Genomic DNA, 72,089 nt, shown 5'->3' on the forward strand with positions numbered 1-72,089 from the left:
CATGTGACAACACTGAAGAAATGACACTTTGCTACAATGTAAAGTAGTGAGTGTACAGCTTGTATAACAGTGTAAATTTGATGTCCCCTCAAAATAACTCAACACACAGCCATTAATGTCTAAACCACTGGCAGCAAAAGTGAGTACACCCCTAAGATTTCCCGCGACTTTTACCGCGATTTTGACTGGGCTTGAATGTCCTTGGCCTCAAAATCGTGCCAAAGTAGTGCAGGGACTACTTTAAAGCCAGTGCGACTTCAAGTCGCGCTGATATGAATGGGGCTCATTGAAAATAATGTAAAACGACTTGTCATGCGATTTTGCGGTCCAAAATCGCGGGACAAGTTGCACTAGTGTGAAAGGGGCCTAAGTGAGACCTAATTTTGTATACTGTGTCCAGTTCTGGAGACCTCACTTACACAAAGATATTGATAAGATAGAATGAGTCCAGAGACTGGTGAAAGGTTTGGGGAATAAAACATATCGAGAGCAACTTCACGAACTTAATATGTACAGTCTGAAGGGGAAAGAGGAGACATGATTGAAACCTTTAACCACTTAAGCCCCGGAGGATTTGGCTGCTAAAAGACCAGGGGGTTTTTTGCGATTTTTTACTGCGTGACTTTGACGGACAATTGCGCGGTCGTGCGACGCTGTACCTAAACGAATTTCACGTCCTTTTTTTCCCACAAACAGAGCTTTCTTTTGGTGGTATTTGATCACCTGTGCGATTTTTTGATCATGCGCTATAAACAAAAAAAGAGCGTAATTTTTGCAAAAATAACAATATTTTTCACTTTTTTTATATAAAATTCCCCCCCAAAAAAAAGTAAAAATCAAAATTTTTTAACATTTTCGGTCAAATTGTTTTACGCTACATATGTTTGGTAAAAAAAAATCGCAAAAAGCGTATTTTGATTGGTTTGCGCAAAAGTTATCGCGTTTACTAACAAAGGGAAAGATTTTTGTCATTTTTGGTGTTTTTTTTTTTTAAGGAGTAATGGCGGCGATCTGCGATTTTTTTTGCGGTACTGCGACATTGCGGCGGACAGATCGGACCCTTGGCTGACATTTTTGACACTTTTGGGGGTACCAGTGACATTACTGCAGTAATCAGTGCTAATATGCACTGTTACTGCAAAAATGACACTGGCAGGGAAGGGGTTAACTTTATTGGACAGGGAGGGGTTAAGTGTGTCCTAGGGGCGTGTTTCTAACTGTGCAGGGACATGGCTATTGGTGTAAAAGCAAAGATCCACGGTTCTACATAGTAGAACTGTCAGATCTTCATTTTTACACCAGGGAGAATGACGGGCGGCTTGTTTACATAAGCCGCTCCGCCTTTCTCCCTTCACAGGAGCGATCGTAGTGTGACCGGCGGACATCGAGTCCGCCGGACACACGCACTGACTTGTCTATGAACGAGCCGCGGTGGGCGCGCGCCTCGGCGGGCGCGCGCCCGCCCGCAATAGGCTCGCAAGTCAGTGACAGGCGAGTGACGTATCGATACGTCACTCTGCCTGGCCGGGGCTGACCGCCGCAGTATATAGTCGTGCGGCGGTCGGCAACCGGTTAAATACATCAAAGGGGTAAATAAGGTTCAGGAAGGCAGTTTTTTCAATATGAAACCAAAATCAAGTACGTGGGGACATGACCTTACACTAACTGGAGGAAAATTCAAAACGAGTCAAAAGCCCCGTACACACGTACTGAATGTCGGGCGAACGATCGGCCGTCTTTTGTCCAGTGCTGTCCTGTCGGCTGAAAACTGCAAAAGACTGCACATGAATTTTGTCGGCCAACAACAGCCGACTGCAGAAGTGATGTCATGTGATGGTTAACTTTCCGTGTCTTTTTTCTTTTCTGAGCATGCCCAGTCTTGCTAATCGGCTGTTTGTCGGCCAAATTCTGTACTGACTGGCGAACAATCGGCCGTTCTGGTGTTGGCCAACAAAAATTTTAATGCCTGCACACCCGATTCTGTTCGGCCGGTTGTCGGAAGCATCATACTAACAAGCCGACAATCGGCTGATCGCTCGGCGGCCGAATATTTACGGCCGACAATCGCTACGTGTGTACGGGGCTTTAGAAAGAATTATTTTACTGAAAGGGTAGTTGATGCTTGAAATGAATTTCCAGCAGAGGTAGTGAAACAGTCAACTGTAAATGGCTTCAAACATGCTTAGGACAAATATAGATCTATACTCAGACAATAAAGTTAGTGAAAAAAAAAAAAAAAATGGACAGACTCTCGTCTTTTTCTGCGGTCACCTTTCTATGTTTCTAACTCCAAGATAAGCACATATTGTCTAAATACAAGAGTCCTGTGTATTCTTCCTTGAATCTTGCAGTACTTTGTGTATTTCTTCCAGATCTGTGCAGTAATCCAGTGTGAGACTTTCCCTCTGTGCAGGAACTTCCTGTAATAAAGACCGCTCCCTGCTGCTCACTCTCCTTGTGCAGGGTGACTGGTCTTGTCTCCACCCCCCTCCTGTAGTTTTCTGCAGGCAGCCTATAGTGGGTGGGGCCTTCTGGGTCCCTCCCACAGCTCTCTGCACAGGCTATGTACAGCACAGTGATGATGTCGCTATTACTTTGTAATAACTGTATTTACAAAGGCATTTGATGCACAAGTGGATTTACATCCTTTAATGGCTTTTAAGGACTATATATAAAAAGAAAGTTGTTGTGGTCAGAGTTCAGCTTTCGGGTATTCTGGCATTGTAGCAGGAAATGAGTGTCACTGCTAAACCAGGTTAAAACCCAGCTGAACCATCTGGGCCCACAGTCTTACTATCCAATTAGCATGATCTCCCTACTTACATATAGCTAGAAATAAGGACTTTTTTTTGTAATTGACATAGATGTATCCAGTTTTATTGTTTGCGTTCTTATTGGTCAGACTGTTCTAACTTCCTGTGTGGACACAGAGACAGGAAGTGAGGTGGGATCTACCAGTAAGGACATAGACATGAAAACTCCTTACAGAGATTTTAGCTCTTTCCTATGCGATCATGGCTGAGGTTGCATTTTAAAAACCCCCGACAGGTCAGGTTCCCTTTAACTTTCCTCAGCCATGACTAAGGGGCCTCTTAGCCCAAAGTGGATAAGCATATTATGGGATTTTTACATAGATAACATAAATCTAGCCTTTTAATGGAATAACGCTGCCTTTTGTGTACCCACTGTGGGCACAAAGGAAGAGCCATGAATTTAGGATAGGGTGACCAGACGTCCCTGGTTTCTGGGGACAGTCCCTGGACTTAGAACACTGTCCCCGGACCAAGTCTATCCCCGGTTTTGTCCCCGGATTCGATTTGAACAGTGCAGAATTAAAAAGAGAAATTCTGAATTTCACACCCCCTGTGCCGCTGCTCCTACTAGCTCAGGGGGGTGTATTTTTTTCCATTATCCATGCCTCTCTCTGATGATCATGTGCTGGTTGGACCAGAGGGACAAATTCTTCAGTTTCAGGCGCATGCCCATTCCACTCCCGCTCAAATGTTCTTCTGCCTTGGCTCAAGTCCCAGCCAGCCTGCCTGCCTATCTGTCTTCCCTGGCGGACTGATCTTCCCCTGCTCAGCTCCGCTCCTCAACCAGTAGTAGTGGGGGCCCGGACAGCGAGACTTGAGAAGCTGTGAGGTGGGCATCGGCGGTGACAGTCAGAGAGAGACAGCTGAGCTCAACTGACAGTGTCCAGCGGCAGGAAGGGAGGGGATGCGGATCCCATTGTGGGGCTGCCAGTGCCTTCAAGGCCTCAACACAGGTGGGCTTTGGGGGTGTCTGTGAAAAGACTACATTGCACTGTGCCTGTCTCTCTGGCGTCATGGATGGTATCATAACTCACAGGCACGGGCGCTCTATCATGGCTCTGGCTGGCAGTGCACTCTCACAGTGTGTCACATGACATGGCTGCTTATTGGTCATAATTTAACAAAATCAGCACCCAGCAGCCATGTCATGTGACACAATGTGACAAAACCAGCCAGAGCCATGATAGAGCGCCCCCTGCCTGTGTGTTATCATAATGTTGACGATCTTAACCAGTTGCTGACCTCCCCATAGCAGATTTACTGCTACAGGGCGGTCGCACTGGGCAGGATCATGTGTGTTTGTATATGCGTGATCCTGCATTTCCAGGTATCTGAGCCGATCAGCGGGTCCGGCGCACTTGATGTCTGCCAGTACCAGCCGATCGTTCTGTACACAGGGAGAACGGCAGGCGGTCTTTCAATATGGAAGACATTAATCCTATGTTCCTGCAAAGCATGAGACATAGGGCTCCTTCAACCAGGATAGGAAACACATTAACCCCAACCGGATAAAAGGCGGTCATCTAGACCTCCCCCTTCAGTATTTATCGAGAATTGATATCCCTGCAAACATATGCATAACACAAGATATCACCGGGTGGGAATACCGCTGTCCTGAAAGACTCTCAGAAAAGGAGTTACCGGTAAGTCTAACTCAGCTTTTCTCAAGTCGTCTTCCAGAACAGCCCATGAGACGATGAGCCAGAACTTACCAGTCTAGGGAAGGACCACTGCCTGGAGGACCTTTCGGTCAAACGCTTGCTCCTGGAAAGAGAGGAGGGCCAGGTGATAATGTTTAACCAAGGTAGAAAAAATAGACCAGGGGGCTGCCTTACATATTTGTTCCGGTGAGGCTCCAGCCCTTTTAGCCCAGGACGCAGACAAGGGTGGGAAACATTCATAACTCTATATGCTTCAGCAGTTGTCTGCTTTATCCACCAGGCTATGGTGGGCTTAGAGGCTCCATTACCCTTGTGTGTCCCTGAAAAAAAAGTACAAATAAGGAATCCGATTTCCTAGAGGTTTTGGTTACCTCTAGGTAGGCAAGAGGAACCCTTCTCACATCCAAAAAATTAAAATCCCTCTCTCTCATTTTTAGGAAAATTACAAAAATGTTGGTAGCACAATATCCTCAGACCTTTGAAAGGAAGTGGCTACCTTTGGCAAAAACCCCAGGTTGGTTTTTAACACCACTCAAAAATTGTACGTAAAGGCTCCCTAACAGAGAGCCTGCATTTTGCTGACCCTGCGAGCTGACGTAACTGCAACCAGGAATTTTGTTTTTAGCGTGAGCAATTTCACTGAAAAATCCCTCGGGGGCTCGAAGGGAACAATGACTAAAGCTTAAAGAACTAGAGACAGGTCCCAAGTAGGACATGCTCTGACAACCACTGGTTTTGACCTTGCAATTGCCTTGCTATAACATAACATGATTTTCCAAAAGGGAGTACTGGAGGAAAACACTAATGGCCGCAGCCTGAACCTTTAAAGTACTAAGGGAAAGACCCTTGTCGGTACCCTCTTGAAAAATTCCAGAATAGAGGGAACATCGTGAGAAAATCTTTGATTTTCAAACAACCAAGAGTTACATTTCTTCCAACTCCTGGAGTATATAGCTCTTGTGACAGGCTTCCAGCAATTAACAAGGGTTTTGACAACCTTGTCTAAGAACCCCTGGGAGCTTAGTATCTGTTCTTCAGATACCAAGCTGTTAAGTTTAATGATGCCACCTGAGGATGAGATACCGGACCCTGAGACAATAGGTCCTGTCTCATAGGCAGAGTCACTGGAGGTTTCGAGGCTAGGGCCTGCAGGAGTGAAAACCACGGCCTTTTGGTCCAAAAGGGGGCTATCAGGTTCAGAAACTTCCGGAGGACATCTGGGATTAGTCTGAAAGGAGGGAATGCGTAGCAGAGGCTAAATGACCAGGGATTCGCAAAAGCATTGATCCCCAGAGGCTGATCCCTCGGACTCCAAAGACATGCTGGTAGATTAATTGGATCCTGTACAAAAAAAAAAAAAATGCGCCCTACTGTGTATGTATGTGAGTTAGGGACCTTAGATTGTAAGCTCCTTGAGGGCAGGGACTGATTTAAATGTACAATGTATATGTAAAGCGCTGCATAAATTGACAGTGCTATACAAGTACCTGAAATAAATAAAATAAATAAATTCAGGGAAAATAATCTTTCTGTATTGCCGTTTGATCATGTTGCAAAAAGGTCCACCTCTGGGGAACCCCACCTGCTGGCAATCGCCACAAAAATTTCTGATTTGAGGAACCAATTGTCCCGACACATCTGGTAGTGGCTGAGGTAATCTGCCAAGCAATTCTGAGTCCCTTTTAGGTGAGATGCTGAAATGTAGGCTAGATTCACCTCGGCCCAAAATAAAATATTTTGGGCTGTGAATTGCAAAGTCCGACTTTTCGTGCCCCCATTCGTTTAGATACACTACTGTTGCAATGTTGTTGGACCTAATCTGCAGATGGTGACCGTTGACCTCACCATGAAATATTTCTAAGACCCTCTGCACTGCCAGAAGCTCCCTTTGATTTGATGATACTCTTGCTTCCATCGGGGACCATTTTTCTCATTGTGTCGATGGGCTCTCCGTCAATAAGAGCTTGCTTCCGTCGTTATTCTCTAAGATACTGGAATGACCCATTCCAGCCCTCTGGTCAGGGGAAGTGGCGACCACCACCACATGGGGTTCTCTTTACCTTAGAGGGTATTCGTACCTTCAGTTCCAAAGAGCCTGTAGACTCGTCCCAGTTCCTTAGAAGGAACAACTGAAGAGGACGTTGACGGAACCTCGCCAAAGGCATAGCCGGAAAGCAAGAGGTCATAAGGCCTACGGCTCTTGAGACCACTCTGAGCGAGACCCACTGGTTGGTTTGCAAGGCCAATGCCATCTGAGTTGTTTTTGAAACTTTTTCCCCTGGAAGGAAAATCTTTTGATCCGGTGAGGAAATCTCATACCCATGATATGTCACTCTTTGGGAAGGATTCAAAGAAAATTTCTCTTTATTAATTATCTAGCCTAGCGACAGGAGGAACTCCTGAACAATTTGGAGATCCTTTTCTAGTTTTGGACATAACTCTGCCACTACTAGGAGGTCATCCAAGTAGGGGACGATCATAATTAATTTTTGTCTTAAGAGGGCAAATGCTTCGCCAAGGACCTTTGTAAAGATGCGTGGGGCCAATTACAACCTGAAGGGCAGCGCTTGGAACTGAAAATGATGGATCTCCGATCCCAATTTTACTGCTAGTTGTAAAAATCTTTGGCATGCTGGGTAAATAGGAATGTGCAAATAAGCTTCTTAAGTCCAGCGTTGTCATAAAGCACCCCGGGTAAAGCAGATTCCTTATGGAAAATATTGATTCAATGCGAAAGTGTTTGTATTTGATTGAGTGATTTAGAGAATGAAGGTTCAATATCAGGCGATATTTCCCTAAGGGCTTTTTTATCACAAAGATATGGGTAAAAACCCCTGTTCTGCTCTGTCCTCGGAACCGGGACAAGTTCTGATCTACCAAGTCTCCTATCTGGAGATCCAAGGCAGTTGCTTTTACTCGATCTCTGGGCAGGCTGGTGACTAAAAATCTCTCTGGTGGCTGGGAATGGAATTCCAGTCTGTGCCCCTTGGTCACCAGATCCAAAATAAAAGAGCTTAAAGTGATCGCCATCCACTGTGGAAGAAAGTCCCTTAATCTTTCTCCCACTCTGCGACAGGAGTCATTGTAGTTTGGCGGGCTGTTGAGGAGGATTAAACAAGATCCCCCCCCCCCCCCCAACCTCTGCCTTTGTGGCCTGTCCAATGCCTCTTGGGTCTGTCCCCCTGCCCTCGAAAAAATTTTCAGGGAGTCAGTTTCTTTTTTTTCCCCTGGAAACTACTTCTGTCAGCCGTATGCTCGAGAGCTTCTCGTAACCTGGGGCCAAAGAGATGATCGCCTGTTAGGGGGGAAGAGCATACAGACGCAATGTAGAAGAGGGGGTCTCCTGATCATGTCCTAAACCAAAGACTCCTTCTGCCCGAATTGATCAAGGCCGAGGTCCTAGCTGCCATCCTAACGGACTCAGAGGAGGAATCAGCCAGAAAACCTACCACTTGGGAAAGTGGGAAAGATTTAACGATCTGATCCCTTGCTGTCCCAGCAGAGAGGTGAGTCTGTATCTGTGAAAGCAATAACTCAAGGTTTCTGGCTACACAAGTAGACGCTAAGGCCAGTTTAGAACCGATAATGGATGCCTCCCAGGCCCTGTGCAAAACGATATCGCCTCGCTTATCCATGGGCTTCTCTAACCGTAGCCATGTCATTAAAGGCTAGATCAAAATTCCCTGGAAATTTTTGAAAAAGGCACATCCACCTTAGGATACTTGTTTCAAGTCTGCGCCGTGTCCTCATCAAAAGGAAACCTCCTTTTCAGGTTGCTGGAAAAAAATGGTTTCCTCTCAGAAATCTCCCATTCTAATTTAATTGTATCTAGAAGGGAGCTGTGCACAGGAAAAACCCTGGCCTTTTATGCATTCCTTCATACTTAAGATCGTGTTTTGACAATTGCCCCTTCTCCTCTTCAATTTCAAGAGTGACATGGGTAGCTTTTAACAAATCATCAACATCTTCTAGTGATAACTTATACCTGGAGCCCCTGACAGATTACCTATCTTTAGGCTCCCCCCCCCCCCCCAATCCTGATTCTTCCTGGGAGGAATGGGGAGACTTAGTCTCCTCTCTGGATTCTCACTTTCCGCATCCTGCGGCGGAACTCCAGCCAAAACTGAGGTCCTATCTGAGGCCTGACTCTGAGTGGGAGTCTTCATCTTGTCAATCAGGGTTTTGAAAAATCTAAAGGTAGAGGAAAGCTCATATTTGACAAGATACAGCTGTGTCATCTTTCACTAAGTTGTCTTTGTACGTGTGGCAAACCACTTAGCTCCATGAGGAGTTTAGCTTTGCCCCGCAGACTGCACATTTCCTCTTGGGTGGTTGCCCCTGGACCTTGTCCTGAGCCTTGGCCTGCAATCAGAATACAAAAAAAAGACCCAGTTTGAGAATCAGGCCACCCAGTTCTCCAAACACACCCCAGTTCAGGAGAGGAAAGGTGCCCCCTTCACCAAGTGATGGAGGAGGAAAAGCCCCACAGGATGTGCAAGAGGGAAGAGTCCCCAGGCTTACCTAAGAGATGCTGGTGCCAGAGCCTGCATCTGCTGTCTGAGAGTCCATCCTGTTCTTCTTTGTGTTCCACAGCCTCTGCTGGGTGTCACAATCTACACTAACCGCCCAGTAATCTCCTGTTCACACCTTTAAGGAGTCTGGAACCAGCGTCTCCGGCGCCCACTGATAATGTCATTGCAACTGGAAATAACGCTACGCCACTTCCTCTGGGCCAGTTTGGAACGCAGGAGCTCCGCCCCTTCCACCTTACAGGCCCTGCAATCGGCAAAAGCACTCTCCTCCCCCCTGCTCAGCCAGCCATGCTGCCAGCAGGGATGCTGCCATTCCCGGATACGGACCATCCGACACAGCCATCCCTCCTGCTTATCCTGACATCACCAGCGGTCTTGGCCCTCCCCAGGCACTGAGGACAGGAGATAAGCAGCCACCACCAACACTACATGTATGAGGTATCGCACTGGGCAGGAGAAGGCTGCATAGGATTCTCTACCAAGTCTCCATAGGACAGACCATGAGACACAAAGAGCCAGGTTCCAGGAACATGTTAACTCCCTGGAGCGGAACACTAATACTGAAGGGGGAGGCCTAGAGGAACGTCTTTTATCTGGTGGGGTTAATGTGTTTCCTGTCCTAGTAGGAGGAGCCCTAGGTCTCTTGGGCTGTCCTGGAAAACGACTTGAAAAAAAATCTCTGCCATAAAAGCAGCTATGTGCATCAAGTAGGAGCAGAATAGCAAAAGAGCTAAAGATATCACTTACTCCATTACTGTTGTGCTCCAGTACTTGGTCATGTGATTTGAAGCCACCATGTTTTACCATATTACCCGCATCAGTTTTACATTTTGGGCACGACTATCACAATACTTTTCTGAGGTCAGCGTCCCAGTGTAGTCCCCCATGGATCAACAAAGTCTTATGTGGACTTGCACAGTCCTGAGAGTGTTGGACCTGCACCAGATTCAGAGAAGTGCTCAGAGTGACAGCAAGTGGATGACACCGTGCAAACAGCAATACGAAAGGAAGTCACTAGCACTTCAAAATGGGTTGTAAACTTTGTTTTTAGGAACAGATAGGGAAAAACGTACTAAAATGGGTGCATACAGAATCTGGTGCAGCTGATAGGAATTTAGTGCAGCTGTGCATAGTAACCTGCTTTTAATGTCAGCTTAAAACTATGCACAGCTGCACTAGTTTTAGTAAATGTCACATGACATAGGTCAGGTTGCCAATGTTTTTGGGTCTTAAAGGATCCCCTGCCTAAGGGAGACTTGGGTCAATGAGTCACTGAGGAAATAGACCCCGTGGGGCCCTGAAATGTTGGCAATCTGACCTATATGACATTATGGGGTTGATTTACTAAAACCAGAGTGTGCAAAATCTGGTGCGGTTCTGCACAGAAGTCAGCTTCCAGTTTTTTTTTTTCCTTCAAATCGTCATTGAACAAGCTGAAGTTATAAGCTGATCGGCTACCATGCACTACTGCACCAGATTCTGGACTCTCCACTTTTAGAAAATCAACCCCAGTGTATTCTTTTTAACCACTTGCCTACTGGGCACTTATACCCCCTTCCTGCCCATTTTCAAGCTTTCTGCGCTCTCACACTTTGAATGACAATTGCGCGGTCATGCTACACTGCACCCATATGACATTTTTATCAATTTTTTCACACAAATAGAGCTTTCTTTTGGTGGTATTTAATAACCTCTGGGTTTTTTATTTCTTACAAAAACAAAAAAAGAAAAGACAGAAAATTTTGAAAAAAAAAAAAAAAGTTTCTTATTTTCTGTGAGTAAATTTTGAAAATAAATACAATTTTCCCCTTCACTGATGTGCGCTGATGAGGCGGCACTGATGAAGTGGCACTTATGGGCACTGATGAGGTGGCACTTATGAGGAGGTACTAATATGCCACACTGATAGGTGGCACTGCTGGGCACTGAGAGGTGGCACTGATGGATACTGACAGGTGGCACTGATGGGCAGCACCATCAGTGCCCACACTCAGTGCCCATAGTGCTGCTAGTCAGTGCCCATCAGTGCCTAGATGAGCAGGCACTGACTGGCAGCACTATGGGCACTGTGGGCAGTTATGGCATTTATTTTCCTCTTGTATAATCAGGGCACTGGTGATCAGTGCCCTGATTACATTCCTCTGTGTCCCCTTACCGCTGATCGGCTCTCCTCTTCCTCACACTGCAGTCTCTGTGTGAGGAAGAGAGCTGGCAATGAGAGATGATCTCATATGTTTACATTTGAGATCATCTCTCATTGCACGGTCCGATCACGTGGTAAATGGCCGCTGTGATTGGCCATTCACCACGATCTGTGATTGGCTGTGTCCAAGGGACACGGATGACAAAGATTTTCCCCGATGTGCGGGGAGCCTGTCACTTGGAGGCCGTTTAAAGACAGCCTCCCGGAAATTAGAGCCCGCGCTGTAGCCATCTTTCGGCTATAGCGCGGGCGGAAGGTGGTTAAAATTTTGGAAATGCATTATTGAAGTGCTGGTTACTTCCTTCCATACTTAACAGATCTAGAACACATGATCTGCAACCGGAGTGTTAAGGGACCAAACCGCAAGTAGCAACTTTACTACCCCTAGCCTGCCTTCCTCCAGCCTTTAAACCCCTACATGGGCCTTATGCTCTGGCCTGGGTCTCGCTTCCTCAGTTCCCATCTGGACATACTGCTGGACAACTCGCAGCCTCACTGACAGTCTACATTTAATTGAAAGTTTTATTCTTGGTTACATTCTCTTCCCCCCCCCCCCCTTTTTTTTACAGATACAGTATCACTCATGTATATATATTCCTTCCAGACATTGTGACCAAGCCTGCACCTGATGAAGTGAATTTATTTCACGAAATGTGTTGAGCATTAGAAGGCAACCTACAACTACAAGCTCTACCATACATTCCATCATCTGTTTCCGAAAATTATTTACATCAATCATGTTATTTTATTAATTATATTTTTTTATGTACTGAATTATTATTTCAACACTTCGATTATCATGTATTGTTTTATTATACAATTTATCAACTCTTTTCATATGTGTTTTCTACTCCGATATACTGTTGTTACCCGCTACGGATCTGTTAATAAACGCATCATGTTAATTTACTTTCTTTGTGCTTACCAGCACAGGTTCTTGTAGCATCATTATTACTATTATTCACTGGGCGCACCTCATATAAAGTCCCAACCTTTTTGAACACCATGTGTTCCCATTAATGCATATAGGGATGGAGACTCGTGCAATTGAGTCCCGTGATTTCCTTACCCCCCCCCCCTCTTTTTATTACGTGAATTAAAGTTTATTAAATAAATAAAACCAAGGATGGCTAACACGTTACCACTTGTGAGCAGGTGGCAGTGAGGGCATTGTAGGATGGTGAATGCCACTGGCCACTTTGAGGTAATCCAACGCTCAGAGATGTGAAGATGTCCAAAGCACCGGATTTCCTGTGGAAGGAAGGATCCTGGCAGATCGCTGCTGGCGCGTGAACCAGCCATGTTGTGGGACCACCTAGGGTTGCGTGGTGCCTGGAAGTGATGTTTATCGGTGGAACAAGGCCACATCTGATCCAGCCTCATTCCACCGAGTGATGTCACTTCCTGGCACCATGCCCTCTGCGGTCCCACAACACGGCCGGCGGCAAGCCAGGATTCGCCCTTCCTTCCACAGGGAATCCGGTGCTTTGGAAACCTTCACATCTCTGAGAGGCACTAGCTTTGGATTACCTCGAAGTGGCCAGTGGCATTCACCATCTTACAATGCCCTCACTGCCACCCGCACACAAGTGGTAACGTGTTAGCTATCCTTTGTTTTATTTATTTAACAGACAAACTTTCATTTATGGTTTGCTACCTGTGGATTTTCTTTTGACACCTGATTGACACTCCTAAGCGCTGTCCAATTTTAGTGTTTATTCCATTGCATTTACATCCTATGCTTGGGACCGGCAGCACAAGGACTGTTTAGTTTGGACATTCCAGGGTCTCATTGGTCAACTTCCTGCAGGGAGTTTGATTTTCAGCGCTTGGACTTTTTTGTATATAGAAAAGTTTTGCCTTTAGTTACACTTTGAACTAAAGCTTTTAGGTGAATTGAACCTTTAAACATTTTTTGTTCACAAAAGTGGATATGTGATTTTTTTTGCAGTGTTAACACAGTGAGACCAAGTATAAACGAACAGTGAAATTGAATATAGACACAAGCTATGTCTGCTAGGATGAACAGTAAAGTTTTTATTTATTAAATAGGATGGTGTGATTCAATTATGCAATAATTACTTCTCCACATTACTGGAATATTGTAGATAAAAGCATGGAAAAAACAGCATTGTCTTGTCTGAGGTGGAAACAATGAATGATGAAAATCCAGAACACATCACATAGGTTCTGAAGATGTCCTAATAAAAGCAGCAGCAGGTTAAGTGGTTTCTACCACGACACAAAGTGGGGCTCTTCTTCTATTAGTTCAGCCAGTGTCGGGGGGGCATTAAGGTTTACAGCGTTGGACAAATCGTGGGTACAGGCACACGTCTCGGATGTGGTGTCTGTTCAGGATCCAAGTAAGAAACCTCTCCAACCCCAAACCGTAGCCTCCGTGAGGACATGTGCCGTATTTACGCTGTGGAAGAAAGAGCAATGATTTAATATAACAAATGTACATGACCCCAAAGTTACATGTAGAGCTTATTGTAAACCTAAAGCCTTAGGGGAGCAATATGCTATACAAGAAAGATACCGGACCACTTTCACCCCCTTCCTGACCAGGACAATTTTCAGCTTTCAGAGCTGTCGCACATTGAATTGCAATTGTGCAGTCATGCAAATCTGTACTCAAATGAAATTTCTATTATTTTTTTCACACAAAATGTTTTTTTCTTCTTCAGTTATAACATTTTGAAAATAATCGTTCTTCAAAAATTTGGGCCAAAATGTATTCTGCTGCATTCCTTTAATGAAAATAACCCAAATCAGTTGGGTAGCAAAGTTGGAGTCCGCAAACTATGGTATGTGTGTGTGTGTATATATATATATATGAAAATTGATCGCTCATGATGTACTAACAACCTATTTCTTGAAGCCCACAAATGCCAGGACAGTACAAATATCCCCCCAAATTACCACTTTTCTGGAGAGTAGACAGTCCAAGGTATTTAGTAAGAGGCATGGCAAGTTTTTTTAAGGTGTCATTTTTAGTCATAAATTTTGGAAAATAAAAAGTTATTTTTTTTTTTTGATTCTTTAAACATACACAGGGGCAGTAGTGTCATTATAACTGGCGTGGAGGTGATCAGCAGCACTGACTGATGACAGAATGTAAAAATTAAAATAAAAATCATAATTTTTCTAAAAAAATTTTGTTTTTCTTTTCTTTACGGTTTTTTTTTTCTACATACAGTGACACCACAGTATTATTTTCTTATAACTGTGAATTTTATAAGTAATCATTATTTCTGAATGAAAACTATTCATTCAGTATTTACTATTGTGGTTAGCTGTGATTGGCTTCAGTGATCACATGGTACTGGCAGCTGGCCGGTACAGTGATCTGTCAGGGGCTGTGTCCAGTGGACAAGGCAGGTGGCAGATTGCTCCAGAGCGTGGCCCGATCCGGAGTGGACATCATAGGATGTCTTCCTGGGATAATAGGGCTTCTGCTCGGCCGTCATATTACAATAGGCCGGGCGGCAGGGGGTTAAACACAGTGTACATTACTACTTCTACCTCTTATTCTTTTTAGGCCACACCAAATTATCCTAAATTTAGTCTAGGGGCAGTATAGAGCCATTAAAATGTGAACCTATTTAATGTACTCATCACATCAGTGATGTTCTGTAGTGCTGTATTGGCACTTTCCCACTGCAAGTACCAGCTCGGCTCCACTCGGCCCTGCTTGGCTAGGTTTGGTTTTCCACTGCATGGTACGGTGTTGGAACGGTTTGGTACGGTTTGCTTTTCCACTAAAGTAAAGTGGGTGGGATAACAACGATTCTCTGACCAATCAGTGGCTAGTAGTGACAAACAGTCAAGGCTGGATGCAAAGGATTGTGGGATATGGTATCAGTACGGCCCTCTTGGAACCACAACCGAGGTGGTACTGTTTAAGCGAGCCGTACCGTTCGGTTCCATGTAGTGGAAAAGCGCCGCCGTACCGTACCGAACCGTTCCAACACTGTACCATGCGGTACCATGGAGTGGAAAAGAGCAAAAGCGAGCCGAACCGTTCGGTTCCATGCAGTGGAAAAGCGCCATATGACAGCTGTGCCTGTCATCCCTCACTCATCCGCCAGCTAAATTGCCAATGCTGCTACTGTAACCAGTAATCATACAATAACATACAAGGCTAGAAAAGGCTTCAAACAACCTATATAGCCAAAAGTACATGGGCACCCCTCTAAATTACTGAGCTCAAATGTTTCCAGTGAAGGGTGCTGTTAACTCTTACAAAGCCATTTTAGACAATAGATAAAAACAGGTATATACTGCGCTAGATCAAAGAAAAATAGTGTTTTGATATTACCAGCTGCTGGCATAAGAAAGTTGTTGTACCTCAACCCAGTAGAATGAAAACAAGAGTATGCAGCGCTTGGTGGAAAACACAAAAAAATGAGCAATCTATATTAGGTACATCCCCTGATGATGTCATATTTTGATGAAACCGGTAGGGGACCGGTGATCGTCTGCTTTATGCACACCCTTTAGTGTCCTGTTACTTCACTCAGGAGACCGGGCTGCAGCTACCGCACATTTCATCAGGAGATCCCCGCAAGACCATAACTTGATGCCTATATGTCGTGATTCACATGTGAGTGTAAAATCTACTTCTTATTAAAGTAATATCTTGAACATATTACACCATGCGAGGTCTCTTTTTCCTACATGTGACATGACTATATGTCCCCACGAGAGGATATTGTTTGATGGTACTAAGGCAGTTCTTTGCTGGAGGTGATCCTTTACATGTACAAGAATCGAGGAGTGCTGTGGAGTGTGAGGAGCCCTTGTTGCAAGCGCTATATGATCTCTGTCATGGGGATCATATAAGTCTGGTAAGAGGCTATCACTTTGGGTGTTTTGGTGAAGGTCACATCTATTCAACACACTACCTGAGCTTCCTGTTGGACGTTTTTCCTCTCCACGGACTCTTCTTTCACTGTTTTTCTAGTGTACATTGATATATTGTGACACTATGTACCTAATATAGATTGCTCATTTTTTTGTGTTTTCCACCAAGCGCTGCATACTCTTGTTTTCATTTTAGACAATACTGCTCTTCTAACCTCGTGGAAATCCATTTTCTGTTCCAGAACGACTGCACCAGGTTCATAAAGACATGGTTTGGGCGAGACTGGTGTGGAGAAAGTCAAGTGGTCTGCACAGATCCCTGACCTCAACCCTACTGAATACCTTTGAAATAAATTAGAATGTGAGCCAGGTTTTCTCATCCAACATCAGTACCAGAGCTCACAAGTGCTCTTTTAGCTGAATGAGCACAAATTCTCACAGACATTCTCCAGTTTTGTGGAAAGGCTCCCCCACAATAGTGGAGGCTGTTATAGCTGAAAAGAGATGGGGTAGGGGGGCAACTCCATATTAATGCCCATTGTCCTGGAATGGGATATCCAACAAGATTATATAGGTGGGATGGTCAGGTGCCCACAAACTTTTGCCCATTTAGGGCTCATTCACACGTGTTGCACTCCTTATTAATAGGTTATCATTGGTGTTGTAACAGTGCATGGCACCACCTTTTACAATGCACTGTTACAACGCATCGCACAGTTACTTTTTTTTTTTTTTTTAAACTATTAAAATGATCTCACAAAAAGACATTTCATTCAAATCTATGTAAAACAGCACTCCATAACGCAGTGACGTGGGGTGTCGTGCTGTTTAAAAATACAAACATGCGGCATTTTTATTTAAATGCACACTACTACAACTGTATGGTGTGGCCAGTGCACAGGGAAAAATTGTTTTCTATGTGCCCATGCATTGAGTCTGCCTGATCTATGCAGATCAACACAGCTCAATGCAACTGGTGTGAAGAAGCCCTTCTAGTATATCAAAACCTTTATGTGCAGCATGGCCAGATGCACGGCCTATTACCTCTACTTTTCTTTTAACCACTTAAGCCCCGGAAGATTTTACCCCCTTCCTGACCAGGGAGTATTTTGCGATTCGGCACTGCGTGACTTTAACGGACAATTGCGCGGTCGTGCGACGCTGTACCTAAACGAATTTGACGTCCTTTTTTTCCCACAAACAGAGCTTTCTTTTGGTGGTATTTGATCACCTGTGCGATTTTTTGATCATGCGCTATAAACAAAAAAAGAGCGTCAATTTTGCAAAAATAACAATATTTTTCACATTTTTTTATATGAAATTCCCCCCAAAAAAAAAGTAAAAATCAAAATTTTTTAAAATTTTCGGCCAATTTGTTTTATGCTACATATGTTTGGTAAAAAAAAAAAAAAAAAAAAAAAAAAAAAAAAAAAAAAAAAAAAAAAAATCGCAAAAAGCGTATTTTGATTGGTTTGCGCAAAAGTTATCGCGTTTACTAACAAAGGGAAAGATTGTCATTTTTGTTGTTTTTTTTTTTAACGCGTAATGGCGGCGATCTGCGATTTTTTTTGCGCTACTGCGACATTGGGGCGGACAGATCGGACCCTTGACTGACATTTGTGACACTTTTGGGGTTACCAGTGACATTTCTACAGTAATCAGTGCTATACATATGCACTGTTACTGTAAAAATACACTGGTTGTGAAGGGGTTAACTTTATTTGGAAGGGAGGGGCTGTGTGTATCCCTAGGGGCGTGCTTTCTACTGTGATTGGCTGTGGCTTGAGCTGTAAGGACACTGATCAACGGATCTACATACTAGATCCGTTTTATCAGTGTCTTTACAGCGAGGAGAATGACAGGCAGCTTGTTTACACAAGCTGCCTGACATTCTCCCTCTCCCCCGCCGATCGCCGAGTGGCCGGCGGACATCGGGTCCGCTGGTCACACGCGCGCGGGGGGTCCGTGACCACGCGGGAGCGCGCCTCCGGGGGCGCGCGCTCGCTCCCTAGACCCTCACAAGCTAGTGACGTAGCCCTACGTCACTTTGCCTGTGAGGGGCTGACTGCCGACGTAGATCGGCGTTAGGCAGTCGGCAAGTGGTTAACAGACGTATGATGGGTCCTCTTAAGTATCTATAATATGTTAAATAAATTTAAATAGGTTGCTAATTGTTATACCTGGTCAGTATACCAGTAATAGGGTGTAGAGTCAATTCCTTCTCTCTTGTACCCTTCCAGTAGCTCCTCGCTATCCCAGATACGCATGGAGCCTCCGACAATTTCACCAACGTTAGGCATTAGTACATCCACCTTTAAAAAACAAACAAAAAACGTGCATTAAAGGAAACCTGTACTGAGAGAAAAATGCTGGCTGCCATTTCTGTTAACATGCTAGCTGCCTGGCTGCCATGCTGCACCATAAGTATGAAGCAAGTGAAATCCGAACATCTGATCTGCTTGTTTGGTAAAACATCCACATCATGAAAGATTTATCCAAATGGTAGCCTGCTGTAAAGTTGTGAAATATTGGATTGCAGTCCATGTATACGTGGATTTAACCGATAAAGTAACAAATGTGGTAATTCGATGATTGAATGTGTCAGTTTATATAGTCCCCGTTTCAACATTTTGAATATCTGAAGCATGATCCAAAAGTTTGCATCAGGTGACAAAACTTCTAATCTACAACTGATGATGTACATTTTTTTTTTTTTTAAATCAAAACAACTTTGTGTACCGAAAAAAAAACAACACAAATTACAGACATCGAAAAACTGGCTGCAATGACAATATCAAACACAGTGGCATCGAGAATGCAAGAATACAATGCAATCAAGAAGACAAATAATCATAGTATACAAACAAAAAAAAAAAAAAAAAAAGGGAAGAAAAAAAAAAAAATGGAGCATATCAGAGAAAATTAAAACCACACAGCTGCCATAGAAGCTACACACCAGAGCCTAAGAAATGCAAGTAGTAGAAGAGTTCAACCACCTGTCCCAGACTTTATTGCATTTCCCAGGGCAGCCTCTATTAATATAAATTATTTTCTTATATGGGAGAGTATCATTAACTTCTTTAATCCAGGTCGCCAGAGTAGGTACAGCCTGCTGGATCCACACTTGAGCCAGGAGTTTACGGGCTAAAAAGAGCGTTTCTTGCAAAAATTTAACTGTGTGTTTGTCTAAATCCTCATCTGAAAAAAGCCCCAAAAGGCACATTCTGGGGTCGAGAGACACAGGAGCACCCATCCGATAGTGGAGGAACTGGACCACTTGTGCCCAATATCCCTGCACGCTCGGACATTGCCACAAGAGGTGATTAAACGTGCCAATCGACTGCAGACATTTAGGACACTGAGATGTCCGGGTAGAGCAAAATCGGGCCAGGCGTTCAGGGGTAAGGTAAGCACGATGAAGGATACAGGCTTGAGTGAAACGGTCAGACATTTTGGGGGAAACAGATTTGGCACATAGTAAGACATCTCCCCAATCCTCATCCGCAACCTCCCCAAGCAACGGCTCCCACCTAGTTTTTAAGTCATAAGCGAGCTTAGTGGCTGCAGGGGTCACCAGCATATCATACATCATCGTAATTAGTCGATGATGTGCATTTTTAATACATTTTAGCTCCTTCATTATGCCAAGGCAACTTAAGCAATTATGCAAAGTAACCTTTCAGCATTATCCTTGCTCTTGCTGTCCCTGGAAAGCTGGCATTGTAAATAAAGCATTTACTTGATACTCTGAATAGAATCTCAGATGAGACATTAGGAATGTTTTTCTCCCATAGACTCCAAGTCCACCTTAAAGGTAGATCACAATGTTCATACATGCATTGGGGGGACCTTTAATTAATTATTTTGCACAGCTGAGCGATTCTAAACAGGTGCAATGAGACAGATTATAGGAAAAGTTTGGCGGCAAGGTTAAAGCTTGATTCATTAAAGCTGAACTCCAAGTATGAGTTTTATTGCATAGTTACATTGGTCCAGCTTGAACCATTAAAAGCATACATATGCCATACCCGTGGGACCGCTGTGGAAACGGAGAATCACAGCTGTAGTCACCACTACTACAATGATTGCTGCTGTCTTCTTGGTCCTTTGCATAGCAGCTTTCCTGCTGCATAATAACCACAGGGGGATTACTTGCTCGGCATGGGTGCCATTCACAGAATGCTCTGCCATTTTTTTAGTGAATGCATGGTGTTCTCTGAGCTCGTCCAATCAGAAAACACTTGGCATTCAATGAGAAAAGTGCATTTTAACAATGATAATTTGTTTTGGAAAGATCAGAAGCACTCTAGTCCAGATATGTGGGCATGTCTGGATCTGCAAAAACCATTTAAAATGGCATTTTCCTGTTTATGAATGAATGAATGAAAGGCAGCAAAAAGCTGGACTTACAGATTCAGTAAGACGGCGATCTTCGGCACAGCGCTGCATGTAGAAAGATTTGATCTCAGCTGGGAAGCGGCACAGCAGGATTGGCTCATTAATGCTGTCAGTCATAAATCTTTCTGGAGCCTCTGGAATATCCTAATGTAAAAAAAATTTGATATATAAAACTATAGACAAAATAACTTCTACATTTAACTCCACACCCCTCTTTTCACAATTCCCGTGGCTGTAACAAAGTTACCGGTTTATTCAATTTCTTATCAAAATTAGCAAATCCTCTTCTTCCATCTCCTCTGATACAAGCAACTAGCAACAGCAGCCCCTAAAAATGGCCACTTTCATGAAATGCAACAGGCACAGGCTAAGGTGATGCTGGAGCTTTTATAAAGTTTTAACCTCTGTGCCTTTAAAATTAATGCCACCAGAAAAAAAAAAAAAAAAAAAAAAAAAAAAAAAAAGAAAAAAGAAGGTCACCCTGCAAAAAAAGTTCTACTTAGCAGGCAATGATGTTCGCGCTCCTGCAGCCCCACATTGCCTGAATAATTTTTTGGTGCCTGCAGCCTGTGGATGGCTCCATAATGCGCAGCAGAGGATGCATAATGACCTACATATTTATAAATGTGGTTGGTGTCAGTTAAAGCGGAGTTCCGGGCACAAAAACGATTTTTTTTTTGTGCCCCTCCGCTAGGTAGAGCTCACCTGAAAAGGAATTGGATAGTTATTTTTATTTTTTTTGTTTACTCACCTTTTTATTGAAGATCGTAAATACTCACCTATGACTGCTTCCTCCTCCAGCGCCGAGGCTCACCCCGTCACTTCCTGCCTCGCGATGATTCCTGGGAGCTAAACGTCATAGCTCCCAGGAATCAATGCGACGGCACCGGCCCCGCTCGTCATTTCCGGGCGACGCCGCATTCCCCTGCTAAACAGCTTCTGGGCATGCCCAGAAGCTGTTTAGGAATGCGGCACCGCGCCGGAAGTGACGAGAGGGGCCAGTGCAGTGCATTCTGGGACACGAAGACGCGGAAGAAGACAGAGAAGAGGACCGCGCCGGCTTCAACTGCCCACAACAGAGATGGAAACGCTGTGGAAGAAATTTTCTAAGTAAGTATTTCTTCTAAAAGGTAAGTGCGAACCGGGACAGATCAGAGGCTAGCCATTGTGGAATGTGCTAGCCCTGACTGTCCCGGGGGTATGTTCAGCAAAAAATCATTTCTGTGCCCGGAACTCCGCTTTAAGTGCTTCGGTTATCGGTGTATGGGTAGCTGTGGACGACTTGAAGCAAGGCTTATCGAAAGAAGAATTGACTATATCCTGTAGAGCAGGCATCACTAAATGGCGGCCCGCGGGCCAAGTCCGGACCCAATCAGTGTTCCGTCCGGCCCCGCAGCGGTCACGCCATTTAGGATCTGTTTTTTCCCTCTGCCGCCGCCGCCGCTGCAGCTCTGTCTTTACAGAGCTGACATCGGAGGAGCAGCGCAGTGATTCACGGAGGACGGGGGCTGGTACAGTTAACTGATTGGTAGCTAGATCTGCCCTGTATTGTAGCAACCAATCAGTTACCTGGGGCAGGTCCCGCCCTCCGTGCATCCCTTTGAGCACTTCCGATGTAAGCTGCTGTGCCTCAGATGTCAGCCACGCTGCCCTGTTTAAGGTAGGACAGGGAAGAGGCACTAATAATGTAAAGGGGGAAAGATATCAAAGAGGAAGAAAAGTAAAGGAGTGATACGGAATGAAGGGGGATGGGGTTCTACAAAGGGGGTGAGGATTAGAATGTGAAGGGGGGCTGGAGACTGCAGTGTGAAGGGGGGTTTTAAAAAAAAGGAGATGAGCACAGGAATGTCTGAGGGTGCTATAAAGGGGGTGAGGACAGGAATGTTAATGGGGGGCTGGGGACTGCAGTGTGAAGGAGGGGCACAATAAAATGGGGGAGGACAGTTATGTGAAGGGGGTGCTATGAAGGGGATGAGGACATTTATATGAAGGGGGTGCTATGAAGGGGGGGGGGAGGACAGTTATGTGAAGGGGGTGCTATGAAGGAGGTGAGGACAGTTATGTAAAGGGGGTGCTATAAAGGGGGAGGACAGTTATGTGAAGGGGGTGCTATGGAGGGGGTGAGGACAGTTATGTGAAGAGGGGTGCTATGAAGGGGGTGAGGGCAGTTATGTGAAGGGGGTGCTATAAAGGGGGGGACAGTTATGTGAAGGGGGTGCTATGAAGGGGGTGAGGACAGTTATGTGAAGGGGGGTGCTATAAAGGGGGGGAGGAAAGTTATGTGAAGGGGGTGCTATGAAGGGGGGGAGGACAGTTATGCAAAGGGGGGTGCTATAAAGGGGGGGGGGGAGGATGATTATGTGAAGGGGGTGCTATAAAGGGGGGAGGAATGTTATGTGAAGGGGGGTGCTATAAAGAGGATGAGGACAGGAATGTGAAGGGGGGCTGGGGACTGCAATGTGAAGGAGGGGTACTATAAAGGGGGCGAGAACAGGAATGTGAAGGGTGGGTGATATGAAAGGGGCTTAGAATTGCAATTTAAAGTAGGGGGTGATATAAAGGGGGGCCACTGACAAAAATGTGAAGGGCTGAGGACTGTAATGTGAAGGGGGGATGATGTACAGGGGGACTGAGAACACTGATGTAATAAAAAGGATTGTGATGTGAAGGATTGTGGACTAGGTTCACATTGTTGCGTAACGCGTGTAGGCGGCCCATTTATTTCAGTGGGCTGCCTTGTAAGCAGAAACGCAGAAAAATAAGTCCCTGACCTTTTTTTTCTTTTTAATTGCGCCGTACCAAGCTACATGGTACTGTGGCATCATGTGATGTGGCACTCGTAAAGACGCGCCATGTTTGCGCATTGTGCAGAGGTTCTTGAGAGCCAAACATATGATTCGGACCTCGGTTGGAAGAAAATTTTACCTACTGGACCTTCATGAATTTTAATTCATTACCCCTGCTGTAGAGGTTCCTGAAGTATTAACTGCACTTAACACAAATATCTAACAAAGATTTAAAGGATGTATAGCTAAAACATTTGTTCTGGATAGAGTAGGAAAGGGTTAAAATTTGAGCTATGACTAAGCACTAGTGAAGGTGCGAAATGCGTCAGTTTTTTATTTGTTCCTGTACCTCTAAGATGCTGAATGGATTTTATTTATTCCAATAAATGTGAGTTGCATCGGAGTGCAGCTGTCCGGACGTTTTTATTTTCTTATGCTATGCAGGCAGAGCCATCCCCCTCTCTCTGTGCCTAACAAGGTTCACCTGAGGATTATTCACCTTGAGCATACCTATCTCTTCATTGCTAAAATGTATCAGTTTATTTTTTGCCACTGTTCCATTTGGGAAATTTCCCTTCACTTCCTGTCCCAGAGAAAGAGGATAATCTCCTGTTTTTAGGGAGTTGCCCCCACTGGAAGATTTTGTAAAAAAAAAAAAAATGATACGCACATCTTTTTTGCAGGAAAAAAAAAGTGCATTTAATATATATATATATATTTTTTTACTCTGCAGCCTGTAAAGCATTGCAACCGCAAATCAGCAAATCAAAGTGCAATATCAGGATCCTGCAGACACTCAGTCAGCTGTCTACTCATTCCTCCTGTACAGGCAGACAGCTGCTGAAGTCCAGGAAGAACCAATGAACTAGGAGAGTGCTCACCAGTGTCCTTGCAGTTCATTGACAACTACAAGCCATCTGACGTAAAGGAAGATGGTAGTTGTAGTTCATTCATTCACAGGCAAAACCATGTGGGCAGAGCCATGCACAGCCGTGCGACTCCTAAAAAGTGACAGCGGGTGCGAGGAGAAGGGGAGAGAAGGCGCAGGAGCTGAAATAGGATACATGCGCCACCCTAAAAACCAGTGGAACATGTACCATGTTCCAAAGGTGAACTTATCCTTTAATGACATGCCAAGGACCAGAAAATATTTTACCTCCCCAAACTCATAGTAGGTGTCATCATCCTTATTGACATCATGTTCTTTGAGCCAGGTGATGGCCTCAGAGTAATTCATTCTTCTGAAGGGACGCTTTGGTGGCTTGAATTCCTGCAAACAACATGTTAGAGAGTTAGAACTAAGAAAAGTCCAACTCAGTGCATGTGACAAATACTGTGTAGCATTAGAGAGATTTACATTTGAAAGCTGTACAAAAATATTGTATGCACTCACACAAAATCAATATGCATTACTTTAAAAAAAAAAAAAAATGGTAGAAGGGTTTATTTTCTGTAATTCGACCTTAATACACTTGCCGACCGCCCCACGCAGATTTACTGCGGCAAGGCGGCTCGGCTGCGCATAATAACATAGATCTACGCTATTAGACACAGCGGGAGGCAGACCACAGGAAGAGCAGTCTTAGTCACAGCCGGCCTCCTGCAATCTTCGGCTGGACTGACAAAAGAGCAGTCTTGTATGTAAACAATGCAAGACGGCTCTTCTGTCAGAGAGGCAGGGAAAGATTGTGTGATTCAGCTTCTGCCTCGGTTAAATCCATCCCCCACAAAATTAGTAAGCACAGATTTAACCCCTTGATCACCCCAAGTGTTAACCCCTTCCCTGCCAGTGTCATTTATACAGTAACAGTGTATGGTATTTAGTACTGATTACTATATTAATGTCACTGGTCCCCAAAAAGTGTCAAAAATGTCAGTTAGAGGTCTGATCTGTCTGCCGAAATGTCGCAGTCCCGATAAAAATCGTTGATTGCCGCGCCATTACTAATAAAAAAAAATAAAGTCCATAAATCTATCCCGTAGTTTGCAAACGTTATAACTTTTGCGCAAACCAATTATACCCTTTTTGGGATTTTTTTTTTTTTTTTACAAAAATATGTAGCAGAATACAAATTGGCCTAAACTGATAACAAAATTAGATTTTTAAATTTTTTTTTATTGGGAATTTTTTCGAGCAGAAAGTAGAAAATATTGGTGATTTTTCAAAATTGTCGCTTTTTTTTTGTTTATAGAGCAAAAACGAAAAATTTCAGAGGCGATCAAATACCACCAAAAGAAAAAAAAGGACATCAATTGTATTTGGGTACAGCGTCGCACAACCGCGCAATTGTCAGTTAAAGCAATGCAGAGCCGAATCACAAAAAATGGCCTGGTCATTAAGGGGGTAAACCTTCCAGAGCTGAAGTGGTTAATGTCAATGCCAGTGTTTAACCACTTCAGTCCCCACTTCAGCCCCAAGCCCATGACACTTTGTTTACAAGTTAAAATCACTATTTTTTGCTAGAATACTACTTAGAACCCCCAAACATTGTATGTATGTATGTATGTATGTATGTATGTATGTATGTATGTATGTATGTATATATATATATATATATATATATATATATACACATACATATATTTTTTTTTAGCGAAGACTCTGGAAAATAAAATGGCGGTCCTTGCAATATTTTTTGTCACGCGGTTTTTGCGCAGCGGTCTTTCAAACGCCATTTTTTTGAGAAAAATTATGAAAAATCATATTTCACTGCATTTAAAAAAAACTAAACAGTAAAGTTAGCCCATTTTTTTGTATATTGTGAAAGATGATGTCACGCCGAGTAAATAGATACCCAACATGTTACAGTTTAAAATTGCGCACACCCGCGGAATGGCGACACGCGACTTCCCATATACATTTTCTATCGTGCGCGAGCTGGCGGCGACAGGGGCGGCTAAAATATGTTTGGTTTTTTTTTCCTATTTATTTCTTTCAATTTTAACACCGGTTTTAAAAAAATCTGATCACTTTTATTGCAATGTAAACATCCCTTGTGACAGCAATAGGCAGTGACAGGTACTCTTTATGGAGGGATCGGGGGTCTAAAAGACCCTAGACCCCTCCACTACACTTCCATGTATTCAAAACGCTGAAAATTGCATTTTTGAATACATTCACTTTTTGAAACTGCCGCCTTTAGCAGCAGAGTAACCCGGATGTGATGTAATGGACACCGCCTCCGAGTTACATCATCAGAGACCCGATCAAAGCCGCTTTCGCTTTGATCGGGACTCCATCCAGCCGGCGGACGCGCCGGCTGGTTGCTCGGGTCTCCCGGTGGGACGGGAGACCTGGGCAGAGACGCGGAAAGAGGGGGGAATCCCCTCCCGCTCGCGGGGGTAACGATCGAGCTCGGTCCTTACCGCCGGCTCTAAAAAACGGTACCTGGAAGATGCCTCTAGCTAGAGGCATCACCCCGGTACAACCACTTAAAAGGCAGTTTGCATTAAAAAAGGAAAAGCTGTTCCTGTGAAAAACACCTACCGGGTGCAGCTCCATGACCAAAGGGGCCACAGGTGACTTCATCACTCTGTCCACAACATCGCACACCAAATCTTCCAGGCGGTTTAGCAAATCATCATATGTCATGAAAGGACATTCAGCTTCTATGTGTGTGTATCTAAAATCAAACACAGACAGAAATATAATAAGAGGTCCAATCAAACTATACAATTAAATGCCAACAATAACTATTAGCAGTTACAGCGCAGCAATTAGTTTAAAGCGGAGTTCCAGCCATTTCACTCACAATGGTCCAGCGATGCGGCCGCCCGAAGCCTCGATCCTCTCCCTCGGCATCACTGCTGTGGGCCCCCGGCTGTGACAGTTTGCGGCTTCACAGCCGGGTACCCACTGCGCATGCGCGAGTCGCGCTGCGCGCCGTGATTGGCCGGCAATCTTCTGGGACCTGACATGTCCCAGAAGATTGCAGGGAGGGAGGAGCTGAGGAGAACTTCCGCTCAGGGCGCCGCGGAAGTGGGAGCGGGTACCTGTCAAAACTAGGTACCCGCTCCCCCCCCCCAAAAATGCCATGCCAAATGTGGCATGTCAGGGGGTTAGGACCACCTAAAGCGGAAGTTCCACTTTTGGGTGGAACCCCCTTTCATACGGGCGCACCGCCCAACGGAGTCCACTCTGCTCAGCAGGGGGATCGATCCACCGATCCCCGCTGAGCAGGCGGATGACAGCTCCTTCTCCACTCTGTGTGCAGAGATGGAGCTGTCAGATCCCCGCTGTCTTCTATGGGGAGATCGGATGATAACGGACCGCCTATCCGTTATCATCCTATCCCATCCTCCAGACGGATGAAAATAGGGTTTGCATCCATCCGGATTTCACGGACAGGATCGGAATCGGACAGCAGTGGGTGTCAGCATAGATGTCTCCACTGACACTTGCTGCTCCATAGGGATGCATGGAGATCCGATCAGGTCCGCCTGAAAAACTGATAGGCGGATCGGAACACCCGTGTAAAAGGGGCCTTAGTGTTGGATAAAGTAAGGAAGATTTAAAATCCATTTCAAGTATCTATTGCTGTCCCCGTTGGGGAGGAATTCCTCTCACTTCCATTCCCTCTAATCAGGACAGAAAGAAACAACAGATGTACAAACAGGTGGAGATGGTATGCTAGATTAGTAAAAAAAAAAAATATGTCTGACCAACCCCACATTCAGTGCTCTTACTCAGCCAAGTGACGCCTCGTCCTGGACTGTTCAGCACGATAGGATTGTGCAATGCAGAATGTGTCTCCCAGTGCTGGAATACAGGTCTCCAGGTACAGCTGTGAAGACTGGGTCAGGTACGCCTCCTCCCCAAAATAGTCCAGCTTGAAAAGAGTGGAGCCGCCCTCGACTTGCGTTTGGACCAAGGTTGGCGGTGTCACCTGTGAATAAAGTCACATGTTTTGTCGTGTTATAAACAGATGATTTACACTGCACAGCATTACAGGATATGAGAGCACTATATAAAATCAATCATAAAAAAACATTATCTAAATAAGTGACATGCTACAAATGTGATCAGTGAAAAAGTTCCAAAAGTGCAATGGGGTTGACCTAAAAAGGATAAGTTCACCTTTTAACAAAAAAAGAATAAATGCACATTTTTTTTTTTTTAAGGTAAAAAAAAATGTGCATTTACTTTTTTTTGTTGTTTTGGGAGCCTGTAAAGCATTGCACCAGCGATCAGCAGATCACGGGTGCCAGGCAGAACGACTTTTTGTGCGCACCTCGTACGGCCAGGCAGACACTGACAGGAAGAGTGAATAAACTACCATGGCGCTCAACAGCGCCATGGTCGTTCATTGAGAACTACAAGCCGACATTGGGATTTGGAGTTGTCCATTCACAGAGGACTGTGAATGAATGACACAGCCAGGGGGGCGGAGTGCCACACAGCCATGTTAGTTTCAAAGAGGGACAGCAAGCACCCAGGGCCCAAGGAGATGTCTGCCTACTGTCACTGGGGGGGTTGAAGGGTAATGGCTGCAGCAACATGTTACATGTTCCACCCTAAATACAGGCTGAACATGTAACATGTTCCAAAAGGCGAACTTAACCTTAAGTACATTATCATCTATTTCAACTTTACTAGCTGTAAATCAAACTTTATTTTCCTGTACTTACATTTCCCTTTTTTGGAAGATCTCTGCACAGTGTTCCTCCCTGCTGTGCTTCCCTGACTTCCTATTACTGTAATCTAATGCATCACAACTACATTGGGAGCACAGCACCAGAGAACATGACTTGATTTTCTATATGATGCCTGAACTGCGCATGCGCTAAACACCGAATCACAATTAGATTTTTATGCTGCCCGCAATGCTTATGCATTCTTCAAGAACAGAAAATGTGCCCCCCATGCACAAGAAACAGCATATGAAGATGGAGTCTGGGGTGAGAACCACTTTACCCCCGCTCACTGTGACTCTACTGCAGCACAGTGGCTTGTTCCCGTCCAGCGACGTAGACCTACGTCGCTGGACTCCTCCCCTTGTGGGCGGTGCGTGCGCGCCGCCGGAGGCTCGCTCCCGCTGTATTCAGTCACAGCGGGAGTCAGGCCAGGGGAGGAGCGGCGATGATCACCTCCGCTCTTCCCCGGTCGGGGAATCGAGTCTTGAGATCCGCCCACTTGTGTAAACAAAGCGGGCGGATCTCCTAAGTGACAGGCAGTGTCAGATTGCAGGGTTCAGCATAGCTGAACCTGCGATCTGTCCTTATGTCACTCAGTCACCTCCCCCCACACACGTCACTAAGCACCAGGCATACATTAACCCCTCCCTCTCCAATAAAATTAACTCCTTCCCTGCCAGTTTAATTTTTACAGTAACAGTGATTACTGCAGTAATGTCACTGGTCCCCCAAAAGTGTCAAAAATGTCAGTCAAGGGTCCGATCTGTCCGCCGCAATGTCGCAGTCCCGCAAAAAAAAAAAAAAAAAAAACGCAGATCGCCGCCATTACTCGTTAAAAAAAAAACACCGAAAATCTTTCCCTTTGTTAGTAAACGCAATAACTTTTGCGCAAACCAATCAAAATACGCTTATTGTGATTTTTTTACCAAACATAGGTAGCAGAAAACAAAATTGGCCAAAAATTTTAAAAAAAATTTAGATTTTTACATTTTTTGGGGGGGAATTTCATATTAAAAAAAAACAAATTTTTTATTTTTTTTCAAAATTTACGCTCTTTTTTTGTTTATAGCGCAAAAAGTAAAAATCGCACAGGTGATCAAATACCACCAAAAGAAAGCTCTATTTGTGGGGAAAAAAAGGAGGTAAATTTAGTTTGGGTAAGGCGTCGCACAACCGCGCAATTGTCCGTTAAATTCGCACAGTGCCGAATCGCAAAAAGTGGCCTGGACGTAAGACAGCAAAATCCTCCGGTGGTAAAGTGGTTAAAGTGGCTACATGCGGCCTTCAGGGAAACCCTAAAAAGGAACCACCCTATAGGCAAAAATTATTATTATTATTATTAGACAGGATTTGTATAGTGTAGACAGTTTACACAGCGCTTTACAACTTGAGGATGAAACACACCAAAAACTTTCAGAGGCTCATTATGCTGCAAAGACTGCACATAAAAAAGGGACTTGACACAATTGCCTCATTTCCACTGAGCGGATCAGTTCGGTACGGTATGCTATTTTAAGTGTTTCCATTATGAAAGTGGCCCATACAACCGAACCAAACCGCACCATTCCTGGTCCTCCTTCAGATGTAGGGCCATAGGAAATGGTACGGTATGGTTAAGGCGGAGCTACTGGCATCACACGATACATTCCACTGATTGGTGGACAGGAAAACGTCAATGCTCACGTCAAATGAAAGCACAAAACAATCACCACGTTTGGTGTGAACCCTGCATGGCCCCTGGTGGTCCGACTTGCAATGGAAACGCTCACCTGAATAGGCCGGACCATTCTAACCCTTCCAAACTGTACCGACCCGAACCGTTCCGCTCAGTAGAAACGAGGCAAATAATAAAAAATTCTTAGAGGGTTTCATATCACTTTAAAAAATATGAGAATCTTAACTCAAAAAATTGTGTGAATATTAACTTCAGTTATCCAGTGAAAAGCAAATCCCTGTTCATTTTGAATAATCAATCAATTGTAGATGTAATTCATGATTAAATAATAGAAATGAATACAATTTTTTGAGTGAAGATTCTCAACATCTTTAGTAAATAAGAGCACAGAGGTTTACACTTTAAGCAAAAAAATCTGATAGCTTCAAAAGGGAGAGAGACAATTTTTTATAACGACAGAAGAACGTGCCTCATAGTAGCCACGGTCAAAGAAGTGACTTCTAAAGCAGTTGATAACCGTGGAGCGAACTTTGAAGATTTTGGACATGTTCTCTCCACGAATCATCATGTGACGGTTGTTTAGCTGGACGTCCACATCGGATTCTTCATTCAGGAGGTTATCAGCTCCTCCGGCAGGGGCCAGACCAATCAATTCCCAGTAATCACAGACTAGTTCATGTCCTCCTGGGGCCTGCAAATAATAAAAAAAAAAAAAGACAGGAGACCAATGTAATACTATTATGTATATGAAAAAAATTCAACACACAATTCTTACATATCCACTTGCCCTCCAGAAAATTTACTCCCCCATCATGACCAGGCCATTTTTTGCTATACAGCACTGCGTTACTCTGTCAATTGCGCAGTCATGCAACGCTGTACCCAAATAAAATTTGTTATTTTTTTCTCCCACAAATAGAGCTTTCTTTTGATGGCATTTGATCACCACTGCATTTATTTTTTTGTGCTTTAAACAAAAAAGACCGTCAATTTAAAAAAAACAAGAAAAAACAAACAAACAAACATTCTCCTATAAGCCCCCGTTCACACTAAGGCGACCTGTGAGGCGACCTGGTCGCCTCACAGGTCGCCTCCCATAGGGAAGCTGCGGACCCATTCTAATAGGAGCGACACAAGTCGCTCCGACTTAGAAAAAGGGTCCGGAGCTTCTTTGGGGCGACCGCCATAGACTTCAATGTTATGAAGTCCGTGGCGGCCGCTCCGAAGTCGCGGCGCGCTGCTCGCATCGCGACCTCGGAGGTCGCGGTGCGAAGTAGCGTCGCTTGCATGTGAACGGGGGCTTAAACATATCCATTAAAAAAATGTAAAAAATAAAAATAAATAAAAGTTCTTCATACATTTAGGCCAATATATATTCTGTTACATATTTTTGGTAAAAAAAAAATCCCAATATACGCATATTAATTGGTATATGCAAAAGTTATAGCGTCTACATACTATGGTACTTGGTGTATATACTGGAATTTTCATACTAGCAATAGCGGCGATCAGCTACTTCTAGCGGGACTGCGATAGTGCGGTGGACAATCGTACACTAACTGACACTTTGTGGAAACCAGTGACACTATAGTGATCAGTGCTAAACATATGTACTAATGAGACTGGCTGGGAAGGGGTGTTAAACTAGGGCGATCACAGGGTGTACTGTGTGCCTAGCCAGTGTTTTTTGTGTACTGCATGTGCTGCTTTTACTAAGGGAATTGATGGATTTCCTGCTTTGCAGGGACACAAAATCCTTCACTTTCCACTAGAGCTGCACGATTAATCGTATGAAAATCGCAATCTTGATTCACCCCCCCCCCCCCCCGACGATCTAAACCTGACATATGCTCGATTCTTTGCATAGCTTCAAGGAAGCATAGAAAACAGCTGTGGAAAAAAAAAAGCCTCCCAAACGCTATCAGCATTAAGGCTCCGTTCACATGTAGGCGTTTTTGGGGAGTTTTTCTGCTCTAGGATCAGCTCTCAAAACGCCCAACAAGACAAATCCTATTAATTTCAATGGCCCCTGTTCACATCTGAGCGTTTTGACGCTGTAAGCAAAACGCCCAACGCTCAAAAAAGTACATGAGCTTCTTTTTGGACAGATTACAGGCGTTTTCCATTGGTTTCTATTCAATCTAAAAACGCCTGCACAAAAAACGCCTGTAAATCGCGGTAAAAATCGTGGTAAAAAACGCGCGAAAACGCTACGCTCAGGTGTGAATGTAGCCTAAGTCTCCCAGTAACTATAAACAAAATGATTACATTGTATCTTTTCCTTCCCTCTGCCAGAGAGAAAGGAAGTTTAACCTCTTAGGCTGCATTCACATGTCAGCGTATGATCGCGGGCAGAACCGCCGTGGTTCCGCCCGCGATCCGGAGATTTATTGCAAATCGCGGGACGCCTAGCGTTGCCCGTTGATTTGCAATAGCCCCCCAAACGCCGAGCGATGTTGCCGCGATTTACGCCCGCCGAATCACGGCAACATCGCGCAAACAAAATCGCGGGACGCAATACGCTCCAAAAAAGTACAAGAGCTTCTTTGGAGCGTATTGCGTCCCGCGATTTTGTTTGCGCGGCGTTGCTGCGATTCGGCGGGCGTAAATCGCGGCAACATCGCTCGGCGTTTGGGGGGCTATTGCAAATCAACAGGCAACGCTAGGCGTCCCGCGATTTGCAATAAATCTCCGGATCGCGGGCGGAACCGCGGCGGTTCTGCCCGCGATCATACGCTGACATGTGAATGCAGCCTTAAAGACTAGACCTTTTTCTGACACTTGTTCTTGCAAGTTAAAATCATTTTTTTTTTGCTAGAAAAGTACTTAGAACCCCCAAACATTTTATATATTTTTTTAGCAGAGACCCTACAGAATAAAATGGCGATTGTTGTAATATTTTATGTCACACTGTATTTGCGCAGCAGTCTTTCAAACGCAATTAATAGACTTTAATGAATAAAAAAAAAAAAACGTAACAGTAAAGTTATCCCAATTTTTTTTTGTTACACAGAGAATCGTGATCTTTATTCCAAGCTAAAAAATCGTGATTCTCATTTTGGCCAGAATCGTGCAGCTCTACTTTCCACCTGTCAGAACTGAGCTCTGCCATGTTCTGTGTCTCTGCCCGATGAACGGCAGTGGGTGCCGGCAGACATTCATGTGTGATTCTGCACAGGAGGGCCATCCTGTAGCACTATATCTGCTATAGGGTGGTATTTAGCTGCATATAGAGGAGTAAATGATCTTGCAGGGGCTGAATGCAATTAAGGCACTCTTATATTTCAATATTTTTATGGAAAAGATCTGGTAACAGAAAGAACACTGGAAGAAAGCAAATTCTCAGGCTGTCATCATATCAAAACACAAGTAAATAATGTGTGAACAGTGGAGATCCAACATTGGAAGAAAAAAGGCATACATCAGGCAAGGAATGGTCTCAGGGTAATATCCAAAAGTTAAATGTGCTCTCCATCATCGTGAAGAAATAAAACAAAAAGACAAAGTCCTGAGCAATAATGGGTCCAAGAGTAAACATTTCCAATCGGTGTCCAGGAATATAGCCAAGTATGACGGAGAGCAAGAACAAAGGCATGGTACAGGGGTACGGGTGAGAGGACAATAATGTAAGCAGTGAAACCCCCCAACCCTAATTCCTGTGAGGATCGTTGGGCCCAACAACTGTATAAGTCCCTAAAGACAACAGAATACACATTAAATGTAAAAAAAAAAAAAAAGGGGGGGGGGTGGTGGTGTTGGGGGAAGAAAGAAATAAAGGGGGAGAAAGAAATAAAGAAGGAGAAGAGGGAAAAGAGGGTCAGTCTGGAGCTCATTGGGGGACCAAGATACAACTAATCAACTGATCCCATATCTTATCAAACCTTTTTAGAATTGTTATGAAGTGTATATGCATGATCTTGTCATTGACCATGATCCAATTAAAGCGGAGTTCCACCCAAAAGTGGAACTTCCGCTTTAGGGAGTCCTGACCCCCTGACATGCCACATTTGGCATGTCATTTTTTTTGGGGGGGGGGAGCGGGTACCTAGTTTTGACAGGTACCCGATCCCACTTCCGCTCGGAGCGCCGCCCTGAACGGAAGTTCTCCTCTCCCCCTCCCTCCCTGCAATCTTCTGGGACACGTCAGAGGTCCCAGAAGATTGCCGGCCAATCAACACGCGCAGCGCGACTCGCGCACGCGCAGTGGGTACCCCGCTGTGAAGCCGCAAACTGTCACAGCCGGGTGCCCACAGCAGTGATGCCGGCGCCGAGGGAGAGGATCGAGGCTTCGGGCGGCCGCATCGCTGGACCGTTGGACAGGTGAGTGAATGGCTGGAACTCCGCTTTAAGTTTGTTCTGGACGTAATCAAGGTAAATAACCGACTGCTTCCAATGCCTAGCAATTGAGATCCTTGCTGCCAACAACATGCAAGTGATCAATTTCACTGACTTTCTGGGCAGTTTGTGAAAAAGGCCTTCTTCTGAGGATCTGCAAATGTTCACCCCCCGTCACCAAGTTTATAAGGGTAAATATCCTGATCCAGAATCTAATCACGAGGGGGCATTGCCACCAGATGTGATGCATCGTCCAATTAGGTACTCTTAAAGTATACATGAACCCTGGGAGCTACTTTTTTAGCAGGTTTAGTATCATGCCTCACCATATACAGTTTTCTTAAGCAATTTTTTTTTTTGTGAATCTGTTTAGAAGTCTCTTGCCTGAAGATCCTGCTAGTAACATCACCTACTATTGCAGCAAGAAGACAAAGCTAAATCACTGTCTCACCATTAGCAACAGCATTGTCAGCTTGCCATGTGTGATCCTTCAATTAAGTGTTGGACTGCCAATCAGATCCAACAACTAACTGAAGGAGCGGGCATCCGGGCAGGTAGTCCCTTGTAGTATTACAGGGTTGTTGGTTGATCTAAATGAGATTGTAGAATCAGGTTGTATTGTGTATGGATGGATTTAAACTAGGGATCGACCGATTATCGGCAAAGCCAATATATCGAGGGCCGATATGCACTTTCCCCCGATATATCAGAATCGGCCCCGGAGATTACTGATATTGCCAATATGTCGTAAAGTGCTTGTACCGGAGTGATGCCTGTAGCTAGAGGCATCACCCCGGTACCGGCATTCATAGCCGACGGTCGGCTGTCTTGTAATGACAACAGATGTGGCTAAGAAGCCACTCGGCTGTCATTACAAGGAGCAGGAGGGGACATTCCTCCCCCTCCCGCGGCTCGCCCAGGTCTCCAGTCCCACTGGGAGACCTGGACAACCAGCCTGCACGGCCGCCGAAGACCCGATCGTAGCCGCATTCGGCTCTGATCGGGTCTCCATGTAAAAACCCGGAGGTGATGTCATGACATCGCTTCCGGGTACTCTGCGCCAGATAAAAAAAAATGACAGCATTTAAAACAGCCAAACTTGGCGTTTTAAATGCTTTTAAGTGCAGCGGAGGGGTTTGGGATCTTTTAGACCCCGAGGTCCCTCCACAAGAGTACCTGTCAAGTAAAAAAAAAAAAAAAAAATGTTTTAAATGTACGAAAATATCAGCGCATATCGCCCAATACCGATACGCGATGACCAAAATATTGGTATCAGCAATGAAAAACCGATATCGGTCGATCACTAATTTAAACCTACTCAGGTTTATCAAATCCCATTTGATTAAAGACCCGAGTGGTTAAAATGTGTCACCCTGAGGAGCCTAAAGGCTAGTACACACTATAAGGAAGTTGAGCAAACATTTTCGTCCAAAGAATTTACGTACGATTTTCGTATAGTGTGTACAGAACTTTTTACAGACGATTCCGAATTTTTGTACGAAAATTCTCGAAGGGACAAACTCCAAAATTTTTCTCGTATGGGAAAAAAGGAGCGATTTTCGTTTATTATGTACCATTTTCGTACGATTTTTGTACAAGAAATATCTGAAAAGAAAAAAAGACTGCGCGTGATCAGAAACAATAAACAACAAAAAAAAGCCTTTGTCGTACGAGAATTTTCATACAAATTTTCGTAGCAATTTTCTGTGAAACGAGGAAAATCAGACAATCGTTCGCCCGATTTTCTTATAGTGTGTACCCCACTTAAGAGTATACAGCTAAAGGTTTCCACCAGACTGCTATTATCCCCAGAGGGGAACTGCTTGTTCTGACCCGCTTGTGAGAAAGGGGTCAGAATTTAAGGGGCGAGGCTTAATTGATCGGGTGGCGGAGAAGCACTGAGCACTGAATTTTTGTTTATAAGCACTGAAGGTGAATGCTATTGTGTCAATTCTGACCCAACCTATATATACTTTATGGACATTTTATATTGCACTTTATTTTGCACCGTTTAAATTGATTATTGTAGATATCTGGAGCAGCACTGTTTTTTTTTGTGTGATTTCGTGTATTTGGTACCTGTCTTGCAATGCTATAACAAAAGGATATCATTTTATATTCTGATCAACTTGTGGTTTCCACTCATACCTGTTTTCCATCTGGCACTAGGTTCAGGGTTCCATATACAGCAACTGTGCTTTCTGTAGACAGGACAAGTCCGTTGTAGCACTGGCACTGAAAATAAAAATGTACATTTATAAAGATCGAGTCACACTAACAAAAATTTGTATTGAAGCAGACTGTTATACAAAATCTCTCTTGAAGGCATCAGAATACAGAAACAATACTAGTAAGGACTGTTAGGCTAGAAACTCACCAATTTATCGCTAAGGACACACTGCAGGTATCCCGTACCATCCCGGAGCACCACGAACATTAAAGTCTTGCCTAAGGCAAACAAATAATAAAAAGGAGTGAGACTATATCTGAAACAGACCAAAAACAGTAAATAGATATAAAGTTGTGATTTTAAGATGGTTTTTATACTATTTAGCTTAAAACAGTAGTAAACTGAGTTTGAACTTTCACCTACAGGTAAGTTTATAATAAACCTTTCCTGCGGGTACCGTGAATATCTCAAAAACTTTCACCATTTCAAAGATTTTCACATTGGCTTCAGATAATGACATTGTTGGCGCCAGTGCAGTAGTTCTGCATTCACTGCACATTGAGTGTGCCCCGATTACAGAGTGCGCCATGCTGCGATGGTGTCTGCAGCGCCCATGCGTGGGAGTGAAGTCATCATGGCCCAGCTATCCAAATGGCTGGAGAGCATGAACCCGGAAGGAAGACCGGGTGGAGATGGCAGTGCCTGGGGCAGAGACAGCCCAGAGCTGGAGAGCTCAGATTTAAAAGGATAGGTCTGTCATAATGTGCTAGTGTGCGGTGGATACTAGCACATTATGGCATAAACATGCAGGATGCCCAATCAAAAAAAAATGTTGTTTACTACCGCTTGGAAGGATAAGTTCACCTTTGGGAATTAGTCACCATGCAACATGTTCCCACACTGCCTGCTCCTGCTGCCTCTGTGTGACAGTAAGGCTAAGTTCATTAGTAGGCGTTTTGGGGCATATTTCTGTTCTAGGATCCGCTCAAAAATGCCCAAAAAAGACAAATCCTATTCATTTCAATGGCCCCTGTTCACATCTGAGCATTTTGAAGTTTTAAGCAAAACGCCCAAAGCTCAAAAAAGTACATGAGCTTCTTTTTGGACAGATTACAGGCGTTTCTATTTTTTTCCATTGGTCATTTGTCAACCTAAAAACGCCTGCACAAAAACACCTGTAAAACGCCTGAAAAAACACCAGAAAAAAAAAAAAAAAAAAAAAACGCCTGTAAATAGCAACGCCAAGATGTGAACGTAGCCTAAACAGAGGACCGTCCGCCTGGCCGTGTCATTCATTAACACAGTTCTGTAAATGGGAAACTACAAGAAGCGACAGCCTTTTGCAGCTGTTGGCTTGTAGTTCTGAATGAACTGCACTGTTGAGTGCTCTTGGTAGTTCATAGTCTCTTCCTGTCAGTGTGTATGGTACGAGCAGACAGATACACTGACAAGTCTGCAGGAGTCCTGCATTGCACACGCAATCTGCTAATCGCAGGTGTGAGGCTTTACAGACTCCAAGTAAAAAAAAAAAAATGCACATATTTAGTTGTTACTTGCAAACAGATATGAAATAAAAAAAAAATTATATATATACTGTGTGTAAATATATATTATACTGTGTGTGTATATATATATATATATATATATATATATATATATATATATATTTTATACTGTGTGTGTGTGTGTGTATTAGACATATGCCGGTTTTCGGTAATTCGATATATCGCGGTATTGCATAGCCAATGTATTGTTATTGTGCCATTTTTAAAATACCGAGTTTCTCTGTCAAGTCTGCCTGACTTGTGAATTGATACATTTCAGTGAGCTGGATGACTCATTCACTCACTCAGCTAACACCTTTCAGCATTAAGTCTCCTAACTATAAACAAAAATGATTACATTGTATCTTTTCCTTCCCTCTGCCAGGGAGAAAGGAAGTTTAACCTCTTAAAGACTGGATCTTTTTCTGACACTTGTTGCTTGCAAGTTAAAATCAGTTTTTTTTTTTGCTAGAAAAGTACTTAGAACCCCCAAACATTTTATATATTTTTTTAGCAGAGACCCTACAGAATAAAATGGCGATTGTTGTAATATTTTATGTCACACTGTATTTGCGCAGCAGTCTTTCAAACGCAATGATTAGACTTTAAAGTGGAGTTCCACCCATTTTTGGAACTTTAGATCTTTGTAATCCCCTTTAAAATGGCTTTTACCAATGGAAACTTTTTTTTTTTTTTTTTTGCTAGTAAATACCTTAATTTTGGCTTTATTCCTCCTCTCCTCACTTCCTGGTCCGATCGGCGATGACGTCATTCGGCGATCCGCAGTGTCTGCTGGGATGTATTCTACTTGCAGTAGCTGTATCTGTACTGAGCCGTGCCTGCCCCGCCTCCGCCCCGCCTCCTCTCATTGAATTGCATTGTATGAATGTATTAAGGCTGTTCTCTGCCCAGCCTCCGCCCCGCCTCCTCTCATTGAGTTGTATTGAGAGGAGGCGGGGCGGAGGCTGGGCAGAGAACAGCCTTAATACATTCATACAATGCAATTCAATGAGAGGAGGCTGGGCGGAGGCTGGGCAGAGAACAGCCTTAATACATTCATACAATGCAATTCAATGAGAGGAGGTGGGGCGGAGGCGGGGCAGGCACGGCTCAGTACAGATACAGCTACTGCAAGTAGAATACATCCCAGCAGACACTGCGGATCGCCGAATGACGTCATCGCCGATCGAACCAGGAAGTGAGGAGAGGAGGAATAAAGCCAAAATTAAGGTATTTACTAGCAAAAAAAAAAAAAAAAAAGTTTCCATTGGTAAAAGCCGTTTTAAAGGGGATTACAAAGATCTATGTATTCCAACCTATTAAAAATGGGTGGAACTCCGCTTTAATGAATAAAAAAAAAAAAAAAAACGTAACAGTAAAGTTATCCCAATTTTTTTTTTTGTTACACAGAGAATCGTGAGAGAATCGTGATCTTTATTCCAAGCTAAAAAATCGTGATTCTCATTTTGGCCAGAATCGTGCAGCTCTAATATATATATATATATATATATATAACACACACACACACACACACACATAGCAGCCCACATTACATTATTATATAGCCATCAAGCAGTGTCTGGCCTACCTGGTGATGACTGGTCCTGGCGCTCTGATCCGATGGCCTGGTCTTTAAAGGGGCAAATCCTTGCGATCCAGAAGTGGTTAAACCTGCAGGAGGACCAGTGTTTTTATCTATTAATGACTTTACTATTGCTTTAGGCCTGGTTCACATGTATGCGGGTTGGGGGCCCACATTTGCACAGGCATAGCAGCCCATTGATGTGAATGGGCTTGAGCTGCTATGCCTGCGTTTTCAGCTGAAAAAAGGTGCATGCAGAATTTAAAAAAATGCAGTGGCCATGAAATCCATCCTTCTTTTGCACCATGCGACTTACCTGCCGTTGCTGCACACGCAAACTGTTTTTAAATGCCGTGCCCACGTATACAAAAAATGCAGAAAGCTTGCCAGAGCAGGAACTGCAGGTTAGTCGCATGGTGCAAAAGCAGGATGGATTTCAAGGCCACTGAATTTTAAAAAAATGCTGCATGCACCTTTTTTCTGCGGAAAATGAGGGCATAGCAGCCCGTTCAAATCAATGGGCTGCTATGCCTGTGCAAATGTGGGCCGCCAACCCGCATACATGTGAACCACCAACCCGCATACATGTGAACCAGGCCTAAAGCAATAGTAAAGTCATTTATAAACAACACCTCCTTCAGGTTTAACCACTTCTTGACCACAAGGATTTGCCCTCTTAATGACCAGGCCATCGGATCGGAGCCGAGCGCCAGGACCAGTTATCACCAGTTAGGCCAGACACTGCTTGATGACCTATTTTAGGCCTGGTTCACAGAGTCTGTACTGACTGACTATATAATAATGTGCATAAGTGAACCAAAGCCCCTAAATTCAGCAATGAAATTGAAGTGAGGTGGAAATTTAATAATTTAAATTTAATAATAGAATACCGTGATAATACCGTATACCGTGGCAAAACCTTAATCAATTAATCGCAGCATGAAAATCTGATACCGTCACAAGCCTAGTGTGTATATATATATATATATATATATATATATATATATATATATAATACTGTGTGTGTATATATATATATATATATATATATATATATATATATATATATATATATATATATATTATACTGTGTGTGTGTGTATATATATATTATACTGTGTGTGTGTGTGTGTGTGTGTGTGTGTGTGTGTGTATATATATATATTATACTGTGTGTGTGTATAATATATATATATATATATATATATATATATATATATATATATATATATATATATATATATATATATATATATATATATATATATATATTTTTTTTTTTTTTAAGGCGACCTGATCCTTTAAAAGAGGACTTTCAAGAATATACAAAACGGCCAATTTAAAAAAAAAAAAAACAACACACAGCTTTCCTGGTCCATTACATGAGTGTTTTTTTTTTTTTTTTATTATTATTAAGCCAAAAAACACACCACATTGCACATTTTCTATTCAACTGGACATGAAGTCCACTGTTTCCCACATCTCACCCCCTGATTGAGTTATGACCCAGAAAGTTATACTAGTGGGAGCTTATGGTAAGAGCCACCCAAGAAAGACAGGAACAGGCGCATCCGACTACTACCTCCTGTGAAATGCCTGGTGAGCCTCAAGAGCCTGGAAAGACTGCAATCCTCCATGTACAATCCGCACAAGAAAGGCTAACGCATTTCAGCCATCACGCATTAATCAAGGCTCCCGAACAAGACAGGTTAAAGTTCAAGGTTCAGGCAATAAGACCTCAAACAGGAAGGGTGAGATGCAAAAACCTTGATGTAAAATTAGCCAGGAAAGGAGGTTTCTCCTTCCCAGTGCTAGAACTACGTTGGTTCAGTTCCCACAAGCTCTGAAATTAAGTTATAAAAAGACAGCAAAACAAACTAGAAATATTACAGAACACAAATAGTAATGGGAATGGACAGTTATACCTTGCCTACGTAGTCTATGGACCCAGCCAAATACTTTTACTCTCTGACCACGATAAGCTTCTAGATGCCGAATCTTCACCTGTAAGAGAAACAAGGCAATGGCGTTTTTTCTAAGATACTTTAAAAAAATACCATCAACCATCAGAAAGACAATAAAACAATATAAACTATTTAGATTTTTCTAGGAAGTACACATTTGGGTTTACTAAAAAAAAAAAAAGAATAAAAGAAAGGCGATTTCATCTTTCACAGACATGACAAGACCAACCTGAAATCTGTTTGCTTGCTATGAATTATTACTGCCTCACAGAATAAACCTGTTAAGCTTATCTTCTTATACTGCAGAGTGGATGAAAGTTCTTTTTATTGCCTAACAGCAGCTTAGCAAACATCAGGTCTGCATCTACAACAGCATCATATATGCCATTTCTTTGCAAACCGACAACTCGCCTTATCTTCAATTTCTTCTAATAGCAGAAGCCAGGTTTTTAGCTTTCATCTTACGGAAAAGTGATACAAATTAAAGCGGAGTTCTGGCCTCAAAATCGATAAAATAGATTTTGGGCCATCCGCTTGCTGAGGGCAACCTAAAAAAGAAATTGATACTGGCGATTTTTATTTTTTTTGGTCACTTACCTTATTATAGAAGAAAATATACTCCCCTTCCTTCCACTTCCTCCCTCTGCGGCCGCGGCCCGCGCCGTCACTTCCGGTTTGCGATGATTCCTGGGAGCTGAACGTCATCCCTCCCAGGAATCAATGTGCCTGCACCGGCCCCGCTCGTCACTTCCGATGCAGGCGCGGCATTCACTGCTAAACAGCTTCTGGGCATGCCCAGAAGCTGTGCAGGGATGCCCAGATCTTGGTGCACCACTAAACAAAATATAACCTATCTTACCAATACTTCGATGTGGTGGTTGCATTTGATTTAATTCTTTTAGATTTTATTTCGTCTGTATTATTACCTGGTGATCCTGCCAGTAAAACTCTTCCTGTCTTAACCACTTTAGCCCTGGAGGATTTGGCTGCTCAAAGACCAGGCCCTATTTTGTGATTCGGTACTGCATGATTTTAATGGACAATTGCGCGGCAGTGCGACGCTGTACCTAAATTAAATTGACGTCCTTTTTTTCCCACAAACAGAGCTTTCTTTTGGTGGTATTTGATCACCTGTGCGATTTTTATTTTTTGCGCTATAAACAAAAAAATAGCGACCATTTTGAAAAAATAAAATTTTTCACGATTTTTATATGAAATTCAAAAAAAAAAAAAAAAAAAAAAGAAAAATTTAAAAATCAAAATTTTTAAACATTTTAGGCCCATTTGTTTTCTGCTACATATTTTTGGTAAAATAAAAAAAAAATTGCAATAAGCGTATTTTGATTGGTTTTCGCAAAAGTTATTGCGTTTACTAACTACAGGAAAGATTTGTCACTTTTATTGTTTTTTTTTTTTTTTTTAACTAGTAATGCCGATCTGCGTTTTTTTTTTTTGCAGGACAGCGACATTGCGGCGGACAGATCGGTCCCCTAACTGACATATTTGACACTTTTGGGGGTAGCAGTGACATTACTACAGTAATCAGTGCTATAAATATGCACTGTTACTGTCAAAATGACACTGGCAGGGAAGGGGGTTAACTTTACTGGTGATCAAGGGGTTAAGTATGTCCCTAGGGGCGTGATTCTAACTGTGGGAGGGGGGCGTGGCTTGTGATGTAATCACAGAGACATACGATCCTACATAGCAGGATCACATAGCCTCTGTCATTACTTTAGTGAGAATGACAGACGGCTGTGTTTACATCAGCCGTCTGTCTTTCTCCCTCTTCTGAGGGAGATCGCGAGTGGCCGGCAGACATCGGAGCCGCCAGTCACATGCGCTGGCTAGGCAGGGAACGAGTGGGGGCGGGAGCGCGCCACCTACAGGCTCGTGGGCGAGCGACGTACTCCTACGTCACTTTGCCTGTAGGGGGCTGACTGCCGCAGTATATAGTCGTGCGGCGGTTGGCAAGTGGTTAAGATGACAATGCTCACTCACTGTGCTATATCTGTAGGCAAGTAGCATCACTACTCTAGAACACGAAGTTTCAACACAGGAGGAAGATGTTCAGTAGTCCTAATATTCATCCCGATAATGCTGGAGAAAAGAGTGCGGAGTGCATAGAACAGCACTTGATTCCTGGCAGTATCAACATGTATTTATTTGCATGAACAAAAGACACACTCAATATTATATATTCAACAGAACAATAAATTGCTCATTGGGCCATTTTAATGGCATAGCCCAAATCCAAACAGTGTATACCAAACCAGTGAAATGGAAAAAGCAGTGCTGGGGGCAGAAGGTGAATTACATCTGTGCCAAGTCCCAAAAGGCTGTCACCTGACTATACTGTGTAGCAGGAGTATCAGGACCACAAGACCGGTTGAACAAAAGGTAAGTTGGTCCACATATCTGATTGTACCCATTTCTTTAGCAGTTTACCTGGAGTTCCAGTTCCTGTAGTGGGGAAGTACAAGGAGTCCTGGAAATACAAGTTCCCTGGCTGTAAATGTGATTTAATGCTGCAGTCCTTCAAAGCAGGGCGGATAAAAATCGATGATTTAAAAAAAAAATAATTTTTTATTTAAATTGGATTTATTTTTTTTAATAAAATGCTTTTAGAGAACAAATCTATATCTAAACAGTTTTCTATTTTTGGCATGAGCCACCCTACCTTGGGACCACCCATCTCCTACTATTGGTCCATGCGATCTGGCCCCATTAGATCTGAGTGATAGAAGAGTTGGGTCCTATATCCACCCTCACGTGTTTAGTATATAACACAAATGTATGTGTGTATAATGGTAGTATTTTTATCAGTACAATTATGAGTTGTTGATGTATTCCTGCTTATAGGACTATTACCTGTGTATATATATTTTTCTCTTTTAGAATTATTCCTCTAGAATATTTACTCCTGATGAAGCAGTTCCCCTGCGAAACATGTCGAGTCGGACTGGAGGAATATAGAGTGACTCCCTTATTATGGGAAGCTATATAGTAATTCATCTTGATTAGAGGACTTTTTTCTCTTTCTTTCCCATGATTTTACCATTGTCTAGACCAGGGATATGCAAACTGTGGCCCTCCAGCTGTTGCAAAACTACAAGTCCCATCATGCCTCTGCCACTGGGTGTCATGCTTGTGGCTGTCAGAGTCTTGCTATGCCTCATGGGACTTGTAGTTCTGCAACAGCTGTTTGCATATCCCTGGTCTAGACCAATTCAGGTTTCAGCTAAAGATGTCCACAGTGAACTAGTATAATGTAATGTGCAAGCGATATTTTTTTTTCACTGGGTGGAAATTTTTAACTAATGTGCAATAAAAACGTATTCATTTTTAAATAACTTATGTTGTGAAAGTCTATGCGGTACCATGAAAGTCTTTAGTGCCTCAATCTAAGTTGTCCAATTATCAGTTTTCTATTTAAGATACATTCATAATTTTAGTTTATTCAGCATGAAATGGAGCTTAGTTATGTGGCATGAGGCTGTATATTCTGCAAGATTTACATTTTTGGTAAACTAAATCAATGGATCCAAAGCTCTGCAAGCGTAGATAACATGCACTGCATTGATGCAGTCACACAATTTCACACTAACTACCAGCAAGAATGAGCACCTGTCATTTCAGATCTATCATGGCAGCGCCTGAAGCGGGCATCCACTCACCTGCTGCTGCCATGTCCCTCACCTTGTTGTGTCACTGCCGCATCACCAGCCGTCCCATTAAAGTGAATGGGACTGTAGGAGAGTCAACAGCGGGTCAGAGGAGGAGCTGCAGCGGGACAGAGATGACAGTTGCTTTTGCACAGAGCAGCCTGGATTCTTCATCTTGGGTCCCTCTTCGGCTCAAGTCGACTTGATTTAAATCAAATCCACCCTGCTTCTAAGCCAATAACTACGCACAAATAGGTAGATTGGGACTTTAAAATACACCCCAACTTTCTTGATCTACATGCTGGTTCCATGTCACCTTCTCCGCAATGAAGCCAGAGCTCACAAGCCTCAGCTATGACAATGAGGAAATATAGAAACCAGTCATATCCTCCACAGTACACAAATATTCTGATTACTGTAAGCAATATAGGTTTTCTCTGACACATTTACAAACAGGCCACTTCGTGACTGAATTTAGTATACAAAGATCTTACTGTTCTTGGCTCTGGAAGGTTGGGATCATTTTCAATGATGACCTTCTTGGCTTCCTCAAGATTTTTCTCACGTCTCACGTTGTCCTCAGCCTGTGTGTGACAATGAAATGGACAGAGGTAAAGTTAGAATGTATGTAAAGATAACGGTTCCTTCAGAAACTGCTGAGGATATGGTTTACTGGGCCCCCCTCTCCCCCAGCTGATGGTGGCTACACAGTTTTGGGCCCAGCTCTCCCTGTAAAAGGCAGAGCATGACACCACTATAAGGGGGGGGGGGGGGCATTGTTGTACCCTAGTGAGTGGGAGACCATATAACCAGAGCACCAGGGATCCCAAAATGAAACTGATGTGAGAGAAGCAAGCTGGATATTATTACACATGCGTGTACATTACACCATTAAGGTGAGGACACCGAGCACTGTGGTGATTGGGAAGAAGTGGTTTTGAAGATCTCTTGAAGTTGAAAGTCACAATTATTCACCTTTTATGAACTATCACCATGCCGATATGCTAACAATTTTGGACTTTTTATTTATTTAGTGGTTATTGTATTGCACACTTTTTTATTTATCAGATGTGATACACTTCTTAATATGTGGTAGCATACTTTTTATGAATTGGTAGCGCACCATTTATATTTTTATTCACACATTATTAATTGGTTGAATACCATTTGATGCATGCAGCAATCTGTTGATTGTTTACGCAGTCAAGTTTTCACATACCATTGTTTGTCATTTACACTATCCTTCAGGGTCGATTTAAATTAGAACACGCTTGGTAGTATCGGAGTTATACACTTGTACTCACCGCCCACTTTATTAGTTACACCTGTTCAAATTGCTAATCAGCCAATCATATGACAGCAGCTCAATGCATTTAGGCATCTAGAAGTCGTGAAGACAACTTGCTGAAGTTCAAACAGAACATCAGAATTGGGGGGGGGGGGGGGGAGAAAAAAAATTTTGGATTTTTGACTTACCATAAAATCCATTTCTCAGATGTTCATTGACGGACACAGCTCCTGATCTTCTTAACCATTGGGTTATACTGCCCCCTACAGGAGTAGGACACTAGGCAGAAAAAAAGTCTGGTATACGCCTATGGGCAGTCCCAGGCAGTATACTCCCTCTTCCTGCTATAGGCACTCAGTTTTGTTACACGCGGAATGTCAGAAGAAAGCCAACTCCACAGAGGGGTGGGTGCTGGGTCTGTCAATGTTCAGAGAAATGGATTTTACGGTAAGTCAAAAATCCCCTTTTGTTCATTGACAGACAGCCCCTGATCTTCTTAACCATTGGGACGTCCAAAAGTAGTGTTAAACATGAGGGGTGGGAACAGCAAAAAATTCACAAGGCTAACTAAAAACCAACCAGGTAAACAGGAAGCCGGACAGGAAAACAATACACCCTCAAAGAGGACCAGGTCCTCTAAACAGCAGCTTACAAAAAAATAGCAGCCAAATGAAGCATCCGCAGATGGCAACACATCCACTTTATAGAACTTTGTGAAAGTGTGCACTGACGACCAGGTGGCCGCCTTGCAAACCTGCGTCAGTGACGCCTGATGACGGAAGGCCCAGGAGGCACTAAGTGCCGAGTAGAGTGCGCCTTGACAGGGAAAGGAGGAACCTGACCACTGATGGAATAGGCCTGGATCACCGTCTGTCTGATCCATCTGGAAATAGTCGCAGAGGAAGCAGACAACACTTTACGAGGCCCATCCATGTACACAAATAGTGAGTCTGACTTCTTAAAAGACTTCGTAGCTGCCAGGTACACCCTAACTGCCCAGACCACATCCAAGGCATGCAAAGCAATTTCCTTCGGATGTTTTTGCCTGGGGCACAGGGAAGGCAACCCAGCCTTCCCTGTGCCCCAGCCGGGTCCTTAAAGGCTGGAGACTCCTCAACCAGAATCATGGTTGCTTTGTTTAACCTAGAAACCGGAGAGTCGACCACAGGTGGGACAGTCCACTTTTTAAACAGGGAGTCCTTATAAGGGTTCTGCATAGCAAAATACTTAGGGACCACAAGGGGGTGTTTTGAAAGACCCCACTGTTTTGCAACAATTTTGTCAAAGTAAGCAGGAAAGGGCAACACTCTTGCCGCTCTGGAGAGCTTGTGGGTGCCAAAAGGGACCGACGCCTCTGATGCGGCATCAGCCGTATTCTCCATCTTTAAAGTCTCATGCACAGATACAATTAGTGCATCCACCAGCGGCTTTTCATGGGTGGCTAAAGGAGCAGAGGAATCATCCTCACTATCTGATGATAGCGCCCTCCCATCGCCAGCTTAGCACCCCAGACCGACCTGAAAAGGTGGTATGGCCACCCCATGGGGAGGCAGATAAGGGGCGAAGTGTCCGCAGGGACCACCGAGAGAGGGGGGGGGGGGGGGTGCTGCATGGGAAGAAGGAGAACCCGGGGGTCCGACTGTCCTAAGGAGGGGCCCACATCAACCCCAAAACCCTCTAGGAGGAGAGGGCAGCTACTTACCATACCAGGAACAGGGTGAACACCGCTCCAGACAGAACCTCCTCTCCATTGAAATGGGAGGACTGTCGGCCAGGAGGAACGCTTCGACTCAGGCCGAGGCCAGGTCGTATGCGACCTCACGGGACGTTTAACTCGCAGGCATGCCCCCGTCAAGTGGGGCTATGTCGCGGCGGACCTAGCGCATAGCTGAGGCCTGTGCGCGCTTGCTGGTCAGACTGGGGTGACCACTGGATTTAAAAAAATATCCAGCCCGTCGCCCAGTCCAGCAGTTGATTGTAGAGTCTTACAGCAAAAAACAGGAAAATCCATTAATAAGGAAAAAATTGCAAGGACCGAAGATCCCAGCAAGGAACTAGGTCCTTACTCCTGACGAGGCAGAAAAAAACTGAGTGCCTATAGCTGAGAGAGGGAATATACTCCCTGGGACTGCCCATGGGTGTAGCCAGAATTTTTTCTGCCTAGTGTCCTACTCCTGTAGGGGGCAGTATAACCCAATGGTCAAGAATGACAAGAGCTGTGTCCGTCAATGAACGAAAGAGAAAAGGCATTTACTTGATACTCTGAATAGAATCTCGCGAGACATTAAGAATGTTCCTTAGATTCCAAGCCCACCTTAAAGGTAATCTACAATGTTCATACAAACATTGGGGGGGGGGGAGGTAACCTTTAATAAATTCTGTCGCACAGCAGGAGGAAAAAATTGTCTATCTAATAAATTTTGCCAGGACCAAGGAACTAGGTCCTTACTCCTGAATAGCCAGAAAAAAAAAACTGAGTACCTATAGCTGAGAGTGGGAGTGTACCCCCTGGGACTGCCCATAGGCGTAGTCAAGCTTTTTTTTTTTTCCTAGTGTTCTACTCCTGTAGGGGGCAGTATAACCCAATAGTTAAGAAGATCAGGAGCTGTGTCCGTCAATGAATGCTAGAGAAAAGGGGATTTAAGTGACTTTGAACATGGCATGATTGTTGGTGCCAGACGGGCACCCCAGCTTTGTTACAGCAAGATGTGCTGACATGAGACAAGGTGCGGTGCAGTGCAGTGCGAAAAAAAATGCATCATGCACCGCAATCCACATCAACCCAGCAATGACATGTGAAAAGAACACTTAGAAAACAATTATTTCTGCGTGTCTTTGTGATGAGCCTGCATTGATCTGTATAATTAACACAACACAGCATGCTTGGTGTGAACAAACCCCAAGAATCATCACTGTTCATACAAGCACAGATTCCTTCTCACCTCTTTCTTCTCTTTGGCCTCATGCTTTGCCAGTTCACGGTTGAAGAGCTTCTTAACGTTCTTCAGTTGAGTCTTTGAGATCACATCCCATCTCTGCAAAAAAAGGACCAAACCTAAGATTAGCAAGACGAACACATCTAAGATACACAGAAATGTTTTTGCAACATTCACACTGTGCAACAAGTCTGCAAATACTTCATGTCTAATACTGAACAACAAAAATCAGAATTGGTATTTAGTCATGTCCGCCAACCCTTACTTTCAGTATGCACAGTTGTACAAACTCTCCTGTACTGAAATGGCTTACTCTAATTTCACTGCACACTGCGAGTTTCTCATAGTGTGCATTAGAAGCTGCAGCAAGTCAGAGACAGTCCGAGTCATTTTCGTGGCTGAAGAATGTTCAGCATCCTCCATCCTTATTGTCCCTGGCTGACCACTTCTAGTCATTGGATTTCAGTTTTTTTCGTGGAAGCACAGCAGCACATGTGGGTGATACCTAGGGTGGTCTCATTGGAAATATTGCCTGCCTAGGAACACTGACACCTCCAGACTGACATTTACCCACCAAGACATTTAATATTTGCATAATTTCTTCTCAGAGAGCTCACTATTTGAATCAGGACTGAGGGCTCTTTATAAGAGTACTGAGGCAGGTAGCTCTGATGTGATCAGGAAACTGTACAGCACCCTGCCAGCACCCCACCACCCATAATCTGCCAGTATAGCGTAGAGAAGCACAGAGATTTATTGAGGCCAGTGAACCCGTGTAAAAATAAACTTTCACTTTCTTCATTCTCCCGCCATTGTCTGGCACATGGCATTTTGATGCTCTTGCTCACTTCCCCTTTGTCACTTGCACTTTTTGAACAGCGCTGTATGCACGGTCACTTCCCAATTAGTAGGGTGTAGATCCTTGGACTTGCCTCCTCAATGTTTTTTTTCTCACGCAGCCTTTTGGTCAGGTCCTCCCCTCCTCCCATGGGGTCTATCTTTGGGGGAGCCCTACCTAGTACTTGGGTTGGCCTTGCTTCAGAAGGCCTCCCGGAGAAAGGGGTCCACCTGGTTTCAGTCGGGTGGACCAGAGAGAGTACCCCAGTCCTGGTCAGGGGCCTTGTGCCCCGAGGGATCAGAGTTAGGGTCATTTCTCTTCGGAAGAGGGCCATGTGTACACCCTGTGCACTTTGTGTGCTCACTCCAAAATAATATAAATTTCCAGCCAATTGGAAAAGGGTAATGATGTAATTGTATCCAGAAGGAATTTGTCAAATTTGACATCAAAGGTTTGGTTTTGAGTCTCAGATTGCCCAGCTGCTATGTAGGGATCACTACAAGCCATAAGAGAAGAGAGGGAACACTTATAAGCTTACCCCAACCTCTATGCATGGGTACTGTTCTAACATAAAATCCCCCATCCCTTGATTAGGGCAAGCCAATAATTTTCCACCTGGTTTGCAGTGCACACATTGGGGATGTTTGCCTGAAGTTCTGCTTTGCTTAATAAAGAGCTGGCATAAAGAAAGTGACTGAATCAGTTACGGATGCTGGAAACGGACAACTGTGTCTAGAATGTCTGGAGTTTTACACATTTCGGGCTGTTCACACCAGAACATGGTGCTGAAAAGGGGCATTTCATGTGCGTTTCCAGCACCACGTTCAAAACGCACTGCCTTTGCGGGCGCCAATACATTGTTAACGGCACCCCAAATGCAGATCGAAAACGCACTGTTTGTGGGTATTAGATCACATGGTACCGCAGTACCATGCCATTTTTCAATAATGCATGCATCCTGGTGTGATTCGCAGCCCATTTTAATGCACAACAAGAGAACATGCAGGAATTGCACAGGAACCCCGACCACATTCCTGTGCAATTCTGGTGTTAACCGGCTTCTGAAGCGCATACATATTGAATCAATCACTTGGGACTCATTATCATACACACACACACATATACTGCTGTAAATTCAATATAGCATACAACCTCGTTTTCCTTCTGTGAATCCACATAGAAGACAGGGAAAGGCTCCTTCCCTACAGTCAGCATGGCCTAAAAATAAAAAAACAGAAGTTTTTTAGCCTGTATATATAAAAAAAAAAAAAACAAATACAAAATTATACTGCAACACAAAGCCCATGAGTTACAAAAAAGCAGAATTCAGTATCCATGCATAAGTAATCACAGGTAAAAAAAATAAGGTATAATTCCAGATAGCACTATAGTGAGGTAAAGGGAACCGGTCACTAGACAAGGCAATTCAAACCAAACATACAATGAAAGAAATGTAGAAGTTGTTAAACTGGACCTAAATGTGAAGAATTGCCATGATATAGGGAATAAAGATCGGCGAACGGTTTGGCCCGGGAAGGATTTCCACCTGAACATTTGCAGGTTGTGCACCCGACGAACACTCTGCAATGCACTGAGCGCTGCAGTGCATTCTGCGCCCTGATTGGGCAAAGCATTGCCCAATCAGGGCACAGTGTAAGTTGGTTGTTAAAGCTGAGTACTACCCAAAAATGGAACTTCCGCTTTAAGGCCTCCTGACATGCCACATTTGCATATAAGCCTTAAAAATTGTCAATTTTCCTGTTTGGGCTCTCATAGACTTCAATGGGGTTCACAGAAGAACCCCTGAACAGGGGAAATGTTCTAACTCGAACCGGGGGGTGTTCTGCCCATCCCTAATAGGGAACATGTATCAATAAAAATTTTACCTTAAAAAGTGTACCTTTTGTCTTGAATTTTTCCAGAAAAATACCACGGCACTTCCTGGTATGCGAGTGTGCCTAGGCATTCCTGTATCTACAGGCCCATAGCTGCAAATCTGCAAATGTGAGATCTCACTGCTGCCTTTGACTGCTAGTCTCAAATGATTGGGGGTGGGATTTGAAGAGATCATTATTGTGCTGCTCACTGTTCTCCATGCTGGGGGGACTCTGACATGAAGAAGCAAAGCTCTGCCCCTCCAAGATGGCCGCCTCCACAAAGAGACACAGTGCAATACAAGGTACAGTAAAGCTGGTCATAGATGGATCAATTCTCGGACAGTTCAGCAGGCACTGGCTGAAATTCGATCCATATATATATATATATATATATATATATATATATATATATATATATATATATATATATATATATATATATATTAAATGCATGCAAGAACTGATGGGAGTGTACAATGATGCATGTAGGCAAGGACTAATATGAATGCAAAGTGTTGCTTAAAGTGGTTGTAAACCCTCACTTTGAACTTGTACCTATAGGTAACCCTTATTAAAGACTTACCTATAGGTACTGTAAACATCTCCTAAACTTGCGCCGTTTAGGAGATATTTACTTTTAATGAAGTCATCGGCACATACGCTCTGAAGGAACGGCCACCCATACACTGTATCTTTATCTCCTTGCTAGAGGAGAAAAAAAAAAAAAGTAGTAATAATAAATAAATAAAAAAAAATAAAAATAAAGATAAAATACCTAGATCCGGGTTTGATCTAGGTCAGTGTTACTGTACTTTAGGTAGGGAAATTTTTTTTTTTTAAAATGTACTTGTATACTTTTTGCTACTACCATGACCTACCAACAAAGAACAACCCAAAATACCCCCGATACTAAATTAAAAAGGCCTTTTTGCCCTACCTAAAACACCCTGATACTATATTAATAAAAAGGCTTTTTTTTCCCCACCTAAAACAGTTTTTTTTTTTTTTTTTAGGTAGGAAAAAAAGAAAACAAATTTGCATTTTATTATCCTGGTGTTTTTTTGGTGGGAAAAAAAAGCATTTTTTTTTTTTTTAAATTTTGTATCAAGGTGTCTTTCTTAGGTAGGAAATAAGCATTTTGTTAATTTAGTATTGAGGTGTATTAAGAAAATGCATTTTTTTTTACTTTAGTATCGGGTTGTTTTAGAAAAACGCATTTGTTCAATTTAGTAAAGGGGTGTTTAAGGTAGGAAGAAAAATTTTTTTTTTTTAATTTTAATTTAGTATCAGGGTGTGTTAAATTAAAAAAAGTGCTTTATTTTTTTTACCTAACACTGGGGTGTTCTAGGTGGGGGGGGGGGAAGATGTTTTTTTTTTTTTTCTATAACATCCTGATAATACAGTTTAAAAAAAATGCTTTATTCTTTTCTACCTAAAACACCACGATTTTAGTATCCTGGTGTTATTTTGGTGGGAAAGGAAAAAAATGTTTTCTACCTAAAACACCCCAATACTAAGTTTTGTATTGGGATGTTTTAGGTAGGAAAAAAATAAACAATTATTTTTTAATTTAATACTGCGGTGTTTTAGGAAGAAAGAAAAAAGCATTTTTTTTTTTGGTGTCTGGGTGTTTTAGGACGAAATATGTTTTTTTTTTTTCTTTGATAAAAAAAAAAATCAGGGCCTATTCATTATCGTTTACCACCAAAGGAAGCTCAATTTGTCCTGAAAAAAAAACCCCTGAAAAACGCAGTATAACCCACCTGGATACACTAAGTACCGTATTTTCCGTCGTATAAGACGACCCCCCATTTTTGGGGGATTTTTTTGAGGTTCAAAAGTAGTCTTATACGCCAGAAAATACAGTAGTTGTGATGGGGTGTACAGTTTTATTAATACATGTCAAAGTTACAAAACTACGTTGAGTCGCTAAGACTTGTTTTTCCTTCATCATGAAGGAGTTACCCTGACTGCTGCATGTAATATGATGAAAGTGAAAGCAGAAAGATAAAGCCAGGCCAGATCAGAGCCTTAGCTGTGACAGTCATACAGAACACTGCTTAGGGAACAGTGACTTCTATCCGGTGAATTACCTTCAGAACCGTTTTAAAGGGTTTCTCCTTGGTCCCATCACCAGCGCCATCATCCCCTTCTTTCTCAGACACATACATTTCTTCTGTATGGAGAAAATGAAGATCTTTTAGTTAGAGGTTAGAGAGCAGATTTCCCCTACATTCCCCATACAGTATATTAAACAATAGCTTGCAACGCTTAATAAATCCCCATAAGTTATTAAAAGAAAAACTTCTGATCTGACCCGGGGGAAGGGAAGAAACATTGTACAAAGGCACCGGAGGGGTGCAGGACCAGCTGTGGAGACCAGGCACACGCACTTAGGGACAGATCAGCGTAACCTTGACTTGCTCAATGTTTCTCTAGCGGCAGCACAGCAGCTCAGTGCCAACCGAGGGAAAAACAAAAAAGCTCAGGAACTTTATCTGAGCACCACAAACCAACATTTTTTTTTTAACATTTATGGGGTGTTGAGGCGGGGGGGGTGGAGGTTGTAGGGTGTTCGTTCACATCAGCATCGCGCTTGAGGTGCCGTTGATCGTTAAGAAGAAGTTCCACTTTTGGGTGGAACTCTGCTATATCTGTCTCTTCGCCCCCTCCAGTGCCACATTTGGCACCTTTCAGTGGAGAGGGGGGAGCGGGTACCCGTTTTTAATAGGTACCCTATCCCCACTTCCGTCAGACCTCACCATGGCGAGGTATGTCACCAATTTGGCCCCCCTCCTCCTCCTCCCTCCACCTTCCCCTGCTGCCAGGCCAGTAAAAGATGGCAGCACCCTTTGCGCATGTGCAGTAGGGACCCAGTCGTGAAGGCGGAAGGCAATGGCGGCAGCACCCGACGGAAACATCGGCTGCGTTGCCGACATCGCTGGACTCCAGGACAGCTAAGTGTCCTAATATTAAAAGTCAGCAGCTACAGTATGTGTACAGTGTGTGTAGCTGCTGACTTTTAATTTGTGTAGGGGAGGCCGGAACTCCGCTTTAATGGCACCCCAAATGCGGTCAGTGGGCGCACATTTTCAAACACACCAAAATGTAAAAAAAAAAGCACAAAACTTTTTTGGTGCATTTGTTGCAGGGAGGGCTGGCCATTCAAATGAATGGGGTGTCCTATGCGTGCCATGCAAAAAAAAAGTGCATTTATGTGAAGCAAAGGTGTGAATGGGATCTAAAGCCTGCTGGGATCTGTGGCACATGTACCCCAGGAGGGTGAGAGCAGCTTGAGGAACCTCACCAGGCGAGAAATCTGGAAGTGCAGGGGGCCAGTTGTCAAAAAAAAAAAAAATTAAAAAAAAATAGGAATTTCCTGCAAAAAAATAATCTGAAAAAAATGGCGACTCACGCAAGCTCTTTTTTCAAGCAAATTTCCCCCAATCTCCTCTCCTGCTAACAATGATTTTTTCCAGTACGATAGGGTGTGAACTTTCACTCCTCTCTGTGTCCCCGCTGCAGATGTCCCCTCACTTCCTGTCTGCTACAACATTGTCATCAGGACAGAAAGTGAAGGGACATCTCTCTGATGGAGCCCTGGATAAAACAGACGGGGGCTCTAACACGGAAGAACAGAAAAGTGAAGGGATTGTCTATTGCTGGAAATGTCTGTTCCATTTAATGCCACCATTGTCATCTCCAGGATCACATGGTACAATCCACATCCTACCAATCATCCTAACAACGTATTCTTACATTTGTCCCAATGGGCCTATCTCCCTGTGTATGGGGCTGTGACCTGTCTCCTCTATACTACATTGTGTCCCTCTACAACCCCTGGGTCCCCTCTACTCCTTGTGTTCCCTCGTCACCCCATGGGCCTCCTCTGCGCCCCTTGGGTCCACTTACACTCAATGGGTCTCCTCTACACTCTATGGACCCCCTCCATCCACCATGGGTCTCCTCTATTCCCCTTACACCCCTATATGGATCCCCTCTATGCCCTGTGGGCCTCCTCTATGCCCCTTGTGTCCCCTTACATCCCTGTATGGATCCCCTCTACCCCCCTTGTGTCCTCCTACAGGGTCCCCTCTATGCCCATTGTGTCCTTACACCCCTATATGGGTCCCCGCTATGCCCCACAGGTCTCCTCTACATCCCCATACTCCTTGTGTTCCTTCGACACCCCTATATGGGTCCCCTCAACCCCTTGTGTTCCTCTACAGTCTCCCCTCTATGCCCCACAGGCCTCCTCTATGCCCCTTGTCCCCCCCTACACGGGTCCCCTCAGCCCCTTGTGTTCCTCTACAGGCTCCCCTCTATGCCCCTTGTCCCCCCTTACAACCCATGGGTCTCCCCTACACCCCTATAGTCCTTGGGTCCCTTCTACACCCAATGGGTCCCCTCTATAGCCCTTGTGTTTTCTCTACACCCCTATGAGTCCTCTCAACGCCCCCTGTGCCCCTCTACACCCCATGGGCCTCCTCTACATCCCCTGTGTCCCCTCTACACCCCATGTGTCCCCTTACACCCCTTGGGCCCCCTGTATGCCCTATGGGTCCCCTCTACATTCCCTGTGTCCCCTTACACCCCATGGGCCTCCTCTACACCCCATGTGTCCCCTTACACCCCTTGGGCCCCCTGTACGCCCTATGGGTCCCTTCTACATTTCCTGTGTCCCCTTACACCCCATGGGCCTCATCTACATCTTATGTGTCCCCCTACACCCCTTGGGCCCCCTGTACGCCCTATGGGTCCCCTCTACATTCCATGTGTCCCCTCTACACCCCATGGGCCTCCTCTACTTCCCATGTGTCCCCTTACACCCCTTGGGCCCCCTGTACGCCCTATGGGTCCCCTCTATACCCCGTGTCCCCTTACACCCCATGAGTCCCCTCTACGCCCCTTGTGTCCCGAGTCTACACAGTATACTGGTTATGATGGTGATTGATGTGACATAGACCTGGTGACGTCATAGTGGGCTCTCACCCTTTTCCTGACCAGGTAGTACAGTCAGTGTATGGTCAGTCCCATTCATCAGCCATGCTCCCCCCCCCCCCCCCCTCTGTCACCCATATGTCCTGCACTGCACAGCAGGGGGAAGTCATGTCCCTCGCACTGTCTGTAAAGACCCCCCCCACCCCACATCCCTCACCGGCCTCCCCATTCTCACCCAGCTGGAGCCGAGCCGTGCCTTCACCGATCGCTTCCATGTCTCCCACACTGTCTGGCAGCTGGTTGCATCAGACTAGCTTCCTCTTGCCCAGTGCGCAGGCGCGCAGTGGACGCGCCCATCAGACCTCAGCGCCGCAGTCGCTGTATTGCGGTGTTCCGTGTATTGCTCGGCTATTGCGCGAGGACCGGATGTGGAGATTGTGTCGCCTCAGATGGGTGCGTTTTCAGCCATTTTGTTGGAAGGGAATTAAAAGAAACAAAATTGCAATGTGAAAAGTGCCGTGGCAAAAAAAAAAAAAACTGCCTTTAAAGTGTATCTTCAGTCAAAAAAGAAAAAAAATCTTTGTTTTAGAATCCTTGCCAGATTTTACTGTAGTAAAAACAGCGCCTCACTGTACCTGTGACACTTCCTGTATGGATGGAGGAAGTGAACATAAATTTCCAGTGGGGACACAGCCTGCAAAAAAAATCTCTTGCTGCCCTGACCATTTTTTTTTTAATTTTCCACATGTGTTAAAATTAAAAAAATTTCCTAGAAAATCCAAACTTTATATGTTTCTGAAAGCAGAGCCCCTGGAGAATAAAATGGTGGCTGTTGCAGTTCTTTATGTGATATTTGCACAGCCATTTATCAAATGCAAATTTCAGGAAACAATTCACTGAAATTCATTTTATTACACACAAATACAATATAATATCTTTTTTTTTTTTTTTGGGCAAAGTATAAAATATGATGTTGCATCAAGTAAATAGATACCAAACATGTCAAGATGAAAAATTGCATGCACCTGACAAATAGGCGTCGCTTTGAAAGTATTTACAGGTTATCAGTTCAGAGTTAAACATGATCTCTAGTACTATTAATATTGCTCTCAGTCTGACGTTCATGGCAATACCTCACATGCAGTGGTGGGATTCAGCCGGTTCGCACCCGTTCCACAGAATCGGTTACTAAATATTTGGAAGTTCGCAGAACCGCCTTGTGAGTTGTGACCATCTGTATATCATTCTGATCCGCTGACCGCTCTGCTGCTCTCTCTGTCCTCTGTCGGCGCTCTCTCTCTGCAGGGAGGAGGCCGGAGCGGAGCCCACACACTGCACTGGTTGCTAGGCTAGAGCCGCTTAGCGTCTAGAAACCAGTGACGTCACCCCTTTCTCCTCAAGGCCGCCGCGCTGCTGCCTCCCAGACAGTCCCCGCCTATTACAATTTGGCTCTAGTAGGAAAGGGTGGACCCGGGGCGCAGAGCAGTGCACCCCGAGCCCACCCATTGTGTGACAATAGCGAATGAAAATTTGCTATTGTCACACGGATCCTCCTCCTCCTCGGCCAATGCCATTGGCCGAGGAGGAGGCGGGAGGACTTGAGGAGATGCGGGGACTGAAGAGAAGAAGCCGCTGCTACAACAGGTAAGTCAAGTGCACTGGTCTCGGGGGGGGGGGGGGGGAGGCTTGGCAAGTTGGCACGCTGTTCACTCTGCATTGAAGGGGCACGATGATCTCTGCTTTGAAAGGGCACGATGATCTCTGCATTGAAGGGGGCACGTAGCACGCTGGTCTCTGCATTGAAAGGGGGCACGAATCATGATCTCTGCATTGAAGGGGGCAGGGGCACGAATCATGATCTCTGCATTGAAGGGGGCACGCCGCATGCTGGTCTCTGCATTGAAAAGGGGCACGATGATCTCTGCATTGAAAGGGGGCACGCTAGTCTCTGTGCATTGAAAGGGGGCACGCTGGTCACTGTGCCTTGAAAGGGGGCACGCTGGTCACTGTGCATTGAAAGGGGGCACGCTGGTCACTGTGCATTGAAAGGGGGCACACTGGTCTTTCTGCATTGAAAGGGGGCACGCTGGTCTCTCTGCTTTGAAAGGGGGCACGCTGGTCTCTCTGCATTGAAAATGGGCATGCTGGTCTCTCTGCATTGAAAGGGGGCACGCTGGTCATTCTGCATTGAAAGGGGGCACGCTGGTCACTGTGCATTGAAAGGGGGCACGCTGGTCTCTCTGCTTTGAAAGGGGGCACGCTGGTCTCTCTGCATTGAAAATGGGCACGCTGGTCTCTCTGCATTGAAAGGGGGCACGCTGGTCACTGTGCATTGAAAGGGGGCACGCTGGTCACTGTGCATTGGAAGGGGGCACGCTGGTCTCTCTGCATTGAAAATGGGCATGCTGGTCTCTCTGCATTGAAAGGGGGCACGCTGGTCACTGTGCATTGAAAGGGGGCACGCTGGTCTCTCTGCTTTGAAAGGGGGCACGCTGGTCTCTCTGCATTGAAAATGGGCATGCTGGTCTCTCTGCATTGAAAGGGGGCACGCTGGTCACTGTGCATTGAAAGGGGGCACGCTGGTCACTGTGCATTGAAAGTCGGAACTGGTTACTAAAATTTTTGAATCCCACCACTGCTCACATGAGTGGTGCAATCACTATTTACATACAGTATGCGTGCACGTTTGCATTTGGGTGTGAGCACAGGTGAGACTGGCGTGCTTTTACATTTTTTTTTAATATTTATTTTATTTATCCATTAGACCTCCAGAAGATTTACCCCCCCTTCATGACTAGACCATTTTTTGCGATACAGCTCAGCAATGCTTTAACTGACAATTGCGCGGTCATGCAACGCTGTACACAAAATACATTTATATCATTTTTTCCTACAAATAGAGCTTTCTTTTGGTGGCATTAGATCACCTCTGCGTTTTTTTTCCCCCTTCACAATAAATAAAAAAAGACCGACAATTTTGAAAAAAAAAAATCAATATTTTTTTACTTTCTGCTATAAAACGTATCCAATAAAAAAATGTTAAAATTATTTTTATCATAAACTTTGGGCAATATGTATTCTGCTACATTTTTTTTGGTAAAAAAAATGCCAATAAGCATATATTGATTGGTTTGTGCAAAAGCTATAGTGTCTACAAACTACATATACTGGAATTTTAATGTTTTATACTAGTAATGGCGGCGATCAGCAATTTATAGCGGGACTGCCATATTGCGGTGGACAATCTGACACTTTTGACACTTTGTGGGAACCAGTGACCAGTGCTAAAAATATGCACTGTCACTGTACTAATGACACAGGCTGAGAAGGGGTTAAACATCTAGGGTGATCAAAGAGTTAAATGTGTGCCTAACCAGTGTTTATGTATGCACAGTGTGGTTCTTTCACCAAGGGATGTGCTGGATTTTATTCTCTGCTTTGCAGGTTATCAAAATCCAGTACGTCCCCACTGACAGGTAAGGGTTTAACATTAGGGGCGATCAAAGGGTTAACTGTGTGCCTAGCAGTGTTTGTGTGTACTGAGTGTAGTGCTTTTACTAAGGGATGTTGTGGGTTTTATTCCCTGCTTTGCAGGGAGGGGAAATCCACCACATCCCCACTGTCAGAATAGAGCTCTGCCTTGTTTATATAGGCAGAGCTCCATCCTGTGCCTTCCCAACGATCAGCGGGTGCCAGCGGACATCCATCCACTAGTACCCGCTGATCAGCTTCTGCTGTGGCTAATCAATGTGACGCACGCCCCCTAGGCGTTAGTGCAGAATCACGTGAATATATGTAATTCTGCACAGAACGGCCACCCTGACCCTGTAGCAGTAAATTTGCTATGGGGAAGTCATTAAGCAGTTATTCCTAATTTTTTAACTTTTTTTATTTAACTTTGTTGCTTTCACAAGGTAGTGAACACTAACCCTTGTGAAAGCTTTGGGCAGTGACCTGTACTCATTCACAGAGAGACCCCTGATATCTTCCCTGCCCTTCAAAATGTAGCACTCTCCTAGTATAGGTGCTTGGATGTAAATAGTTAGGTTAGTGTAATTTGCTCCTACATCTAACAAGGGAGCTAGAGGCAAAGTTATCGTCTAGCATTCTGGCTAACAGATTTCTGCAATGTACTAGTCAGGACTGCTCATGAAGTTCTGGTGCTGTTCAGTTTGCCTGGGCCCCTCCTGCTTTCTGGAAACTATTAGAACTTTCCAGAACATAGGTGGGGGCTAGGAAAATGAACAGTATGAATATGCATGCAGCTCTGGTCAATTACAGGGGAGGGAGCCCCTGAGCATGCTGGGTGACATATACAGAATCTCACAAAAGTGAGTACACCCCTCACATTTTTGTAAATATTTTAATATACTTTTTTTATGTAACAACACTGAAGAAATGACACTTTGCTACAATGTAGCTTGTATAACAGCGTACATTTTTTGTCCTTTCAAAATAAGTTAACACACAGCCATTAATGTCTAAACCGCTGGCAACAAAAGTGAGTACACCCCTAAGTTAAAATGTCCAAATTGGGCCCAAAGTGTCAATATTTTCTGTGGCCACCATTATTTTCCAGCACTGCCTAACCCTCTTAAGCATGGAGTTCACCAGAGCTTCACAGTTTGCCACTAAAGTCCTCTTCCACATCACAGGGCTGGTTGATGTTAGAGACCTTGCGCTCATCCAACTCCTGTTTGAGGATGCCCCACAGACTCTCAATAGGGTTTAGGTCTGGAGACATGCTTGGCCAGTCCATCACCTTTACCCTCAGCTTCTTTAGCAAGTGTGCTTGTCTTGGAGGTGTGTTTGGGGTCATTATCATGTTGGAATACTGCACTGCAGCCCAGTCTCCGAATGGAAGGGATCATGCTCTGCTTCAGTATATCACAGTACATGGTGGCATTCATGGTTCCCTCAATGAACTGTAGCTCCCCAGTGCCGGCAGCACTCATGCAGCCCCAGTCCATGACACTCCCATCACCATGCTTGACTGTAGGCAAGACACACTTGTCTTTGTACTTCTCACCTGCTTGCCTCCACAGGTACCTGACACCATCTGAACCAAATAGGTTTATCTTGGTCTCATCAGACCACAGGACATGGTTCCAGTATTCCATGTCCTTAGTCTGCTTGTCTTCAGCAAACTGTTTGCGGGCTTTCTTTTGCACCATCTTTAGAAGAGACTTTCTTCTGGGACGACATTCATGCAAACCAATTCGATGCAGTGTGAGGCGTATGTTCTGAGCACTGACAGGCTGACCACCCCCCTCCCCACCCCCTCAACCTCTGCAGCAATGCTGGCAGCACTCATACGTCTATTTTCCAAAGACAACCTCTGGATATGATGCTGTGCACATGCACTCAACTTCTTTGGTTGACCATGGCGAGGCCTGTTCTGAGTGGAACCTGTCCTGTTAAACTGCTGTATGGTCTTGGCCACCATCATGCAGCTCAGTTTCAGGGTCTTAGCAATCTTCTTATAGCCTAGGCCATCTTTATGTGGAGCAACAATTCTTTTTTTCAGATCCTCAGAGAGTTCTTTGCCATGTGGGGCCATGCTGAACTTCCACTGACCAGTATGAGAGAGTGAGAGCGATAACTCCAAATTTAACACACACTCCCCATTCACAACTGAGACCTTGTAACACTAATGAGTCACATGACACCGGGGAGGGAAAATGGCTAATTGGGCCCAATATGGACATTTTCACCTAGGGGTGTACTCACTTTTGTTGCCAGCAGTTTAGACATTAATGGCTGTTTGTTGAGTTATTATGAGGGGACAGCAAATTTACACTGTTATACAAGCTGTACACTCACTACTTTACATTGTAGCAAAGTGTCGTTTCTTCAGTGTTGTCACATGAAAAGATATAATAAAATATTTACAAAAATGTGAGGGGTGTACTCACTTTTGTGAGATATTGTATATACTGGGAACACATGAGCTCGTGGTCCTTCCCATAGTGGATTGCACCAGCTGGGAAAGAGGCTGCTGCCTCCCCTGGCACCTGCTGCCAAGAGGCCTAAGATGGGTGTGATCTAAAGAGCTCTGTCTACCTGCCACTTACTGCAAGGGACTTTGCTCAAGCTTCTTTACTTCTCTTCTACACTGCCCAACCAAGAGAAGTCTGCCATCTGCTTCCAGTAAGGGACTTCACCTAAGGCTCCATCATAGATCAGTTAAAACCCTCAGATTGGAAACAGTTTTGTTTTGGAGTATCTTCCTGCATTCCCCTATCCCTATCCAAGTTCCTATAAAATACAACTACAAAACAACACCTCTAGACTGATCTTTGACTCCAACAAGCTGAAGTGTGTGTGTGCACCTGGCTGTGGAAATACCTGGTGCCTGGCTGTCAGTACAGAAGTGGGGAAAACCTGGGCAACACTCCAGTAGCTCATACAGGGATAGTGCTACAAAAGCATTTGATGAAACACAGATGTTTCCCTGGCTGCACTGGCCAGGGAAAGAGCGCACTGAAAACTCTCCATCTGAGTACGGACCAGTCAGGCCGCATTCTGCCCCTCAAGACAGGCCCTGGCAGCACATCTGAGAACTGCTCCGCTTCACATCGCTGTTACAAACTGTGAGTGTTCCTGGTCAGGCGCCTTCCCGAGTTTGTTGTTAATTATTGGATTCTATGCTAATACAAGTTATGTTCTCTGCAACGGGACTCTGACACCACAAGGTATTTGCTGAGAGTCATGTTGAGTCCATGGGAGATTTTATTTTTTACCACAGGTTTTTGGAAAATGACAAAAAATGATATATATATTTTTTTACACAAAGTTGTCACTTTAATGAGATATTTATCGAACATGGCATGTGTATATGTAAAATGACAACCCAAAACACATTATTCTACTTCCCTGAGTATGGGGATATCACATGTGAGAGACTTTTTGGCAGTCTAGTCAAGTATAGGAGCCCAAAATCCAATGAGCTCCTTTAGGCTTTCAAGGGGCGTTATTACGTATTGGATTTTCTGGCTACCTATCACATTTTCGGAGGCCTTAAAATGCCAGGACAGTATAAACATACATGAGATTGTAACATCCTAGATTGTAAGCTCTAACGAGCAGGGCCCTCTTATTCCTCCTTTATTGAATTGTATTGTAACTATACTGCCTGCCTTCAGGTTGTAAAGCCCTGTGCCAACTGTTGGTGCTATATAAATCCTGTTTAATAATAATAATAATAATAATAATGAGACAAAAAAACACCAAAAAGGATACTGCACCTCTGGGGCTACCAAAATAAATGTAATAATGAAATTGGACAGAAAATTACAATACAGTGCATGTCCCATAGACCCCCACTGGGCGGACCTAGTGTTTCCCCTCTCCACCCAAGAATATCTCCCTACACACAACCCCCCCTCCACCCAAACCCCACAATCCCGAAAAACACCTAACTCCCTCTAGGATGTAATTTAGGAGACCCGATTCCTTCCAATGGTATGAGAAGTCTGCTGGATGTAAATATTGGGAACAAAAAGTTTATGTCAAGCAGATGGATGATTGTAGAGGATGAGGATATATATAGATATAGGCAATTTGGCAAGACAAGATGATGCAAAAAATTCACAGTCTCTTCTGACTACTGATTCTACAACTCAACTATATGCCTTGTCCAGCCTGCTTTGAAAGCAATGATCTGCAGCAGGGCTGCTATTAGAAATCATAGGGCTCTGTGCAGCCTTCCTTACAGGGCCCCCCAAGCCCGCCTGCACTCCCCCAGGTTGCAGTGGAACAGCAGCAAAAAAAGTCCCTCTTCTGTTCCCACTTCCTGCCTGGGCCCCTCTGTTGACCTGATGGGGCCCAGGGAAATTTTATTTACGCTCTGGTAAGCAAGTAGGAGTGGGGGTGTGGTCTAGTAAAAATGGATTTTTGTAAAATCTTACCGTAAAATCCTTTTCTCTTAGCTCATTGACAGACGTAGTCCTCGGTGATACAGCACCTTCGGGTTATGTTGCCTCCACAGGAGCAGGACTAGACAGGAAATTAAAATGCTCTGGCCACACCCTAGGGGCAGTCCCAGAGGGTATATCCTCTCTCTCTCTGCCTCAGCAAATCAGTTATGTCAAAAAGCAGTCTTTAGAGATTTTAACCCAACCCAACTCCAAAAAAGAGGGGCGGGGACTACGTCTGTCAATGAGCTAAGAGAAAAGGATTTTACGGTAAGATTTTACAAAAATCCATTTTTCTCTATCGCTCATTGACAGACGTAGTCCTCGGTGATACAGCACCTTCGGGACGTCCCAGAGCAGTATCACAAATGAGGGGTGGGAAAATGGAAATCAAATCCCAATCTAGAAGGCCCAACCGGTGCCAACTAGAAGTTTACAATGCTCATCCTTAATGATGAGACTCAACAAAAAAGAAATTTTTCAAACAGAAAAAAACTCTCGAGGTAGACCACCGGTCTCCTCAAATTGCGGCCTGCAAAACCTTGCGGCCAAATGAGGCATCCGCCGATGCCGTCACATCAATTTTATAGAATTTTGTAAAGGTATGTACCGACGACCAGGTGGCCGCCTTACATACCTGGACCACTGACGCCTGATGGCGAAAGGCCCAGGAAGTACTGAGCGCTCGAGTGGAGTGCGCCCTAACAGGGAACGGAGGACTCTGACCCTTAATAGAATAAGCCTGTACCACCGTCTGTCTAATCCATTTGGCAATGGTCGCGGCAGATGCAGGCAACCCCTTTCTGGGGCCATCCGTGATCACAAAAAGTGAATCCGTCTTACGGAATGATTCCGTAGCTTTCAGGTATACCCTGATTGCCCGAACCACATCCAAGGAATGCAACGCATGTTCCCGATGATGATTGGGCTGAGGACACAAGGAAGGTAGTACAATATCTTCATTCAGATGAAAATCTGAAACCACCTTAGGAAGAAAGGATGGCTTAGGATGAAGTACTACCTTATCCCTATGAATCACTAGGTATGGGGACTGGCATGATAATGCAGCCAGTTCTGACACCCTGCGAGCAGAAGTGATAGCCACCAAGAAGGCCACCTTCTGGGATAAAGTAAGCAAGGGAATCTCCCTGATGTTTTCAAAGGGAGGTTTCTGTAGAACCGACAAAACTAAATTAGGATCCCAGGGCGGTAAGGGCGCGCGGACTGGTGGAGCCAGGTGCCGCACCCCCTGGATGAAATTCCGCACCAAGGACTTGGTAGCTAAAGGTTTCTGAAAGAAGATTGCTAATGCTGAAACTTGACCCTTGATGGTGCTCAAGGCTAGTTTCTGCTCAACCCCTTTTTGCAAAAAAGCCAATATTCGAGTCACCGAATAGGTACGTGGAGGAAATCCTAAAGATTCGCACCACGCAATATAAGTCTTCCATGTGTGATAATAGACCTTGCTGGAAGTCGCTTTCCTTGCTTTAATAAGGGTAGGAATGACTGAAGCTGACAAACCTCTGTCCTTCAGTACTTGGGTCTCAATGGCCAGGCCATTAAAACCAGCGACTGTAAAGCACAATGGTAAATTGGTCCTTGAGACCACAGACACTCCCTGAGACGAAGTTCCCACGGAACATCTGCGACTAGCCTGTCCAAGTCGGCCAGGCCGGCTTGACGAGGCCAGCCTAGAATTTCTAGGACCACTGGTGCTGACTGGATCTGAACCAGGCGTCCCTAGAGCTATCTGGCCCCGACCATCCGAGAAAGTCTGGTCGTTTACTGTTCCCACACATTTATCAGATACCTGATTGCTATCAGGAAGTGTGATCTTTTCTGGTTGAACCTCAGGGACCGAAGTCACCCGGCTAGAGGCTTCTTGGCCTGTCTGGTCAACCAGATCCGATTCCTGTGGGGAATTGAGACTAATCTTAGGAAAAGGTAACGGAAAAGATCTATTCAGGGAACGGTGACTACCGCTCCCTGTAGTACTTAAATGTTGGAAGGGAAGAATCGCACCGGTAGTAGTAGTTGATGCTCGATCTAATGTCCTGAATACCGGTGAAAACGTCCCCCCACCCTCAAACCGGGTGGGGGCGCACCTTCAGGCTGTGTACTCCTTTGCTTCAGGTTTGGCTGAGTTGGTCCTCTGTTTGTCCGACCAGCCTTTCTTGAACCCTCCTGGAGGAGTCTTGCCTTTCCCGCCGGGCGTGCGAACCCTTTATGGGCGGTAAAGAAAGGTCCTCTCTTGTTGCGAGGTCCCTTAGCTTTAGCAGCCTGTGGCAAAAAAGTGCTCTTGCCCCCAGTGGCATCCTCAATGATTTCATCTAGGGTGGCCCCAAATAGACGATTCCCCTGAAAGGGGAGATTCGTCAAGGTCTTTTTGGAACCTAGGTCAGCTGACCAGCATTTTAACCACAGCACACGTCTGAGGATTACCGCTGACATAGATGCATGCCCTAATAGGGGAGTAGTGTCCAAGGCTGCGTCACAGATAAACTGTAGCCCTTGTATAATCTGTTCCATCAAATCAGATGTTTCCTGGGGAATATCTTTTCCCCTAAGGTCTTGGCGTACCAATCTCGCCCATTCCGTAAGTGTCTGGGAAACTAGACCAATAACAATTACTGGTCTAAATGCTGACCCTATCAGAGAGAAGATGGTGCGGGACTCTGCTTCCATCTTTCGATCCACCGGATCCTTAAAGGACGAAGTGTCCTCCACTGGGATAACCGTGGCTTTATTCAGCCTGGAAATAGGTGGATCCACCACTGGTGGTACCGTCCATTTCTTAATGATGGATTCCTCAAACGGATAGCGTCTAGCAATACGCTTGGAAATAGTAAAGGTACGTTTAGAATGCTCCCATTCTCCTTTAATCTGATTACCGAAACACTTGGGTACAGGAAAAACCTTCATCGTTTTGATGGGCTTGTTAGTACCAAAAGGAATCTCTGTATCAGTTGCTTCTGCCGGTAAAACCTCAAGTTTTAAGGTTTCCTGCACTGCCACAACTAGTGCGTCCACCAATGCTTCTTCCTGAATTATAGCGGGAGAAGAAACGTCCTCCTCACTGTCTGAGGGAGCTTTACCTGAGGTAACAGCCCTTGCAGAGGGACCTGCAACTGCAGTGACCATCTCTGAATCTGAGTCAGAGGTGTCAGATAATATAGGGGTAGGCGGGGGTCGCTTCCTTGACCCTCGTCCCTGACAGGCCGCCTCCACCCGAGCCACCATAGACTCCAAAATTGCTGTAAATGACTCTACACTCTGTGCACCGGCGGGTCCCGTGGCCCCCTCGAGGGAAACAGGTGGGGGAATTTGTGTGGCAGGGTCCATGATTATTCCAGTAACTTCCCGGATAATATAATTCAAAAATAAAAAACTTTTTTTTTTTTTTTTTTTCACAGACCCCCAGCGCCACAAAAGCCCCTTAGTGTTACCTGCTAGGGATCCCTATCGATCGAGAGAGAGAGATAGACCCCCAGGCTCACCACTTGATGCTCAGAGTTTAACTGCAACAGGTTACAGCGCTGTCTTGACAAACAGGAAGTCTTTTGGCTGGCTGCCCAGGAAGAAAGGAGGCGGCTCCGCCCCTCTGCACGCCTTCCGGCGCCTCCCCTAGCTCCACGAGGTGTTTGGATCACCTCAAACATGGCCGCCCCCATGCTGAAGACACGAGGCTACGCCAAAATGGCGGCTCGTGCAATCCAGCAAAAAAAATGGCGGCGGCCTGTACCGAATAGCGGTGTGCTGCAGGGCACGCAACACTATCTCTGCATGGGGATTTTTGGCGTGGTTGGCGGTACCGGCCCTGGCGGACCTCATGGCCGTTCGGAAGGCCTGCTATAGCTGGAGATTTGACTAGGAAGGCAGTCTACATGTCCGTGGCTTCTGACTGGTAGGTACCTTATTCTTATCACAGTAAGATTCCCAGACTGCCACTGATTACAATCTTTTAAACATGTATACAATTAGATTGTTAGCTCCCAAACCAAGCCTCCTGGCTTTTTGCACATAAAATCACACTCAAAGTAGGGGGATCTGTGCCATGTTATAGGATAGAGGGGGACTCTATCTTACCATACAGAGAGGGGCCCGCGTTCACCACAAGACCCGTCAGGGGAAAAGGGGGAACATAGTACTCACCATACCGGAACCAGGCGGGCACCAACTCCTGACAGTACCCCTCTCCACCGGGGCGGGAGGGCTGTCGACCAATACGGACGCCGTGACTCATGGTCTTTGGCGTTTCAGCGAGACGTTTAACTCGCGGGGTCAGTCCCTTAATGGGACTTTGTCGCGGCCGACCCAGCGCGGAGCTATGGCCTGCACGCGCTCGTAGGCTGAACTGGGGTGACCACCGGATCTCAACATCCAGCCCGTCGCCCAGTTCAGCTTTCTTGCTTGAAGATCTCATAGGAACACTGGAGAAAAAAGCTGTCTAAAAAATCTTTTTAAGAAAAAAATCTTGCCAGGACCGAAGATCCCAGCAAGGTATCTAGGTCCTTACTCCTAACTAGACAGAAAATAACTGATTTGCTGAGGCAGAGAGAGAGAGGATATACCCTCTGGGACTGCCCCTAGGGTGTGGCCAGAGCATTTTAATTTCCTGTCTAGTCCTGCTCCTGTGGAAGCAACATAACCCGAAGGTGCTGTATCACCGAGGACTACGTCTGTCAATGAGCGATAGAGAAAATCCATTTATTAATTTAGGCAGAAATGAACAATAAAGCTGCCCTGGGCCTGCCTGTTTAGCTGATGGGACCTTGGCCCAGTACAACAGGACCAGTTGTACCACCTTATCAGCGGCCGTAATCTGCATAATTGCAGATGACTGATGATCGGCTGTGGCGGCAGAGTACTGATTAGGATTACCTTCAATAAAAGTAGTCTTGCAACAATATGACAGTTTTACTGCTCTTGACGAATTGTGTGTCATTATCTCCTCTGCGATCTGTGTGGGAATGTGGCTGCTTTAGATACTTATGTGCTTGTAACAAAACTGTCTATAGCAGCAAGGCAAGGTGATACAAAACAGTCTCTCCTAGTTACTGACTCTATACATCGTAGGTGTGTACCGGTGTTCTAAAATTTCATCGGACCCATGAAAATTCCGGATCTCGTCACTTCCGGTGACGCTACGTCAGAACCCAGCTGGTGCGACAGCTGGTGCGAGCCCCAGTGTGCATGCGCACAAGACATTTTCGAGGTCCGATGAAATTTTAAGACTTAGCGAACAGCTGACTGAGAGGAGGCGGGGCTGAGTTGGGACGGAGTTGCCGCCACGTCATCGAGTTCTTACAGGGAGGCGGTATGGAGCTATAGAGCTGACTTAGAGGGGGCGGGACGGAGGTGCGTAATGAATGCATTAAAATCGGCTTCTTCTGTTCTAAGTATGCAAAATAATAATAATAAAAAATAAGAAATTAAGAAATACTAACTATAACGAAATACTGAAGATAAATACTAAAAAACATTTATATATATATATATATATATATATATATATATATATATATATATGTTTTTTTTTTATTCTTCCATTTATACATAAAAAAAAAATATATATATATATACCTGTGTGGTTGGACCATAGTAATAATGACTTCCATGGAAAGTTGTTGTTCACCAATATATCTAGCTGCCAAGATGGTATAATGCCTTATACATGGGGGTCCTGTTGGCGTGCACTCCAAACGAGTATCTGGACTACAGGTGGAGGAGTGTATCCCCTTCCGCCTACATGTTTCGCGCCTCCTACTGACGGGGCTTCCTCAGGGCGAGGTTCAGTATAAACATCCCCCAAATTACCCCTTTTTGGAAAGTAGAAACCCCACGGTGTTTGCTGAGAGGCATGTTAAGTTATTGGAAAATCTTTTTTTTTACACAAAGTTATCACTTTAATGAGAGGTTTCTCATACACATCATGGGTATATGTGCCATTACACTCCAACAAGTCCCATTCTGCCACTTCTCCTGAGTATGGGGATACCACATGTGAGAGACTTTTTTGGAGCCTATCCACTTGTGGGGTACCAAAATCAATGAGCACTTTCAGGTTTTCAAAGGATGTAACTTGTGCATTTGATTTCCTGACTACCTATTACAGGTTCAGAGGCCCTAACATAACACACCCCCCTTCTGACCCCTTTTTTGAAAGTAGACACTCCAAGGTATTTGATAATGGTGAAAAAAGAAAATAAAAAACATTTTTACTTTCTTTCTTTTTTTTTTTTATATGAAGTTTTACTTTAACCGCTTGCCGACCGCCGCACAACGATTTACTGCGGCGGTCAGCCCCTCACAGGCAAAGCGACGTAGGGCTACGTCGCTAGCCTGTGAGGGTCTAGGGAGCGAGCGCGCGCCCCCGGAGGCGCGCTCCCGCTCCAGCGCGGTCACGGACCCCCCCCCGCGCGTGTGCCTGGCGGACCCGATGTCCGCCGGGCACTCGCGATCGTC

At 44.5% G+C, this 72,089-nt stretch overlaps 1 protein-coding gene across 1 annotated transcript; it reads right to left on the reverse strand.

The window, feature by feature from the left end:
• Window positions 1–13,327: 13,327 nt before the first annotated feature.
• NARS1 (asparaginyl-tRNA synthetase 1) lies at window positions 13,328–58,004 on the reverse strand. Its single transcript, XM_082275323.1, has 15 exons — window positions 57,944–58,004; window positions 54,861–54,943; window positions 52,043–52,108; window positions 50,059–50,151; window positions 46,323–46,412; window positions 42,125–42,203; window positions 37,281–37,351; window positions 37,052–37,138; window positions 31,038–31,259; window positions 27,946–28,145; window positions 26,747–26,882; window positions 24,416–24,529; window positions 20,486–20,617; window positions 18,256–18,387; window positions 13,328–13,631 (listed from the first exon to the last, which is right to left on the reverse strand). Exons 1-15 carry the CDS (start codon window positions 57,981–57,983, stop codon window positions 13,500–13,502), a joined length of 1,677 nt encoding a protein of 558 aa, XP_082131449.1. The 5' UTR covers window positions 57,984–58,004; the 3' UTR covers window positions 13,328–13,499.
• Between the last annotated feature and the right edge of the window lie 14,085 nt (window positions 58,005–72,089).

This window comes from Pelophylax lessonae (assembly GCF_965119305.1).
Source record: "Pelophylax lessonae genome assembly, chromosome: 1".
Classification (NCBI taxonomy): Eukaryota; Metazoa; Chordata; class Amphibia; order Anura; family Ranidae; genus Pelophylax; species Pelophylax lessonae.

Excerpts from the sequence above, each read along its gene's own strand:
- NARS1 (XM_082275323.1), bottom strand. The coding sequence starts at position 57,983 with ATGGAAGCGATCGGTGAAGGCACGGCTCGGCTCCAGCTGG. Across the intron at positions 50,152-52,042 it reads ATTCACAGAAGGAAAACGAG|AGATGGGATGTGATCTCAAA; the intron begins GTTGTATGCTAT and ends CTTTTTTTGCAG. Across the intron at positions 37,352-42,124 it reads CCATAGACTACGTAGGCAAG|GCAAGACTTTAATGTTCGTG; the intron begins GTATAACTGTCC and ends TGTTTGCCTTAG.